The 72089-nt window shown below is 38.3% G+C and overlaps 1 protein-coding gene across 1 annotated transcript; it reads right to left on the reverse strand.

The window, feature by feature from the left end:
- Positions 1–13899: 13899 nt before the first annotated feature.
- On the reverse strand, positions 13900–49219 carry FDX1 (ferredoxin 1). The gene is made up of 4 exons (XM_082845167.1): positions 48867–49219; positions 43866–43990; positions 19570–19699; positions 13900–14737 (listed from the first exon to the last, which is right to left on the reverse strand). Exons 1-4 carry the CDS (start codon positions 49064–49066, stop codon positions 14611–14613), a joined length of 582 nt encoding a protein of 193 aa, XP_082701293.1. The 5' UTR covers positions 49067–49219; the 3' UTR covers positions 13900–14610.
- Positions 49220–72089: the final 22870 nt, after the last annotated feature.

Below are 72089 nucleotides of genomic sequence, written 5' to 3' on the forward strand. Positions count from 1 at the left end.
TCAGGTGGTTCTTATGACCAGACAAATTTGGAAACAGCCTGGAGGTGATATTGGTCAATGAGAGCTAATTCTAGACCAGTTCTTAACGAAATGAATCCTCATCTCCCTACCTCCGCCCCTCCCCCTTGCAGAAGTGCACACCCTTGAATCTTCCTAAGTGTCTGCAGGGCAAGCAGGGGTTGGTACACTGACCCTGTCTGCAGACTTCTAGACCTCATGACCTGATGAGGCTGTGTGTGACCTTTGCCACCAGCAGCATCACTGCAGAGCAGTATATTCCCACAGGCAGAAATCAAACAGCCGATATAGAAGCAATAGAATATATTGTTCCTTGTTTTCACTGTTGTTTTTTTCTTTTCTTTTTATTAGGGTTTGTGTTTGCAATGTGCATTAGCTATAGCCTGACTGAATATTGCAATCATAAAAGGAGTAGAAGGGAGAGAGGATGAATCCTGGAAGAGGGGTTGGAGCGGTGAATAGAAGTTTCTATGGGTCAGAAAACTATGTTTGTAGCCATCTGGCAAACTATAATAGAACAAGCCTTGATGAAGAGACAAATACCTCCTCCTTCTAGCATTCTCAGGGAGTGCTGGCAAAAGCTTCCTCAGAGAGAGAGTGGTGAGAGATTTGACAATACAGATTTTATACATGCTGTGCGTAAGTGGGTTCGGGATTAGGTTTCCTAATACCAAGTTAGTGTTGCTAAAGCTTCCCATGATGGAAAAATGCTCTCGATGTTAAATATCTTGGCTTCAGACAGTTCAGAAAGGATTAGTGAGAAATTCTACTGCAATTCATGGTTGATACCAAATAAGGGTGGGGGGAGGAGAGAACAGAGAAAAGAGAGACAATGCCAAAAAATGAAAACTCATTTTAGCTCTTCTATTAAAGCCAGATGTATTTTAGGCCCTGTTTCTAAGCAATTGCATAACGGTAATATTCTGGAATCTTTTTTAAAGACTCACAACTGTCAGAGTCAGTAAAGGGCAGAAGGTAATTATAAAGTAATAAGGATGACATACGAGAGGCAGAATCACCCCAGCATCGTTTGGGAAGCAGTGACATTTTGTATTTTGCATTCATTTTCAGAAACTCTAAGATCTTCCTTGGGGCACTCAGACATGCCCTGCTGGGAAGACCACTGACCCAATCAAACTTGAGGGCAACATTGGCATTTAGCCTGCCCATCCCATCATCGCCCATTTCCAATCACCCATGGAGACGGATGGAGCTCCCACAGTGTGCACACGCCTCCACTGGTTGCTGAGGGCGTGTAATAATCCTCTCAGACAATGTAGAACCAATAAAGAACTTTCTAACTGGAAATGCCTTAGAGAGCAGTCCAACAGGCGTCATAGATAGATATGGAAACTGAACCCATAGACAGGAGGGGAAAAGGAGAGAGAAGGAAACTAAGATCTATGAAGTGCATGCATGTGCCCGCTTCAGGCTTTCTGAATGTGGAGGCCTTTTATCTAGCATGACTTTGTTCTTAATTTTGAGTGCGACCTTGGGACAAAGAAGGAAATTAGCATTCATTGTGTTCCTCAAGAACTTTGCTAGGCCCTTTATATACATTAGCATTTGATTTTCACAATAACTGCATAGGGTTTACAGAAATCATTCCTAATTTGCAGAGGATGAATCCAGGGCTTACACAGAGGTCAGGTCTCCCTGACTCGCCCACTTACTGCATGTTTGACTTTGAAAAAGGTCCTACAAGCTCTCGCCTACAAAATGATGACACTACCACGTACCTTGCAGGGTGCTTTACAAGATTAAATGGGGTCGTTTATGTGAACACCTAGCACAGAAAGCTGGGCATATGATGAGTCAGAACATCACACTTCTTTTCTCAAAACCCTCCTGTGGCTTCCATCCCACAGCAATAAAGCCGAGTCCATGCCAGCCTCCAGGGCCTGCTCCCTCTGGAAAGGCACCTTCACTCACTGACCTTTTAACCCGTCCTGGTCCTCCCCGGCCCCTGCCGCTCTCGGGCCCATCCACCTCGCTGGCATGCTCTCCACCTCAGGGACCACCTCACTTAAAATTCAGCTCTTCACTCTCCCCACCTCAATGCCTTTATCTCTCCTCTGCTTTGCTGTTCCCCAAAGCACTTACTGCCATCTAAAATATCCTATATTTTCACTTATTTTCTATCCTACCCCTGCCCTGGAAAGTAAGCTGTGAGGACAGGAATTTGGTTTTTTTTCGTTTGCTTGGTTTTTGTCCTTGCTGAATCCCCAGCACCTAGTAGATGCTCAATAAATATTTGCTAAATGAATAAATGGATATTATCTTCCTTTCTCCTTCCCTTCCTTTCTCTTTCAAGGTCACACACCTTGTTAGATCAAAAGCCTCTGCCCTTCCAAAACATGAAAAAGACAAGAACAAAACCTAACCATAAGTAACTATGAAACACGTTTAAAGGGCTCCAAGACAAAGAACATGTCCAAACCAGGAACAAGCCATGTTACCAGGGCTTCTTTATTCATACTATAACTCCTTGCTGAGTTTGGGATATTTAGGACTTTATGGCTTTTTGGTTTTGTCTTTAGTGTTCACATGGCTTATCCCCCTAGCATGAAGGCACCCACTCCCTGCCGTCCAACACTTCAGAAAAAGCATCTATTGACGGATGAGTGTGAGTCAGGCACCATGTTCTGGGCACTATGATACACAGGATGGGGCTTAGTGGCAAACAAACACCAACAGCCGGCCTCAGCACATTCTAATATGGCAAATACCCTGGGCGGGGGGGCCCAGAAAGGGGGAATTTAACCCCAGCTGGGAATCCAGAGAAGACTTCCCAGAGACATCTACAAGAGGATCAAGAGTTAGCCAGGACAGGAAGGGGCAGGAGGGTGCTCCAGGGATCAGTCTAAATGCAGTTAGGAAACTGCATGATGTATTCAAGGAACTACCAGGGAGTTTGTGCTACTAGAGCATAAGCTATGAGGCTCAGAATCTCTTACATGCTATATGCAGGGGCATGGACTTCACCTGTGGAACACGAAACGATCCGATTTGCTTGCAGACTGATCATCCTAATGGAGGATCGTTTTAATCCAGGCTTGTGGAAGGTTCCTTAGGTCTATGAAAGCAAGACTTGGTGAGATCTTGGATGACACATCTAGCCCTTTCCATATGATGACAGGAGAGGATACAGACCCTTCAGAAGCCCCCGTAGCCTGGAGGCCTTCTTAGAATCAGGCCGAATACCTAGAGAGGCTGGGTGATCCACTCCAGCCCATGGTCAGTCTGCAGGCTCACCCCAGGTCTGGCAAGTCTCCTAACACTGGAGATCCCTTAGCAAGCGAATCAACTTTGAGGCTCCTCGAAAATCAGATTCACTGAAAGAGACCCACGTTGACATTTCAGACCTTTTTGAGTATAATGTAAGTACTAATAGTTAGGACCCAACTGACTCACTTCCCAGGGATTCTTAGACCAGAGGTTGCAAGGTGGCAGCCCACTTTATCTGCTCATTGCTGTTTTATTTATCCCACATAATATTAAAAACAAAGGCTAAAACAACTTAAAATCCTTGCAAACATGTCACAGTCAGGAGAATTCACGTGAAAATCTGGGTCCCAGCTTCTCTTGGAGAAAAGAAATCTGAAAATACTGGCCTGCCTTCCGACGGGGCAACAACTGGCTGGAGTGAAATAGCAGCTGCTGCCACCCTCCTGTCCTCATCCTCCCTAGACAGGCCATGACCTCATGTGCCCTCATGTGTAGGGGAGCCTACAGGTAACTTCTGAGACTTCAGAAACTGACCCTAAACATTCTTAAATGTCTCCACCTTAGTCAAAATCATAGACCCTCATCTGCAGTCTGGGTTTATCAGGTGATCAAACTGAAAAATTCTTTCAAGACTAATGAGTCCTACCAATAAGCTCTCTCCAGCCAAGTACTCGGTGCTAATATTGGGTTAGACATGGAAGTTACCTTAGTAAAGGAGAACATAATGGGCACTAACAAAGAGGAGGAAAGAGACAAGGTAGGGTCAGGTAGGAGTCGGGGTAGGCAGAGCACCCCAAAGAATCAGATCAGAGGGCTTTAAGGAGCTGATTTAAAAAAAAAAAAAAAAAGACATGAAGTGGGGAGGGGCAGGACGGGCTGGAGAGAAGGAGCTAGTGTGGAATTAATATCTTGGCAGGAGGTGGGAGTGGGACGGGGAGGGATTCCCCTCCTTCTCAAACCTCATGGTCAAATGTTTAAAAGAAAAGCATTAATAGCCATGTACTTCTAAGTTTTATTATGAATTAGAATTTAACATGCTTGGGAGTTTGGGATGAGGTGATAAGTACAAAGTATGTTAACTTGGGCAGGGGTGAGATTTTTCCAGTTCAAAATTAATGCCCCTACAAAAAATGAGAGCAATGGAATGTTTCACCCAGATGGTTTGGCTCTTTAATATCTACAAACATCTTGAAAACACGTAAAATATTTTTCAACTTTTCTGTGCAGTTGCATTAGTTGATGACTGCTGACTTTCTTATTTCCTGTTCAGTTTTTCCTTTGCTCTCTCCCCAAACAACTTTTAGTTTGGAAGGCTGTAGTCAGTCCACAAAATTGGACTTGTGGCATAAAATCTTGTGTGGGGACTTCCCTGGTGGTCCGCCTGCCAATGCAGGGGACACGGGTTCGAGCCCTGGTCCTGGAAGATCCCACATGCTGCAGAGCAACTAAGCCCATGCGCCACAACTACTGAGCCCGCACCCCACAACTACGGAAGCCCACGTGCCTAGAGCCCGTGCTCCACAACAAGAGAAGCCACCCCAATGAGAAGCCCGTGCACCGCAAAGAAGAGTAGCCCCTTCTCGCCGCAACTAGAGAAAGTCCACGTGCAGAAACGAAGACCCAAGGCAGCCAAAAATTAAATAAATATATATATATGTGTATATATATATATATAAAACCTGTGTGGCACTTCCCTGGTGGTCCAGTGATTAAGACTCTGTTCTCCCAAAGCATGGGGCACAGGTTCAATCCCTAGTTGGGGAACTAAGATCCCACATGCCGCAAGGTGCAGCCAAAAAAATAAAAATGTTGTGTAATAATGGAGACACATGAGTGCCAACAGGTGGTTTCACAATCTAATGCGTTGTGATAAATTCTGTTATCCTGCTGCTTGGCATGAATTCTGAGCTTGAGGATGGATGTTTTGAGGTGTGCACATTAACCACATCAAGATGAGGCTCTCACCTGCAGGGGATGGGGTTTCACTGGGGCTATGTAAGAGCTCCAAGACTGCGCATGATGACTACACAAAGGTAACCAGCCGGCTGGCTGAGAGCTGCTGTAATTGTTAGACAAACGTTTTAGTCCCTGGTGGCGAAAGGAAAAGCCAGGGAAGTCAGCTTCCTACCGCCCTCTCTTCGTCCTCTACTAGAAAAGAAGCCTCCATACCCTAAAGGTGTGATCGCCAGGCAGGGCACCCCAGGACACACAGTAGAAGCTAGTAGGGCTGGTTGCCAGGGCAAAGTATGTCCATGCCCCTGCTGGGTATATGAACACTTTATTTTCAGTTTTTTACTTCTGGCAGCATCCTGAAAACAAATAATCATTCTGTCCTCCTGAAGAGTTCAACTATTTGGCAAAAGTAATAAAGACTAAAAAAAAAACACTTGAGAGTTTGTCTCCTCATCATCCTGATAAGAGCTATAACCCAAGACTTTAACCTCAAAAGCCGTTGATGGTATATAACCTTTTTGCTTTTCTGTTTGGGTTAGCGAACTCATTTAACATAATCGCATTTATTTAGTCCAAAACTCTAACCCGAGATTTTCTCCTCTCAAGCCCCTCCTATTTTTACCCCAGAAACCTTTCGGGGCACAGGGGTGGGCAAAGGAAGTAGGTCCTTTCAGAGGAGCTTCATTCAATAAATTCAACCAATATTGATTGACCACCTGTTATGCATCAGATACTCCCCTCAAGCCATTTGGAATGTAACAATGAATAAAAGAGCCTGAATTTTTTAAAAAAAAACACCACAGGAGCTATGGAGCCATGGTCTTGAAATCTGATCTTAAGTAGATCTCATCACCTGAAATTATTGTATACATGAGAATCTGACTGGCAAGTTCACTTGGTTGCCAGGACCCAGCTCAAAACTGAGCAGCCAGAGCATGGTACTCCCTATAACAAACAGAATTACAAAAATTTCCCCAAAGTGTTTTAGCTTTTGTTTGAAGAATGGTTTACCTATCATGCAAGATCTATCCAATGATCATACTTTTAAAAATTAGATTGGGCTGTCAAGAAATATGTAACAAAAATTTTTTGAGCTTGATTTAAAAACTATATTAAAACTCTTACGTATATCCCAATTTAGTGGGTGGGGAGTAAGCTGAACACGGTAGTGCTGTTACCCCTTTTAAAACAGGTTTCCATACAGCAATTTGTATTTCAGTATTATGAGGAACTATGTGGTTTGAAAGAATTGATGTTGCTCTAAAAACCAAACAAATTTTTTAACAACTTTATTGGAGTATAATTGCTTTACAATGTTGTGTTAGTTGCTGCTGTATAACAAAGTGAATCAGCTATACATATACATATATCCCCACATCCCCTCCCTCTTGCGTCTCTCTCCCACCCTCCCTATCCCACCCCTCTAGATGGTCACAGAGCACCGAGCTGATCTCCCTGTGCTATGCGGCTGCTTCCCACTAGCTATCTATTTTACATTTGGTAGTGTATATATGTCAATGCCACTCTCTCATTTGGTCCCAGCTTACCCTTCCCCCTCCCCGTGCCAAGTCCATTCTCTACAGCTGCGTCTTTATTCCTGTCCTGCCCCTAGGTTCCTCAGAACGATTAAAAAACCAATTTATATTTCCACTTTCAACAACACGTCCTTCCCTTCTTTCACTTTTATTGGAAGTTGCTCCTTGCTTTTTCTATCAAGAAAAAGGCAGAGTTATTTCCAGACCACATACACAGCTGTATTCTTATTTGCTTCCTTTTGTAGTTATTACAGCCTAGAAATTTTCAACTCATAACTACTTCTTGAGAATTTAATATATGTGGTTATCAATGGAATATGTCTCTAACATAAAATATAATAAAGCACTTCCATATTTATTGCATTTATCAGATGGGTAGTTAAGTTTAAAATTAATCCCTTTATACATCTGCTTTTTAAAAATAACTATTCTGAATATAAAAGTCAAATAATCAAGTCTCAGTTTGCAATTCATACATAATAGGAATTCTACGTTTTAATACCTAAGGGTTAAATTTTGTCAAGAAGCAACAACCAAAAACCACACAGTGCTTTCCAGTTGACAAAGGTGATTACATGCATCATTTTTGAATTTAAATAATTACTAAACTTTGTCCAGTGGATATTACTATCCGGATGAGAGAGTAGTTTGGCTGAAGTATGGGTATAATCATTTCTACTTAACAGATATGTAACCAGAGACTCAGTAGGGTTAAGTGACTATCTCAAGATGGAACATTCATGAGGAGGCATAGCCAGGCCTCAAGCGGTCACTGTACAATTTTCTATAAATTATAAAGAACTCTCATACAAATATATAGTGATCACATGTCAAAGATTTAACTCATTAGCAAGGGGATCAGCAGAATGACAAGGCTGGTTCAAAGACATAAGAAACTGATACACACACACACACGCATGCACAGAGGAGAAAAAGAATGCTGTAGTAAGACTGCAGAGATAGATACAAAACTGGATAATGCCTTACAAGGCAAGAAAACCGTAACTCTTGGAGTTACCGTTTTTAGCAAACAAATCCTTTGCAACTTATCACGCTTCTCTAAGTTACTTAACACCTAACTTCAGAGGGACCGGGTCTTAGTCAATAGTAAGTACCAAGTTAAAGTTACCTCCTCTGGAGCAGAAGTCAGCAAACTTTTACTGTATATGGCCAGAGAACAAATACTTAAGGCGTTATAGGCCATTTAGTCCCTGTCGCAACTACTCAACTCTGTTGTTGTAGCATCAAAGCAGCAATAGGCAATAAATAATGCATGAGAATGGCTATGTTGCCATAAGCCATCATTTACATAAAACAGGTGATGGGCTTGATTTGACCCACAGGATAGTTTGTCAACTCCCCTGCCCCAGAACATCAGATGATGCTTAGGTGGCTCAGTTAGGCAATCCTCTAAGTACAACTTTGAAGAGACCTGCAGTAATTTTTTTGCTTTATTTCCAAGTTTTAGATAATTTTTTTAAAACGTACCCAAAATGATAACTTTTGTAGTGCTCTTCCCGCACTACATAAGAGAGCTTACTTTGCCCTCTAAGGCTCATTCAGACTTCGGACTTCTGTTACAAAACAAAGGCTCTATTAAAGAACATTAAAACAAAATTACTGAGTGTTTTTCAACATGTCTTCAACTTGCTTAGTTTGGTAAGATTCTGTGACTCCCTACCCCTTTGCCCCAGCCCTGAAGAATGCCCATCAGGACCAACAGGAAACATAATGCCAATGAGTACTTGCTGAGCGCTATCAGAAATACAGGATGCCAGACACTTCCAAGATGAAGAAGCACTGATTTGCAGGCGTGGTCGTAACAGTGTCACATGATTCAAAGGGATGGAGTCCATGTACCACCTGTAGGACCTCAGCACTCAGACTTCAGGAACTAGTGACCTACAAGATGTAACACCCGGCAGATGGACCTGCATTCAGCTCATTCAAAAACGGTTTCAGCCAAGATGTTAAAAGAAAAAGACAAAATTTCATTCTTTCTATGGCTGAGTAGCATTCCATTGTATATGTACACTACATCTTCCTTATCCATTCATCTATTGATGAGCATTTTGGTTGCTTCCATACCTTGGCTATTATAAATAATGCTGCTATGAACACAGGGGTACACGTATCTTTTTGAATTAAGAGTTTTCATCTTTTCTGGTTATATGCCCAGGAGTGGGATTGCTGGATCATATGGTAGTTCTATTTTTACTTTTTTGAGAAACCTCCACACTGTTTTCCACAGTGGCTGCACCACCAACACTGTATAAGGGTTCCCTTTTCTCCACATCCTTGCTGACATTTGTTGTGTTCTTTTTGCTGATAGCCATTCTGACAGGTGTGAGGTGGTATCTCATTGTGGTTTTGATTTGAATTTCCCCGATTAGCATTGTTGAGCATCTTTTCGTGTGCCTGTTGGCCATGTGCAAGTCCTCTTTGGAAAAATGGCTATTCATGTCTTCTGCCCATTTTTTAATTGAATTGTTTTTTTGATGTTGATGTGTAGAGGGTGTTCATATGTTTTGGATATTAACCCCTTAGCAGTCATATCATTTGCAAATATTTTCTCCCATTCAGTAGGGTGTCTTATCATTTTGTCGATGGTTTCCTTTGCTGTGCAAAAGCTTTTAAGTTTAATTAGGTTCCATTTGTTTTTATTTTTGTTTTTGCGGTACGCGGGCCTCTCACTGTTGTGGCCTCTCCCGTTGCGGAGCACAGGCTCCGGATGCGCAGGCTCAGAGGCCATGGCTCACGGGCCCAGCCGCTCCGCGGCATGTGGCATCTTCTCGGACCAGGGCACGAACCCGCGTCCCCTGCATCGGCAGGCGGACTCTCAACCACTGCGCCACCAGGGAAGCCCCCATTTGTTTATTTTTCCTTTTATTTCTTTTGCTTTAGGAGATGGATCCAAAAAGTTTTGCAATGATTTAAGTCAAATTTTGCCATTTACAACAACAACATGGATGGACTTGGAGGATCCCATGCTAAGTGAAGTAAGACAGACAAATACTGTACGGTATCACTTACATGTGAAATCCAAAAAATACAACAAACTAGTGAATATAACAAAAAAAGAAACAGATACAGAGAACAAACTAGTGGTTACCAGTGGAGAGAGGGAAGTGGGGAGAGGCAAGATAAGGGTAGTGGATTAAGTGGTACAAACTATTATGTATAAGCTACAAGGATATATTATACAACACAGGGAATATAGCCAGTATTTTATTATAACTATAAATGGACTATAAGCTTTAGAACTGTGAATCACTACATTGTACACCTGTAACTTACAGTATATTGCACATGAACTATACTTCAGTAAAGAAAAAAAATTAAAAAGATGGCAAGTTGAACACTGTCCTTTTAAATACAGTGGAGACAGGGCTTCCCTGGTGGCGCAGTGGTTGAGAGTCCGCCTGCCGATGCAGGGGACATGGGTTCGTGCCCTGGTCCGGGAAGATCCCACATGCTGTGGAGCGTCTGGGCCCATGAGCCATGGCCGCTGAGCCTGCATGTCCGGAGCCTGTGTTCCGCAACAGGAGAGGCCACAACAGTGAGAGGTCCGCGTACCACAAAAAAAAAATAAAAACAAATGTATATATATATGTCCGGAGCCTGTGTTCCGCAACAGGAGAGGCCACAACAGTGAGAGGTCCGCGTACCACAAAAAAAAAAATAAAAACAAATATATATATATATATATATATATATAGTGCAGACTACCTGACCTCTCAAGAAAACACTCGTATGTATCCGGACTCCTGTTAAGAGTTAAGGTTCAGGCACAGGCTGAATGTAATCTCATCAATAGCAGGTGACTGCCAAAGAGCAAAATGCTAGAAGCATAAGACCAGGTTTTGATTAATTCAACTATGTATTATATACCTACTGTGGGCTAAATACCACAAAAGAAACTGCAGTTACAAAGTTGAACAAAACCTAATCTTTACTCTTAAAAAGCTTAACCTATCAGGAGAAAAATGTAGGAAGTGCCACATGTAACAAATACTAAAAAGGACAGTCTGAGACAGAGGACTGGGAAAGATGAGGGAGCAGTGAAACTCACTGGGGTAAATCAAACTGAGTGTTAATGGCTTCAGAAATGATTAGCAGACAAAGGAAGCCAGAAAGGCACAATGGCTCTGCTTAATTTTATAAACTATTACCAAATCAAGTCTAAAAATTAAATGACAAATAATACATCCAGATAATAAGATAAGCAAATGGGAGTCAAAAGGAAAGAGGAATAAGACATTGATTAGGTTATTACCAACAGTTTTTGGAGAGGTAATGCCTCTCATTGTAAAGATCTTTCCCACCAACTTCTCTCTTAAGTTGCTTCTGGTAGACTTAAATTATCTTTTAACTTCCTATTTCTGTTGTTATAGCCACATTTATTTCTGTCTGCAAGTGATCATGCCTTCCTCCCGCCAGCTGGTTTTCTAATTTTTCAGCTTCTAGAAACTTTTAAACAGAAGAAAATCTGATAAAAATAACTTGATATCATGTGATGTGTTGACATATTAAAGGAATCCTGTTGTTGCTTAACCAAGATCATACTTCTATTCTTAAATGTTTCTCCAATAGGAAACAAAGTTTATGTGTAATGTTTGAACATCTCTGAATGGTTTACACTTAGAATAAAGTTTCACAGGCTATTTTTAGAAATGTAATACAATTATTTGTCTTTTCATTTAGAGTGCTATTATCCTATAAATAAGAAAGCCATTTAAGAAATTCTGATCCCAAAATGTGGTTTACCACAAAATTTCAAGTAGTTTAAAAAAAGGAAAGCAATTAAAAGAGTTGTAAAAAGGAAGAAAAAGAAAAGATGGGAAAACATATACTGAATCTAAATTTCCCTTAGAAAACATTTTTCCAAGTGAAACGTAATTATTCTATTGCTGAATGACCATTATAAAAAATCACATGGATCACCATATGATACTTAAATTTAAAAACAGGAAAGCAGTCCTTTAAGACAAAAATTAGACAGTATTTTCACACTGAAAGTTAAGCAAAACGTTTTGGAAATTTTTAGAATGGTTCACTTAAAAACAAATTCAGCAATTCTGAATTACTTATATAATTACAGGCTGGTTTTATCTGTGAAAACCAAATACAACATTAAGTATTAGCATGTAACCAACAATTATATGGAGTACTATACCAAAGGAAGATGCCTTTCTTGATGACAAAAATGACAGAGAGATGTAAACCAAAATTATACAGCATTGAAAGGAAACCCACCACTCTTCCCTCTGATTTAAATCAACTGTCAAGAAACTGCAAGGAGTCAGAGAATAAAACAAATGAACCGTCATAACAAAGAAGACACAAGAATCTTCTGAAACACAATACAAGAATAAAATCCTACCCCTCTTCAAAAGTTTAGAACACTGTTAGTAAAAGGCCCATTTTCACAGGCAATGATGTGCCAGTAAATTAATCTGAAAATAACGGTTACTGTGATGGCTTTAAAACATGTCTGCAAATTCTTTGACACCCCTCAATTCAAATGATGGGTCAGACTTGATGCCTCACTTCTAATGAAAAAAACGGGCAGAAGTGATACTGTGTGACGGTCAGCTTCTGCCTAGCAATGCTTATACGCTCTCTTAGGGCACTGGCACTCAGAAGCCAGCCACCATGTTGTGAGGAAGCCCAGGCCACGTGCAGGGGCCATACACGGGTGTTTCAGTCAACAGCCCCTGCTAGACCCCCAGCTGATACCAGCATCAACTTGCTAGTCACATGAGGAAATCATAAGCCTTCAGATGATTCCAGCACCTGGCCCTGAAGTCCTCTAGCTTAGGCCACAGACATCATGAAGCAGAGATGAGCCACCCCTGCTCTGCATTCTCTGAATTCCTGACCCATAGAAACAGAGACAATAAAATTGCAGCAATAGATAACTGAATAACATTACCTAGAACGCACACACATCAAACATGGATTTCTTTTTGAAACTGAAAAAATAACTTTTATACAAAACAATTATAGGATATATGCTCCACTTAGTAAGTTTAGTAGGTTTTATTTAAGTAATACAATTAAACTTCATTAATAAGAAGCTCTCTTAATTTGAAATCTGAGACAATTAGACTAAAGTTTAGAGTCTTTAGCTGGATGCCATCATTAAAGTGCTCTGGAAAGGAGAATTTAGGGAATCCATGCAAGAATACGAGGAGAATATGGAAGCTAACTAAGAGGTCAGATTGTTTTGAAGTACTCTAACAGTGGAACACTCTCCACAAAGAAGGCACTCGATGGTTATCAAGTGTCAAATGAACATTAGAAGCCCTGAGTTCTTCCTTAATCACTTTATACATGCTAATTAGTTTAAAAGTATTCTATTTGGCAAATTGGTCAGTTTCGTTGCAGCAAATGGTTTGTGCATACATATATTTTATCTTTTCCTAATAAAAGGTGAGCTCCCGGGGCTTCCCTGGTGGCGCGGTGGTTGAGAGTCTGCCTGCCGATGCAGGGGACATGGGATCGTGCCCCGGTCCAGGAAGATCCCACATGCTGCGAAGCGGCTAGGCCCGTGAGCCATGGTCGCTGGGCCTGCACGTCCGGAGCCTGTGCTCCTCAACGGGAGAGGCCACAACAGTGAGAGGCCCGTGTACCGCAAAAAAATAAAATAAAATAAAAGGTGAGCTCCCTGAGGGCATTCCTGATCGTGTTCATCTCTGTACCCCAATGGACATAACACAACGTTGTAGGTCCAACACCATACTTGACAAATATTTGTGCAAATGCTCAAAGTGCACAGATGTACCTGAAGCTAACTCAACTTTATAATTCACTTTTAACTAGTTTTTTCTGCCCTTTCCCACCATTAGTCCAAACTAATGTTTTATTATACTTCCAAGAGCATACTTAGTACCCCTTTATTATCATTTACCAGTGTATTCACAGTAAAGATAAAGTACAAAGGTCTGCCATGCACAGACAGTGATCTGAGGTGTTCGAGCCCACCCCCCTCCAGGACCGTGCCCATCGTGCTCAGTGCACACTGTGAGGCTCTGTCCTCACCGAGGGGATGGCAGCCCACTCGCTTCCTTCTGCAGCTCAGGACAGAGAAAACCTAATCCATAAGATGTCCATTCTGTCACAGGCATTATTTTTAAAAGATTACAAAGACAGGCCATTCTGATTAGGATAAAAAAATAAAGACATGTAATTTTTAGTTTATTTCTCCAGTTCAGTCAGAACTGACACCAAACATCTTTGACAGCACTCCATAACCTGTGCTCAGTCGTTGCTCAGCACATTACCTGTGCTTTCACTGAATCAAAATTTTGGAATAATGGTTTATAAGGTCATACCTATCTTTGAAATTAATCAGCTTACTGAGCAATTAAATACACATCCATACACATTCACATTTAACTACAGCTATGACATTCCTAATTTCTCCACTTTCGATCTCAACACATAACTTGTAATAACAAGATACAGTTCTAGTACTGACCTTCTAATTTGTTGTATGGCCCTAGACAAGCCATTTTACATCTCTGCCTCCACCACGTCTAACAGAGATAATGATACCTTTTTTTAACCTATTTTGTAGGTAAGTAGGCATAAGATTTATGTGAAAACATTTTGCTAATGTTGCTAATCAAACACAGGTAAAATATATAAGGTTTTATCATATTAACTACTTTCTAATATTTGATTTGTTTTTATAATTTAATCAAAATAAACATGACATTCTTTCAGAACTACAAAATTCAGCAGTTACACAAGGTGAATTAAAGTAATAAATCTAGTCATAATAATAAATGCATTCATCCATGTTCTCATTTAATTACATTAAGAAATAATAATTATAAAAATAGGTAAAATGTTGTGAAAATATTCCTATTTATTCTCGCTTAGAGGAGTTCATGCCCATATCAATGGACTCTCTGGCATCAGACACAGCATCAGGTACTCGAACAGTCATATTGTCCATAGCCTTTGTCAAACAGATTTGGCAGCCCAACCGCGATCTGTATAAAAAGGGGGGGAGGTATGATTTAGTATTAAGTATATATTATTCACAAAGCAATGCAGTTACCAGGACCTTTTCTTACCCAAAGCATAGGGATTTATTTACCTTTTAAATTTCCATTAAGTAGAAAAAGATACATCCAACCCTTTCAACTAGAGGATAACAGAATGTAAATATGAAAAACAAAAAGTGTGATATGCCAAAGCTTCATTTTAATCTTTCTACTAATTGTTTCACTGGAACTACTGCTTTTTTGGTGACAGGACTGACAAGCAATGAAATGATGAGAAGGCACAACAGTGGAGGAGAGAATTGAGGTTTTAGCAATGCCAAGAGAATGACTAATCAATTCCCAGATAATTAAAACCATACAGTCTATGAAAGAAAGCTACACTTTTTAAAGCCTTTAAAACAAGAAATTTGGAATAAACACATAGATGTAAGTCATCAATTATCAGATGCATATTTTTCCCACAATTTTAACATCTCTGAAACCAAATGCATCTTAAAATCAATGCCATCTTACAATCACAGCTACACTGTGAGGTAGCAGTCACATCAGAGATGTCTCTTCAATTGAGTTATGGGAAGTATGTTAATATTATGTGTTGAATTTCATTACCATTCAAAATAAGTCCAAAAAGATTACAAAACAAAAATTAACAATACAGAGACCCAGCATAAATTGATATTAGGAAAGTAAATATTTGTCATTGGAAGAATAACTGTAATTCCATTTTCTTTTATTTTTTTCAGTATTGTGACCAATTTTATTTATATTTTCCTTTTAAGACAGTGATGTACAAATCTGTCTAAATAGTTCTAAATCTAAGTATAAATAGCTCTTTCAATATGCATAAAACGTTAAGTGATAAGATCATTTTACACCATATTTTAATCAGCAGAACTTTTTCCTTCTTAATGGCACATAAAAATAAATACTATATTAGTCTTATAATCAAACTGCCTTCAATTTGATGGAATGTGGTATGTAGGTCTTGGTTTTGTCAACATATTCGGCAAGCACCTGCTGAGCATCAAAAGGCACAGAACTAAATGTCAGTGGGTTTGCAAAAGAACAGCAACTCACTTCGATCCTTACTGAACACCTCTTACATGCTGGGTGCCAGGGATGCAGGGGTTAGAGCCAAACAGACCAGTAGTACAGAATCCAGCACTGAACATGACATGTTCACAAGCAACTTTCTCAACCATGCCAAATATTAGTTTCCCAACCTCATCCTAAACATGGATAATAAGTGGGCTCCTCACAGGACTGCCATAAGGATTAGTTGCTAATATCAGTATTAAGGCATGAACTTTCAATCAAATAGAAGAGCTGAGACACATTTGCAGATAATTAACATGTGAGACTCTGACAAATGCCACAGAGAGAGAAAGCTGAAAGAGCTGAGGAGAAAGCACTGACTTCTGAAGGGGGAGATGGTGTTTCTAATGAAGGCTGGCTAGAACTTAAGAGGAGAAAGGCATTTGAGGCAAAGCTAATAGGGATTCAAGGCATGTTTGAGGCAATATGGGTTTTTGGCCTGGCTGCTGTGCAGGACAGACGAGGACAGGGGAGTGATGGGCTAGAAAGGTGGCCAAGCCATGGACAGCTCTGAACACCAGTGAAGGGGTTCAGGTTTTTACTGGTGAGCAATGAGGGACCACTGGGAGGTTTCTGAGTAAGGAGTAAGTACTACTGCCATGGGAAATATTGATTGCTGATAGAAAAAAATCCCCTTTTACCAATAATTCCTATTTGTTGAATAGAAACAGCCCTGACAATACTCAATTATGCATTAAACTCTGTCTGCAAGAGAAAAAATAAGGCAAGCCAATTTAGACAAATTCATTAGGACTGCGGTGAGCCCTAGAGAGACTGTTCGTTACTCTTGGTGTCCATACAAAGATGAGTAGGGTAATGCTAGCCTTCAAGGAAATTTTAGTAAGGGGAACAGGACAGAAAGAGCTACCAGTGATACAGGGCAGAATAAAGTAAGTGTAGTAACAGAAGAACAAGAACTGTGTGGGGGAACACAGGGAGGGGTGGCACCGAAAGCCCTTGCTGGTTCTATAACCCTAGAAGATAAGGCAGTGGCACTGTGGCTGTTCTCACTCCCCTACTTCCTCCTGGAAGGTCTTTGGCTCTAGGGTCTACCAGTGTAGAAAGTGTCTTACACTTCTACAGAAGGAGACGGACAGCAAGTCTTCCTTGATTTCACTATTAATCCTACAAAATCTCACACTTGTGCAAACCTTGAAGACATTTTCTCCATATACACCTGACAGTGGAAATATACTAGGTGTTACGTTAACTTTAATTCTAAAGTTTGGTTTTCAATGCAGAGAAGAAGCTTCAAATAGTAAAAAACCAAGGGTTTTGGGGTCTAACATAACTGATTCAAACCAGGGCTCTGTCATTCTCTAGCTGTGTGGCCTTGAGCAAATCCACAAGAACTAAGCTTTGTTCTATAAAATGGTGATAATACTGCCTAACTCTGAAGGTTAGAAATAATCTTTGTTAAGTTTTTAGGCATTATAGTAAGTTTCCGGCATTTGAATTAATATTATTATAGTCAGAATGCCAACAACAACCATTTAATGAATGCTTTCTTCACCAGACACTGTTCAAGGAGCTTCACATACATTTATTAGTTGACACGACACAACAACCCTATGAGGTAGGTACTATTATTATCCTCATTTTACAAATATGGAAACTGAGGCCTCTGTGTAGATTATCCATGGAAACTGGTAGCAGGGAGCAATGACAACCATCAAAAATAGATTCACAGATAATTCCTGAATCTCTCTACCAACCACTAATTCCAAAAACAGTTGGTGATGCCTTTTGTGAATCAGGCACTGGAGACACAATGATGAAATAAGACATGGCCCCTGCTCTAATGGGGAAAAGGAGACATGTAACCAGTAAAATAAGTGTCATATGCACCCGTGTATCAACAAGCCATCATTAATCAAGGTTAAGTACACCCTAAAGTAAACATTAAAATGATGCTGTTTTATTTTAAAAATTATAGACATTTACACAGCACTTAATTTTAAAAATAAACCTATGGGACTGCCCTGGTGGTCAAGTGGTTAAGACTCCACGCTCCCAATGCAGAGGGCCCGGGTTTGATCCCTGGTCAGGGAACTAGATCCCACATGGATGCCACAACTAAGAATTTGCAAGCCACAACTAAAGATCTCACATGCTGCAACTAAAGATCCCACATGCTGCAATGAAGATCCCGTATGTGGCAATGAAGATCCCACGTGCCTCAACTAAGACCTGGTGCAGCCAAATAAGTAAGTAAGTAAATAAATAAATAAAATAAACCTAAGAACTAAAGACTGAGTTTCCTTGTTTCTTTGTTTGGAAGTATATGGAACCCTAGAAATAGAAGTTTACACGCAGTTACTATCTTTGAACAAAATTATTTTCATTCCAAATATGTCAGTGTTTTCTAAATCCTACCTGTGAAAAGCATTATACTCTTTCCCCACAAAGCATTTCTACTAAAATTCTGTGTACTTAAGAATATCAGCTATAAAATGCCATAAAAGCTATTTCCTGCTTTCCATTATCTTGTTCTAAAACTTCTGAATTTTATTATCAAAGTTCTTGGCTAGTTTACATTTACAATAGGTCTCTTGTATCTTCTCACACTCATGGATCTCTCCTAAATGTAGCTCTCCATTTCCTCTCATTTTTTTTTCTTTTCATTCAGAATATTATCTGTTACATGCGCTTACAAATTTCACCTGAATAAAAGGGCAAGCAGTTAGCTATGATTTACCCCTCACATTGAAAGAAACAATTTTCAGAACCAAATTAACACAACATTGAGTGTATTCTGTGTGTTATCCTTTAGGAAAAAAAAAGGAGGTGTTGATAGAGAATGTGGCACCTGAAGATGTGAGGGGAGACAGGCAGATGGCAGTCACAATAAATACCAATGACCTAAAAACTTTTTGAGGATTATTAGATAAGAGGGTTTATCTTAAGGATCTAATAAAATTGTGGTTACATGATACACATGAAATAAAGCTATTATTATTGCTATTATTTCTTATTTTTTTAAACTATTTTTCATTAGGGCCACCAAATTACAGTTAAACACCAAAGCCAACCTTAATTAAATAAACTCTTGTTATCTTGTCCCTTGAAACAGTAAATTAACTACCTATCTTCCCTAACTCAAACCAAAAGACTAGATAATTAAAAAAAAAATAAGGTATCACTTGATATCTCTTGCTACTATAAATCTTACCACTTTTAAGAGTAATTCTACTTATTAATAACAAGAATAAGCTCTGATTAATTTACTTTAATGTACAGTTAGAAACAGAAGTATTCATTTTAACATAATTACTATTATATATTAAGTTCTTTTAAAAATTGTATTCTCTCAAGTAGGTAAAATTTTCCATTATAATTTCTTTCAATTGTCAAATCTGTCCTTCAAGAATACCATAAAAAGCATTAAATTTAATCCCAACTCATTAAATTGTGATAAATATTAATTCCTGGAATAAAAATAGATGAAAGAAGATTTATTAGGATCTAGAACTTATGCTTCTAATACTTCCAATTATTTTTTTTTTACTTTTGTTAAAAGTTTCATAAGGGTTAAACTGTAGAATACATAAGAGAAATGTCACATATTTGATATTCAAAGTCTGTGACTGTTATCTGTCTACACTGGGAGACCCTATTACATGCATGCGTATTACATGTCTCTGGTCAGAGACAGACATGAACTAATAAAACTTTTATCCTCCTATATTATTATTACAACAGAAGTGGTCCAAAAATCTTACCTATCTGTTAGTCCATATGCCAGATCAAGCATGTCATTCTCCTCATCACTGATTGCCTCTAATTTCTCAAATATGTGCTGTTCAAAGATGAGGTGACAGGTGGAGCAAGCCAAGGTTCCCTCACATGCACCTACAAAAGCAACAAACATTGAATATGCTCCCCTCTACATTCAACACAATTCAAAATTGACTTGAATTAATTAAATAATTTCTAAATTTAAAAATCAGCATTAGCATACATCAATGATAGGACTTTATTTCTGAATAAGAATTAGGGACAACCCCCCCATACCCAACACACACACACACACACACACACACACACACACACACACACAGTTTGAAATCACTTTCAAATATTATTTTTAAAAGGTATGAACTAGATGCTGTGAGGGGAAACATAAAAATACAAATCCTAATACCAAAGAGCTTACAAGTTAATAAACTCAGATATGCATACATACAAAAATGTATGCATTTTAAACTTATATAGTAATGATTTATATAACAGCTATGCAAGTTACTTACCGTTTCCTGGAGAGGGCAACACAATTTATAATGCCTCACAGTATATAAGAGGAACCAGAAAGTAACCAAACTGACATCTAAAGTTAAATATTTTTCCCTCTCAATCTCTCCTTATAGTCAGGACAGAATCAAATAAGTCACTTTAAGAGTCACATTGGTTTGAGACTTCCCTGGTGGCACAGTGGTAAGGAATCCACCTGCCAATGCAGGGGACACGGGTTTGACCCCTGGTCCAGGAAGATCCCACATGCTGTGGAGCAACTAAGTCTGTGTGCCACAACTACTAAGCCTGAGTTCTAGAGCCCACGAGCCACAACTACTGAGCCCATGTGCCACAACTACTGAAGCCCGCACACCTAGAGCCAGTGCTCTGCAACAAGAGAAGCCACCGCAATGAGAAGCCCGCACACCGCAATGAAGATTGCTCGATGCAACTAGAGAAAGCCCACGTGCAGCAACTAAGACCCAACGCAGCCAAAAATTAATTAATTTTAAAAGAGTTCTTTGTACATTAAAAAAAGAGAGTCACACTGGTTTAAAATAGAGAATATTTCTCCCGTTCCATGTTTTTAAAAGTCACTAATTTAACAGTTATTTATTGAGTGCATATTAATATGCCAAGGACTGTGAAAAGGGAACTGAAAAGTCACCTAGTCCAACTAAACTATGAATCTGCTCTGCAAAATCCTTTTCCCAGGGGTTACCCAGCTTTTGCTTGAAAACTTCCTGACAAAGAAATCCTCACTGCTTAAGCCAGCCAATTTCACACTCAGCTTCTACTGAGCTAAAAGTCTGTCACTCTGTAACTTTCCACCTACTGCTCCAATTCTATCCCATGAAGTCAAATCTGTTTTTTCTCTCTGGCTCTACCGAGGTGTAACTGACAAATAAAATTGTAAGATATTTAAAGCATACATCATGATGATTTGATATACGTAGACACTGTGAAAGGACTCCTCTCATTTAGTTAACACATCTGTAACCTCATATATTTACTTATTTATTTTTAGTGAGAACATGTAAGTTCTACTCTCTCAGCAATACAGTGTTATCACTGCAGTCACCATGATTTACATTAGATCCTCAGTCCTTAATCATCTCAGAGCTGAAATTTTGTACCCTTTTACCTATTCACCTCCCTATTTCCCAACCTCCCCCAAGCCTCTGGAAATCACTTTTCTATTCTCTGTTTCTATGAGTTTAGTTAGTGAATCCTTCTAAACAACAGCTGTTCATATATTTGAGAATGTTCTTTCTTCTCCAGGCTGAGCGTAACCAGGCCCTCCAAATTTTTCTTACGTAATGACATAGTTCTCAATCCCTTCCCTCAGTCTGGTTGGGCTTTTCTTAAAATACAGCATCCAGAAGAGGACCTGACAAAACAGAATCATCCAGAATCATGTTCTCATTAAATTCTACCTAAAAAAGTTATTCTGGTTTGTTTCTGAATAATATTTTTTAAAGCCACTATACAACTGTAAAGATTATAGAGTCCTAGGAGTAACTTCAGTTTGATTTAGATTCTTTTGGTCAATAAACACTATATAAAATATTAATAAAACTGCTATCAATAATTAGTGAACTTCTTAATTTTCCTCAGAATGAATTTATCATTTTAAAAAGAGTTGTTCTTTTATAAGTTAAACATTTGTTACTCATATTTTATTTTTTAAAACATCAAGAAAGAAGAGACAGGCTTCCTTAAACATTCATTTTTATTAAATCTCATTCAAACCAGTAACAAGATAAAGCACAGAGACACCATATAGTGATGTACAGGAGCCATAAGCATGGACTGTAGAGCCAGATTCCCTGGCTTCAATCCCAGCTCCACATTTTACTAATGGCATCACCTTGGGCCACTACACCCTCCTGCCTTAATTTCCTCAATAGTAACTGTATCAATCTCACATAATAGTTGCAAGAATTACATATAAGTGTGTACTTAACATATGTACTTGCAACCACAACTGACTGGTAGAGAATAAGAACTATTCAAGTGTTGGTAATTATTATGATTTGGAAGTTATAAGAAAACTTAAGAGTCATTCAACTTTTTTAAATGTAAGAGTAAGAATTAAACCCAAGAAGTTAAATGAATCAACTATGAATTCCTGCCACTCAATAATCTAATTCACCTTATGTGAATATTAAATATATAAACATATATATACATATATTCAGTACATTTATGTAATACACAAATATATACCCACACCAATTGGTTATTTGAACAAGCACTTTCCTTTTCTACTTTTGTATAAATATGAGGCATTTCACAGAAAAAGGTAAATGGATATATTTTACTTAAAAAGAAGTAAGCTTCCTCTGCTTAAAAAAATACAGATAGGTAGGTAGGTAGGAAGAAAGAAAGAGAGGGAAGGAGGGAGGGAGGGAGAGAGAGGAAGGAGGGGAGGGAGAGGGAGGGAGGAAACCCCTGCAGTAAAAGGAGAACTGGTGTAGTACAACCCTGAGGCCATCTGGGCTCTAGATGAATCTGCCATACTGTCTGCTATGTCCTGGGCAAGCCTCTCAAGGGCCTCAGTTTTTTCTTCTCATCTGTACCATGAGAGACTGAAGCAGATGATATCTAAGGGCCTGTTCTCGCTAACATTTTATGACTCCACAAAGAAGAATTACAGTTCTTAGTGGATTTGTTCCCTAGTATTCAATAAATATATACTAACTTTGTTTTCTGTTTTTATCTCATCAATACCCAATCCAGACAAACTCAAAACTAAAATGGCAAATCGCTCTGAAGATACTATGGGACAAAATTCAGGAAATCCAGCATCTTTTGTCTTAAAAAGTATGTAAAACCTCCTTATAAAATATACCAAGCAACGCTCCTAATTTAAAAAGTTTATAACTCCCTTCATATTTTTATTATTAAAAAAAGACAAATCCTGAGAACTGCAAGCCATGTGTAACAGAATATGCAAGAAAAACAAAACTCACAGTCCAGGGTGGGATGCGGTGCTAGGGGCTATAGAGGCAGACAGGGGACCAAGCATGGAGATCTCTCATGCTCTCCTAAGGAGCTTGAGCTGTTCTATAAGCGCACTCCCTGTTTCCTGACACGGTGGGTAAACTAGCATGCTCGTAGTGGGTGGGTTGACAGAGATGTTTCTGGCCAGGGGTTATGAGCACCTGTCACTTCACTGCCCCTCTCCTGGATCCAGACCCTGAAGGACAGTGGTTGCTGTTGAAGTTACGGGAAGATTCTAAAGGATTCTGAGTAGGAAAGTGACATGGTATGTTTATTTTGGATAGCTCTTGCTGGTGCCTGTATGTAAAGGATGGATTTGACATGAACAAGACAGAAGCAAAAGTCATGAGATTTCACCGAGGAGGAGGGGGAAAAAGAGGAAAAGAAAGATAAGAAACTGAGTCAAGGAGAGACCCACCCCCTCCAAGAAAAGGAGTCAAAATACAAATGTGTCAAATGCTAGAGAGAGAACCAGAAAGTGTGACATGAGAAAAGCCCAGGGAAGAAGCGAGTGCATACAATATGGTCTCAATCATCTCGGAATGCAGAGTAAAGTTCACATGCTAATAAATCCCTCCAGAAAATTTAGGGCATTCCTTTTTTTTGCCACCTGGTCAGTCAAAATGAAGAGTTACCATCCGTGTTCCAGCTCTTCACTTTCTTCCCTAGGAAACCTCAATTCTTTTAACCTTCTCTTAAAGGCTTTATTTTCATTCTCTAATAGTTTTCATTGCTCCTCTCAGGAACCTTGCCAATTATTTCCACATCTTGCTTAAGTTGCCAAGTTCAGAGCTGAAGAGAGTATTCTAGTAAGAATTTGACAAATGTTGAATATATACAGAAGATTAACTTTTGGTTCCTACACTCAAGTTTCTATTATACATTCTAGTCCCATATTTATTCTTTAGATAAACGCACCATGCTCAGGATTCCTTATTTTACAGTTCCTTTCAAACTTTTTCTATCACAAGTTGTCAACAGGTATGCTTTTCTTATTCTTTGTACTAGGAAGAAACTCAAATATAATAGAAACTTTAAAACTCAGAATGAATCAACTCAGCATGCATAAGATGGCTACCACTGAACCAGAGACACATATGGTCATATAGTGGTACAAGTATCACTACAGAAAAAAATGTGGAGCAAAGATTTACAAACCCTGTGGATAGTACTTATAAGAAGAAATAGTCAATCCTGCAAAACTCCAAAATAATAAGGCAATCTGAGCAGTTTTTTGGAGGGTTTTTTTTTCCTTAGATTTAAACTATATATTCTATAAAAAAGAAGAAAAAATTAGAGAACAGTGAAGACATGTCTCTGAAAAGGTCTTAGGAGGAAAAAAGATTTTAAAAGTGAGCCTAAAACTGTGAGAAGAAAACTTTAAGAAAAAGTTACTCCGTTTTTGTTTTTTTTTCATCTCATGATTTCATGATGGGTATTTCTGCCAATTTATTTGTTTCCTGGTCTGGTAATTAGAGGGAGCTCCCCAATTAATAAGCATCTGTAAAGCAGAAACTAACACACCATTGTAAAGCAATTATACCCCAATAAAGATGTTAAAAAAATAAATAAATAAATAAGCATCTGACTTTTGCCGTTTTGGTATACAGGTCTATGAATCTTAACACATGTATAAGTTTGTGTACCCACTACCATAACCAGGATACAAAATAGGTTCGTCATCCAAAAGAAACTCCCCTGTGTTGCTGTGACTTTGGAGTCACAGCCTGCATTTCTATACAGTAACAACGAACCACAAAGACAAATTAAGAAAAACAATTCCATTTACAATCCCATCAAAAAGTATAAAATACCTAGGGGTAAATGTACCTAAGGAGGTAAAAGATCTGTACTCAGAAAACTGTAAGACACTGATCAAAGAAAGTAAAGACAACACGAACAGATGGAAACATACACTGTGTTCATGGGTTCGAAGAATTAATATTGTTAAAATGACCATACTACCCAAGGCAATCTACAGATTCAATGCAATCCCTATCAAATTACCAGTGGCATTTTTCACAAAACTAGAACAAATTTTTTTTAATTTGTATGGAAACACAAAAGATCCCAAAGAGCCAAAATAACTTGAGAAAGAAGAACAGAACTGGACATATCAATCTCCCTGACTCAGACTATACTACAAAGCTATAGTAACCAAAACAGTATAGTACTGGCATAAACACAGACACATAGATTAATGGAACAGAATAGAGAGCCCAGAAACAAACCCATACACCTATGGTCAATTAATCTATGACAAAGAAGAATATACAATGGAGAAAAGACAGTTTCTTCAGTAAATGGTGCTGGGAAAACTGGATACTACATGTAAAAGAATGAAATTAGAACATTCTCTAACACCATATACAAAAATAAACTCAAAATGGATTAAAGACCTAACTGTAAGACCTGAAACCATAAAACTCCCAGAAGAAAACAGAACACTCTTTGACACCACAGCAATACTTTTTAAATCTGTCTCATAAAGCAAAGGAAATAAAAGCAAAAATAAACAAATGGAACCTAATTAAACTTAAAAGCTTTTGCATATAGCAAAGAAAACCACTGACAAAATGAAAAGACAATCTACTGAATGGGAGAAAATATCTGCAAATGATACGACCAATAAGGGATTAATCTCCAAAATATATAAGCAGCTTATACAAATCAACATCAAAAAAACCAAACATCCCAATTTAAAAATGGGCAGATCTGAAGAGTATAGCCACAATGTAATACAGTATGGAGGTTCCTCAAAAAATTAAAAATAGAACTACCATATGAGCTAGCAATCCAATTTCTAGGCATACATTTAAAGGAAATGAAATAACTACGTCAAAGAAATATCTGCACTCCCATGTTCACTGCAGCATTATTCACAATAGCCAAGATATGGAGACAACCCAAGTGTATGTCCATGGATGAATGAATAAGATGTGGGGTGTGTGTGTGTGTGTGTGTGTGTGTGTGTGTGTGTGTGTACAGATACACACACAATGGAATGCTATTCAGCAATAAAATAGAAGAAAATCCTGCCATTTGTGAAACATAAATAGACCTTGAGGGGATTATGCTAAGTGAAATAAATAAGACAGAGATAGACAAACAGTGTATGACATCACTTATATGTGGAATCTAAAAAAGTCAAACTCATAGAAACAGAGAGTAGTGGTGGGGGCTAAAGGAGATGGGGAGGATGGTCAAAGGGTGTAAACTTTCAGCTATAAGATGAATAGGGTCTGAGGATCTACTGTAAAACATGGTGACTACAGATATAATACTGTATTATACACTTGAAATTTGCTGAGAGTAATATTAAATGTTTTAACCACACACACACAAAAAAAGAATGATGTGAGGTTAACCCTATTGTAATCATTTTGCAACTGAGATGTGTATCAAACCATCACGTTGTACACCTTAAACTTACACAACGTTAGTTGTCAATTATATCTCAATAAAGCTATAAAATAAATAAAACCGTGGTGATGGCTGCACAACTCTCTGAATATACTAAAAAACAACGTGTACTTTCAATGAGTTAACTGTATGGTATGTGAATTATATCTCGGTAAAGCTCTTCCAAAAGAAAGAACTCAACTAGATGTATTTTTAATGGGTCTACCACTGAACTCTTAATTCTATTTCACTCATCTACATGTCTATGTTTTTGCTAATATTACACTGTCTTGATTACTGTAGCATCAAGTTTTAAGATCTGTACTATACATATGTCTTCCAGCTTTATCTTTCTCTTCTAAAATTGTTTGGCTATTCTAGTTCATTTGTTTTTCTGTAAAAAGTTTAGAATCAGCTTGTCTGTATCTAGAAAAAATCCTGCTGAGATTTTAATAGGAAATGTATTAAATCTATACATCATCTATAAATCTAAAATCAACATCTTTACTATGTTGTCTTCCAATCCATGAATACAGTATGTCTCTCTACCACTTAGGTCTTTGCTCTCTTTCATCAGAGTTATATAACTTTCAGGATATTGATGCTATACATATTTTATTAGATTTAAACCTAAAAATTTCATTTTGAGGAGCTATTGTAAATGTTCTTTTTTTTGTAAATGTTCTTTTAAAAATTTTTTTGGTTTCCAACTGTTCATCGCTGGTACACAGAAATACAATTGATTTTTGTGTGTTGACCTTGTATCCTAGGACCTTGCTAAACTCACTTAGTTCTAAGATTTTTTTAATAGATTCCTTGTGATTTTCTATGTAAATAATCATCTAAAAACAAGACAGTTTTCTTTTCAACCTGTATGCCTTTTAATTTTTTTATTTTTTCATTATTTTATTTTTATTTTATTTTACTTATTTTTAAAAATTTTATTTATTTTTGGCTGCATTGGGTTTTCATTGCTGCGCGCGGACTTTCTCTAGTTGCGGTGAGCAGGGGCTACTCTTCACTGCGGTACGCAGGCTTCTCATTGTGGTGGCTTCTCTTGTTGTGGAGCACGGGCTCTAGGTGTGCGGGCTTCAGAAGTTGTAGCACACGGGCTCAGCAGCTGTAGCACACAGGCCCTAGAGCGCACGGGCTTCAGCAGTTGCGGTGGGCTCAGTGGTTGTGGCACGCAGGCTCTAGGGCACGCGGGCTTCAGCAGTTGCAGTGCACGGGCTCACTAGTTGTGGCTCGCAGGCTCTAGAGTGCAGGCTCAGTAGTTGTGGCACACGGGCTTAGCTGCTCCACAGCATGTGGGATCTTCCTGGACCAGGGATCGAACCTGTGTCCCCTGCATTGGCAGGTGGATACTTAACCACTGTGCCACCAGGGAAGTCCTCTTTTTTCTTTTTTTTGCTTCATAACACAAAGACTTCCAGCATGATGTTAGTAGGGTGGTGAGAACAGACATCCTTGCCTTGTTCCTAATCTTAAGAGAAAGACATTTCATTCTTCAGCATTAAGCATGACGTTAGCTGTAGGCTTTTCATAGATATCCTTTATCAGCATCTGATTTTGCACCACAGCTGCCCACTTGTTTTCAGTTAAAACACGGGAGCTGCCACCAATTCTATATCCCATTTGAACAGAGTTCACATCGTTATTGAACGTCCCTGCTGCTCCCAACTCCACTAGAGCCACAACCCAAAGGCTATAGGCAAGAACAAAGTGGATGAGATTCCTGTTGGGCCTCATCTTCTAACTCCTTTTCAGCATCACAGAATTCCCAGGCTCCTATCTAACATGAAATTATCTGCATTGAAAATCAGCAGTATATATATTCCCAATGCCAGACTGCAAAGTGGAGTCCCCATAGTGTATGTGGGGTGTGTGCATTGTGTGTGTGCAGTAGGTGGGCCCAAGGAGTTAAGGAGTTCTTGATCTGGTATTAAAAGTTAGAAGTTGCAATGCATTTTCTCATAGAAGCCAGGCTATAAATGGTGATTAAGTTAGTTGTGAAGAAACAGGTTCTGTGGGTTGGCCCGAAAAATTTAGCCACCATGTATAACAGTATTTCCATCGGAAAACAAATTCCAAATGCCAACTAGTTGACCTGAAAATGGATTTGGTAAACAAAACCTATCCCTAAAATGGGAAGTGTTTGTTGTTTTTTATGCTTATCACATACACAGGGAACAACTATACAAAACACACAGTGGGAGGCAACCTACCAAAGGAAAAAGGATACAAAAGCAACAACTATAGAACCTTCAATCTAAAACTGATAGCTGATCAAAATATGGGTACACCAATATAATAATACATGTGGAGAGTTGGGGATTGAAAGTGCAAAAGTTATGTGACTTATGCTTATATACAGCCCCAAAGCAGCACTGACAGCTGTCAGCTTTTAGTGTCTTTATAAGTGGTTGGTTACATAAGAGTAAATTAATAGGGGAAATGTGTACATATGTGTGTATATACATATGTAAATAGATACATACACATATATTAAACATAAAGTGATCACATTTTATGAGGAATACATTCTCAAAGATTTTGAAATTGTTGAAGTCTCATAATTCAAATTATATTCTCAATGAAACAAAATGTAAAGTAAGGAGTGGGTTCTTATAGTTCGTAAATCTATAATCCTCATATCATATTTTTGTTGCAAAATATACTTAGAACAAACATTTGAAGTGAAACTTTTTCCATTACTATGTCCACATTTCAAATAATCAAAGATACTCCATGGCTTACAACAGACGATAATCTGAACTGACTTAGGGACACATTACAGCCGTATTAGCCCCTGATGCCAGCATTTTATCCATCATCCTTGCTTAGTTACACAACAACTGTCATGAACTTAAAGGTATGTACAGTTTAGTGCTGCTTTAATATTGCTGGCATTCTGGCTAATGATTCAGTTCTGTCTCCTAAATTAACAGTAATACAAATCATGATAGGTTTTTGGCTTTCTTCATTGCATTCTGTCACATTTAACTTCTGTCCCAAAATAACTCGCTTTCGGATGCATTTTTCGGCATTAACACGTAATGAATGCTTGGCTGAAACTGTCATAGGCTTTAAAATGATATTAAATTATAACCACAGTTTAAAATATCGGCACTACAGTCAACAGAAATCACACAGACATCAGATGTCTGGAAACAGCACAGTTCACATGATACTGACAAAGGCAGACAGGTATTTGTTTACAATTGTAAAAGGCATGGAAGCAAATATAAAATTTATAATTCGCGCAGCCTGCCAGCTTGAAATTATGGGATTCTTGACAAAAGGTTTGGTTTTCACAGTATTTCTGATTTTACTAGAGTAAGAACCTTAATATTGTTAAACTGTACAATTTCAAATTTGCATAATTTAAAAATTACATTGAGAATAAGTAAGGCATGGGGCTTCCCTGGTGGCGTAGTGGTTGAGAGTCCGCCTGCCGATGGTCCAGGAAGATCCCACATGCCGCGGAGCGGCTAGGCCCATGAGCCATGACTGCTGAGCCTGTGCATCCGGAGCCTGTGCTCCACAATAGGAGAGGCCACAACAGTGAGAGGCCCACGTACCGCAAAAAAAAAAAAAAAAAAAAAAGAATAAGTAAGACATGGTTACTGGCTAATTTCAAGGTTGATGATGAATAAAACTCTGAACTGAGGTGTTTTTTTTTTAAAAAAAGACCGATACTAAGGTTTTGCACAAAAGCTTAGAAATTCCTGCCATAAAACTATTCCCAAAGAAAATTAGCTATCTGCAGACTATTGCTCCTTTCATGTAATTTGAGAGTTTTCCACCAGGAAAAGATTGTTTCGTGTGTGTGTGTAACCATACTAAGATAATTTGGAGATCTGTAATGATGCTGACAAGACAGACTGCCTAACCCCTTTCCCAAACAAAACTCCAAGGGATAGCTATGTGGAAATATTATATATTAAAAATATGAAACTATATAAAAATATAAAACCTAATTTTCTAGAGTAAACCTTGATCCACCAGAGCTGGAAATACAGTATGTTAATAAGGAGTCAATAAACATAATACAAATAGAGATTTATATGATCATTATCAGGGTCACCCAATTTGAATAATTTCCCTCCAAACAGACATATGAAGGAAATACATAATATTTAAGAAAAAAACAAAGTCTGAGATAATAAACTAGGTAAATTTGATCAGAGAGGTGTAACTGCCCCCTAGTGACAGAATACTATAATACACTCTGAAAACTTAAAGATCATCTAAAAAATCTACATTAACTTAAAAGTTGGAAAGGAATGTTCATAAATTTATTGCTTCCAAAATTTACAATTGTCCCTTTTTACTCACTTGTCCATTCACTACTTCACTTCATATATAAATAAAACAAGGATGATTTTATACTTCATCACAGTCTCTTAGGAGAAAAATGCACAAGTAAACAAATATACAATTAACAGGTTGTGATAAATGCCATGAAAAAAATGAACAGGATGCTGCGATGGAGAATAACAGGTTCAGGGTAATGAAAGAACATTTTGGACTGGGTGGTTGGGCAAAGACCCACTAAGGAAGTATTACAATATAAGATAAACTGAGACCAGATGGATAAAAAGCAAACACATACAGGATATTCAGGGTGGAGGGAGAGGGAAGTGTCCCAGGCAGAAGAAAATGCAAAGCATGTACAAAGTCTCCAAGCTAGAAATTCTGGGTGAGTTCAGCTCTTGATAAAAGGCCAGTGTGGCCAAACTGAGAGAAACAACAATGAGAAATGGGGAAGAGGAAGAAAGGCAGATGGGGCCATTAATGCAAAACCTTTTAGGCTAGGGTAAGGAATGTGGATTTTAACCTAAATGAAAAGTTATTCATGGATTTAAATCAAGGAACCTGTCTGATGTGCATTATGATGAATCACCCTAGCTGCTGGGCTCAAGAGCAGAAGCAGAGTAGTGCAGTTCCTGGAACATAGTAACTAGCCAGCCCCAAGTAGTGACTGCAGGGATGGTGAACACAGGACACATTGGAGACATACATGGAGCACATCTGACAGGAGCTGCTGGTGGACTGAAGGTAGAGGATAGGGAAGAAGGAAGAATAAAAGACGCTCTCCAGTTTCAGGCTGGAGCACCTGAGTGATGCTCGCTACTGGCAGAAAAGATTCTCAGAAAGATAAGTTTCAGTGGGGGGGAAAGAATCAAAATCTGTTTAAATATGTTGACTTGTTTAAATGCCTGTGCAATTTCTAAGAAAAGACATAAAGTAGGAAGTTGAATCTATAAGTCCAGGGCTCAGAGGAATGGTTGAGCTAACAATGTAAACTTAAGAGTCTATGAGCATCTGCACACCAGTCAGAATGGCCATCATCAAAAATACTACAAACAATAAATGCTGAAGAGGGTGTGGAGAAAAGGGAACCCTCTTGCACTGTTGGTGGGAATGTAAATTGATAAAGCCACTACAGAGAACAGTATGGACGTTCCTTAAAAAACTGAAAATAGAACTACCATACGACCAAGCAATCCCACTACTGGGCATATACCCTGAGAAAACCATAATTCAAAAAGAGTCATGTACCAAAATGTTCATTGCAGTTCTATTTACAATAGCCAGGATATGGAAGCTACCTAAGTGTCCATCAACAGATGAATGAATAAAGATGTGGCACATATATGGAATGGAATATTACTCAGCCATAAAAAGAAACGAAACTGAAGTATTCGTAGTGAGGTGGATGGACCTAGAGACTGTTGTACAGAGTGAAGTAAGTCAGAAAGAGAAAAACAAATACCGTATGCTAACATATATATGGAATCTAAAAAAAAAAAAAATTGTCATGAAGAACCTAGGGGCAAGATGGGAATAAAGTTGTAGACCTACTACAGAATGGACTTGAGGATACGGGCAGGGGGAAGGGTAAGCTAGGACAAAGTGAGAGAGTGGCATGGACATATGTACACTACTAAACGTAAAATAGCTAGCTAGCGGGAAGCAGCTGCTTAGCACAGGGAGATCAGCTCGGTGCTTTGTGACCACCTAGAGGGGTGGGATAGGGAGGGTGGGAGGGAGGGAGATGCAAGAGGGAAGAGATATGGGGACATATGTATATGTATAACTGATTCACTTTGTTATAAAGCAGAAACTAACACACCATTGTAAGGCAATTATATGCCAAAACAGATGTTAAATAAAGTAAATTTTATACAAAAAAAAAAAAGAGTCTATGAGCATCTGGATGGGATTTAAGGTCACAGATGGGATAAGATCATCCAGGGAGAAACTGTACAGACACTCTGTACTTGGCCACCCTCATCTGCATATGGTGTTCACCTATGAGCATGACTATAACAAAGGCAATATGTAAAGGGTGTCCTGTATTCAACTTTAGAAATGAATTAAATAGTTGCCCCTATAATGTTGTTATCACAACCTCTTCTTCATAAACATAATATTTCAGACTTCTTGACTGCATTTCTGTCATCTTTTTTCTAGAAAGTGGCTGAGTATTTTAACTCTATCTTTTGCGAACCTATTTTAGCTTATCTCAAATGTGTATTTACATGCCAAAATTTCTGGACACATTAGGATCCTTGATCTTTAAAGTTTCTCTTCTAAGTCTGTATAAATGAATGCAGAAATCTTATCAAACTACTGAAGACTGTATTGGCATTAAATTTTCTGTATTTCTGGGGCATCAGGGGAAAAAGATTCTGTTAGTGGTTATCTCTGTGTGATAAGACTATAGGGACAAGCAAGAAGAACTACAATCCTGCAGCCTGTGGAACAAAAACCACATTCACAGAAAGATAGACAACATGAAAAGGCAGACAGCTATGTACCAGATGAAGGAAGAAGATAAAACCCCAGAAAAACAACTAACTGAAGTGGATAGGCAACCTTCCAGAAAAAGAATTCAGAATAATGAGAGTGAAGATGATCCAGGAACTCGGAAAAAGAATGGAGGCAAAGATCAAGAAGATGCAAGAAGTGTTAAACAAAGACCTAGAAGAATTAAAGAACAAACAAACAGAGATGAACAATACAATAAATGAAATGAAAACTACACTAGAAGGAATCAATAGCAGAATAACTGAGGCAGAAGAACAGATAAGTGACCTGGAAGACAGAACGGTGGAATTCACTGCTGCGGAACAGAATAAAGAAAAAAGAATGAAAAGAAATGAAGACAGCCTAAGAGACCTCTGGGACAACATGAAATGCAACAACGTTCGCATTATAGGGGTCCCAGAAGGAGAAGAAAGAGAGAAAGGACATGAGAATATATTTGAAGAGATTATAATTGAAAACTTCCCTAACATGGGAAAGGAAACAGCCACCCAACTCCAGGAAAGGCAGAGAGTCCCATACAGGATAAATGCAGAAGAAACATGCCGAGACACACAATAATCCAATTGGCAAAAATTAAAGACAAAGAAAAATTATTGAAAGCAGCAAGGGAAAAATGACAAATAACATACAAGGGAACTCCCATGAGGTTAACAGCTGATGTCTCAGCAGAAACTCTACAAGCCAGAAGGGAGTGGCATGATATACTTAAACTGATGAAAGGGAAGAACCTACTACCAAGATTAAACTACCTGTCAAGGATCTCATTCAGATTTGATGGAGAAATCAAAAGCTTTACAGACAGGCAAAAGCTAAGAGAATTCAGCACCACCAAACCAGCTCTACAACATATGCTAAAGGAACTTCTCTAAGTGGGAAACACAAGGGAAGGACCTACAAAAACAAACCCAAAACAATTACTAAAATGGTAATAGGAACATACATATCAATAACTACCTTAAACGTGCATTGATTAAATGCTCCAACCAAAAGACACAGGCTCGATGAATGGATACAAAAACAAGACCCATATATATGCTGTCTACAAGAGACCCACTTCAGACCTAGGGACACATACAGACTGAAAGTGAGGGGATGGAAAATATATTCCATGCAAATGGAAATCAAAAGAAAGCTGGAGCAGCAATACTCATATCAGATAAAATAGACTTTAAAATAAAGAATGTTACAAGAGACAAGTAAGGACACTACATAATGATCAAGAGATCAATCCAAGAAGAAGATATAACAATTATAAATATATATGCACCCAACATAGGAGCACCTCAATACATAAGGCAACTGCTAACAGCTATAAAAAAGGAAATCGACAGTAACACAGTAATAGTGGGGGACTTTAACACCTCACTTATACCAATGGACAGATCATCCAAACAGAAAATTAATAAGGAAACACAAACTTTAAATGATAAAATAGACCAGATAGATTTAATTGATATTTATAGGATGTTCCATCCAAAAACAGCAGATTACACTTTCTTCTCAAGTGCACACGAAACATTCTCCAGGATAGATCACATCGTGGGTCACAAATCTAGCCTCAGTAAATTTAAGGAAACTGAAATCATATCAAGCATCTTTTCTGACCACAACTCTATAAGATTAGAAATGAATTAAAGGGAAAAAATGTAAAAAACACAAACACATGGCGGCTAAAAAATACGTTACTAAAAAACCAAGAGATCACTGAAGATATCAAAGAAAAATCAAAAAATACCTAGAGAAAAATGACAATGAAAACATGACTATTCAAAACCTATGGGATGCAGCAAAAGCAGTTCTAAGAGGGAAGTTTATAGCAATACAAGCCTACCTCAAGAGAAAAGAAAAGTCTCAAATAAACAATCTACCCTTACACCTAAAGGAACTAGAGAAAGAAGAACAAACAAAACCCAAAGTTAGCAGAAGGAAAGAAATCATAAAGATCAAAGCAGAAATAAATGAAATAGAAACAAAGAAAACAATAGCAAAGATCAATAAAACTAAAAGCTGATTCTTTGAGAAGATAAACAAAATTTGATAAACCATTAGCCAGACTCATCAAGAAAAAGAGGGAGAGGACTCAAATCAATAAAATTAGAAATGAAAAAGGAGAAGTTACAACAGACACTGCAGAAATACAAAGCATCCTAAGAGACTACTACAAGCAACTCTATGCCAATAAAACGGACAACCTGGAAGAAATGGACAAATTCTTAGAAAGGTATATACTTCTATGACTGAACCAGGAAGAAATAGAAAATATGAACAGACCAATCACAAGGAATGAAATTGAAACTGTGATTAAAAATCTTCCAAGAAACAAAAGCCCAGGGCCAGATGGCTTCACAGGTGATTTCTATCAAACATTTAGAGAAGAGCTAACACCCATCCTTCTCAAACTCTTCCAAAAAATTGCAGAGGAAGGAACACTCCCAAACTCATTCTATGAGGCCACCATCCCCCTGATCCCAAAACCCGACAAAGATACTACAAAAAAGAAAATTACAGACCAATATCACTGATGAATATAGATGCAAAAATCCTCAAAATAGTAGCAAACCGATTCCAACAACACATTAAAAGGATCATACACCATGATCAAGAGGATTTATCCCAGGGATGCAAGGATTCTTTAATATATGCAAATCAATCAATGTGATACACCATATTAACAAATTGAAGAAGAAAAACCATATGATCATCTCAATAGATGCAGAAAAAGCTTTTGACAAAATTCAACACCCATTATGATAAAAACTCTCCAGAAAGTGGGCATAGAGGGAACCTACCTCAAAATAATAAAGGCCATATATGACAAACCCACAGCAAACGTCATTCTCAGTGGTGAAAAACTGAAAGCATTTCCTCTAAGATCAAGAACAAGACAAGGATATCCACTCTCACCACTATTATTCAACTTAATTTTGGAAGTCCTAGTCATGGCAATCAGAGAAGAAAAAGAAATAAAAGGAATACAAATTGGAAAAGAAGTAAAACTGTCACTGTTTGCAGATGACATGATACTATACATAGAGAATCTTAAAGATGCCACCAGAAAACTACTAGAGCTAATCAATGAATTTGGTAAAGTTGCAGGATACAAAATTAATGCACAGAAATCTCTTGCATTTCTATACACTAATGATGAAAAATCTGAAAGAGAAATTAAGGAGACACTCCCATTTACCACTGTAACAAAAAGAATAAAATACCTAGGAATAAACCTACCTAGGGAGACAAAAGACCTGTATACAGAAAACTATAAGACACTGATGAAAGAAATTAAAGATGATACAAACAGATGGAGAGATATACCATATTCTTAGATTGGAAGAATCAGTACTGTGCAAATGACTACACTACCCAAAGCAATCTACAGATTCAATGCAATCCCTATCAAATTACCAATGGTATTTTTTACAGAACTAGAACAAAAAACCTTAAAATCTGTATGGAGGCACAAAAGACCCGAGTAGCCAAAGCAGTCTTGAGGGGAAAAAATCGGAGCTGGAGGAATCAGACTCCCTGACTTCAGACTATACTACAAAGCTACAGTAATCAAGACAATATGGTACTGGTAGGAAAATAGAAATACAGATCAATGGAACAGGATGGAAAGCCCAGAGATAAACCCACGCACATATGGTCACCTTATCTTTAATAAAGGAGGCAGGAATGTACAGTGGAGAAAGGACAACCTCTTCAATAAGTGGTGCTGGGAAAACTGGACAGGTACATGTAAAAGTATGAGATTAGATCACTCCCTAATACCATACACAAAAATAAGCTCAAAATGGATTAAAGACCTAAATGTAAGGCCAGAAACTATCAAACTCTTAGAGGAAAACATAGGAAGAACACTCTTTGACATAAATCACAGCAAGATCTTTTTTGATTCACCTCCTAGAGTAATGGAAATAAAAACAAAAATAAACAAAAATGGACCTAATGAAACTTAAAAGTTTTGCAAAGCAAAGGAAACTACAAACAAGAGGAAAATACAACCTCAGAATGAGCGAAAATATTTGCAAATGTTTCAACGGACAAAGGATTCATCTCCAAAATATATAAACAGCTCATGCAGCTCAATATTAAAAAAACAAACAACCCAATCAAAAAATGGGCAGAAGACCTAAACAGACATTTCTCCAAAGAAGACATACAGATCGCCAAGAAGCACATGAATAGCTGCTCAACATCACAAATTATTAGAGAAAAGCAAATCAAAACTACAATGAGGTATCACCTCACACCAGTTAGAATGGGCATCATCAGAAAATCTACAAACAACAAATGCTGGAGAGGGTGTGGAGAAAAGGGAACCCTCTTGCACTGTTGGTGGGAATGTAAATTGATACAGCCACTATGGAGAACAGTATGGAGGTTCCTTAAAAAACTAAAAATAGAATTACCATATGACCCAGCAATCCCACTACTGGGTCTATACACAAAGAAAACCATAATTCAAAAAGACACATGCACCCCAGTGTTCACTGCAGCACTATTTACAATAGCCAGGTCATGGAAACAACCTAAATGCCCATCGAGAGATGAATGGATAAAGAAGATGTGTTACATATATACAATGGAATATTACTCAGCCATAAAAAGGAAGGAAATTGGGTCGTTCGTAGAGATGTGGATGAATCTAGACACTGTCATACAGAGTGAAGTCAGAAAGAGAAAAATATTGTATATTAATGCCTATATTTGTAACCTAGAAAAATGGTACAGATGAACCGGTTTGCAGGGCAGAAATTGAGACACAGATGTAGAGAACAAACGTATGGACACCAAAGGGGGAAAGCGGTAGGGGATGGGTGTGGTGGTGTGATGAATTGGGAGACTGGGATTGACATATATACACTATTATGTATAAAATGGATAACTAATAAGAACCTGCTGTATAAAAAGATAAATAAAATAAAATTCTAGGGCTTCCCTGGTGGCGCAGTGGTTGAGAGTCCGCCTGCCGATGCAGGGGAGACGGGTTCGTGCCCCAGTCTGGGAAGATCCCACATGCCGCGAAGCGGCTGCGCCCATGAGCCATGGCCGCTGAGCCTGCGCGTCCGGAGCCTGTGCTCCGAAACGGGAGAGGCCACAACAGTGAGAGACCCAGATACCGCAAAAAAAAATAAATAAAATAAAATAAAATAAAATAAAATAAAATAAAATAAAATAAAATAAAATAAAATAAAATTCTAAAATTCAAGAAAAAAAAATCTCCCCCCCCAAAAGAAAAGTAAAAACTATAGGAAGTTCTGATTTTTTTAATGTACTTCTTAAATTTGTTATAATGAACAATGAGCCTGTAGTAATAATAACCATGTTAACAAAAATAGCTAACATCTATTTAGCCTTGCTTAGATAAACTCACTGGATCTTTACAGGAACCTTACGAGGTAGATACTAACATTATTCCCATTTTACCCTAAAGGAGACGAGGTATGAAGGGGTTAGAGACCTAACCCAAGGTCACAAAGCTGGCAAAGTGACAGAGCTGGGGAACAAATCAAGGCAGGAAGACTCCATTCTTAATCATTCTAACCAATGGCTTCCAAAAAGAATGTTTTAATTTTGATTCTATTTTACATCACAACCTAGTATACATATACTTTGTAAAATAGCTAAACAAGCATTTCACGGAATAATACAAAAGATGGTGTGTTTTTACATGTTCTTTTTAATTACTTTAAATTCTAGTTGAAAGCTATTAAGTTGATTATATGACCCACAAATGGTTACAACCTGCAGTTTGAAAAACAGTGTACTACAATATATACCTTTTAAAAATTAAAGAAAAATACTTTTTAAAAATTTTAAAGATACTTTCAAGTATTAAGGTCAAAATACTTATACTTTTATTTCAAAGTAATGGAAAGCAACTTATGAAAATTATCTACTATAAATAAAGTAATGTAAAATACTTTATGTAGCTACTGAATGTAGCTTCATGTAAAAAAGAAGTTAAAAGCCTTTCAAATAAATGTTTAAAATTAATTTTTTTTTTTTTTTTGCACATTTAAAGAGCCTTTCCTAACGGCTGAAAATAATACCTCATCTGAAAAACAGGCAAACAGTTTGAGCAAACAATTTATAAAACAAGCTTTACTAAGTAATTCCATCTCCAGGAATTTAATGCAAGAAAATTACAGAACATAAACACAGAAAGGTATTTCTGGGGATGTTCACCTTAAGGTTATTTACAATAGTTGAAAACTGGAAGCCACCTAAATGTCCAAAGAAAGAGATGGATTAAATACACCATGGCACTTAAAGTCTCCCCTCTGCCTCCCTCCTATCAACAGGTAATCACTGATATTTGTTTTTAAGACTCCTTTCAGAGATTTTTTTTCTTTTTTAAACACAGCCATATAGTATCCCCTAGTAGGACTATATAGATCAGTCCTCTTTTGATGGGCATTTGCTTCTTTCAAATCTTTTGCTGTTACAAACATCTTTGCAGTAAACAGCCTAGTATACATGTCCTTTCCTAAAGCTGAGATGGAATCTGTGGAGAAATTTACAGAAAGAGCTTAACCGGTTCACAGCCTCCACATTAGCCTTCCCAGAGCAGAAGAGATCAGCTTTCTCAAGGGCAGGAACAAAGTTCACTATTTCTTTTACATACCCTTATACAGAGTGGTAACAGGGTCCACATACACAGATGTGCAAAGGCCCAAGAATATCTCCACATACTTTCCTTAAGCTCTCTGAACTTTTATAACAGCTGATTTAACATCTTTGTCTAGTAAGTCTAATACCTGGGCCTCCTTGGGGACAGTCTCTATTGACTGTTTTTTTTCTTTTTTTTCTGAGTATGGACCATACTTTCCTGTTTCTTCGGGTGTCTTGAATTTTTTTATTGCCAAGTGGACATTCTAAGTAATATAATATGGTAACTCTGGAATTCAGATCACCACTGTCTCCCCTGGGTTTGTTGTTGCTGCTATTTGTTTCTCCAGTGACTTTCCCAGACTAACTCTGAGGTCTGTATTCCCTGTAGCACGTGACCACCAATGTCTCCACTCAGTGAGCTTAGTGGTCAGCTAGATGACTGGATGGAGGTTTCCTTCAGTGCTCTGAACCAATATGGCTTCTACCCTTTGCTGAGGAGCTCAGTGCGTGATTAGGTGCACCTTCAGCGTTCAAGCATTCTACATGTCTTTCTTGGCCTTCACCTGCATGGGACCTTAAAGTCAGCCAGAGATGAGAGACTGGGGCCCTGTCGGGTCTTTCCTGGGCACAAACACAGTCCTGCATTTGTGTGTGGACTTCTACATCCCTGAAGCATTTCAAAGTCCACTACAGACATCTCGTTCCCCAGATCTTCCTTTTAGATTTTTGGCCAAGCTCTTGTTTGCTCCAAGTGGCATCACAGCCTCAGGCAGCACAGTGTTCAACGACTGCAGGTAATTATTTTAGATGGAAGTCCTAGGGACAGAGACTCCCCACAGAGCAATCTCTGAGGCAGGTCAAATAAGAACTCCCTGGAATGGAGCTTTTCTGAGAAGCTGCAAGACAAGTGACAACGTTCTGGAGATGGGACCTTCTGAGGAACTCAAACCAGTTTGCCCCTCCAGTGGCCACAAGGTTGCTGGTTTTTAAGGCTACTGCTGAACTGGGGAGAGGAGAAGGTGAATAAGGCAAGTTAAAATGCCACAAGTCCTACTGTTCTTACCAACGTAGCCACTATGCTAAGCACTTCACTTCCAATACCCTATTTAATCTTTAACAACCCTATGAGGTTAGAACTATTACAATCCTATTTTACAGAAGAGGAAACTGAGGCATACAGACATAAAGTAGCTTGCTCCAGGTCTCATGGCTAGTAAGTGACAATGTTGGTTTATGAACCACAATTTGTCTAATTCCAGAGTCTATTCTCAATTACTGTGCAATGTACTACTTTTCATTTGTGAGAGAATAATTCAGAGAAACCCAGCTTAGTCAAAAGTGTTGCTGAATATGAACTCATGAGGGAGATCAATTATATATAAATTTTATAGAATATATATATAAATTATCAATGGGTTCTTTTCCATACATTAGCTGTTCTTAACCATGGTATGGATCTGAACCACGTGGAGCTTTTTAAAAGGATACCTGCACAACTTCCCTTTCTCCCTTACCATCAAGGACGTAACATTTTTTAAAGTTCTGCAGAATTCTGAAACTCAGTCCTAGCCAAGAACCACTGCATTAGAGTAAAAAATTCCTTAAAACTAGAACTATATCAACTATTTCATCACCTAATTTCTGTAACAAGTGTTCACAAAGGAAAGATGCTTCTTAGAGAAAAAGGCATAAAGGAAAAAGCAGAGGTTTAGGAGTTAGAGAGACTTAGGTTTGAATCTTAGCCTTCTCACTTGCTACCTGTATGACCCAGGGAACATTAATTTCTCTGAACTTTAGTTTCTTCATCTATAAAGTGGAAGTTAAAAAAATAATCTACCTCTTAGAGTTATTACAATAATAGATAACATATGCTGGGATGTAGTATGCACTCATATGGTAGTTGTTACAGTTATCCCTGAAACTGACATTAGATTGAGAAATTCAGCAAATATTACTGACTGCCAACTCTGGTTACCTGAGTGATAACAGTCTTCCAAAAGTACAAACTCTAATAAAGGAAAGAGATATTCCCTCTAAAAAGGAAAACTGAGATGAATATTAACATAGAGAAGTATATTTAATATATCATGGGAAAATGGAGGAGGAGAAATAATTCTGATCTGAAAAGTGTTCTTAAAAGTGCAATGTGGGGGCTTCCCTGGTGGCGCAGTGGTTGAGAGTCTGCCTGCCAATGCAGGGGACACGGGTTCGTGCCCCGATCCGGGAAGATCCCACATGCTGCGGAGCGGCTGCGCCCGTGAGCCATGGCCGCTGAGCCTGCGCGTCCGGAGCCTGTGCTCTGCAACGGGAGAGGCCACAGCAGTGAGAGACCCGCGTACCGCAAAAAAAAAAAAAAAAAAAAAAAATGCAATGTGAACAGTGCCTTGAAAGAAGAATAGTCAGATATGCTCCCTGGACCTGATTGCAGACCAATGGTTCTCAAACTTAAACATGCAACCAAATCACATGGAGGGCTTGTTAAAACACACATTTCTGGGCCACACCCCAGACTTTCTGAATCAGTAGATCTGGAGTGGGGCCTGAGAATGTGCATTTCCCAAGTGACACTGATGGAACCCTCTTAAAGAACCACCATTCTAGATAGAGAGAATGCTCGAGCAAAATGCACGAGCAAAACTGACAAGTGATATACAGGGTATCCCTGAGCTCTAAGATGTCAGCTTCCAGGACATGGGCTTTGTGTGAGTGGTTAAGGAATACGGTCAAAAGCCAAGAAATGAAAACTTTCTAAACAAAACACTTCCTTCTCTAGTAAGAGGTAGATTAAGGTAGATTAAGTACCCTTCTAGGAAGGTGAGATGACGTTCAAGACTACGTATGGTGATGAATGCTAACTAGACTTACTGTTCAGGTGATCACTTCACAGTGTATACAAATATCAAACCATTATGTTGTATACCTGGAACTAACATATCAATTATATCTCAATAAAAATAAAATAAAATAAGAAAGTAGTAAGTAAAATAAAACTCACTTAAAATAAAAAGAATGCATAAGCTCAATGTAATTAAGAAAACACCAGTCTGGGAATTCCCTGGCAGTCCAGTGGTTAGGACTCGATGCTTTCACTGTCAAGGGCCCAGGTTCAATCTCCGGTTGGGAACTAAGATGCCATAAGCCACATGGCGCAGACATACATAAATAAATAAATAAAATAATTTTTAAAAAATTAAATTAAAAAGAAAAAGAAAGCACCAGTCAAACCCAAATTGAGGAACATTTTACAAAATACTTACCAGTACTTTTCAAAAGTATCAAGGTCATGAAAAACAAGACTGAGGAAATGTCAGACTGAAGGAGACTAAGGAGATATGATAACTAAATGCAATGTGGGATCCCGGATTGAATCCCAAAACAGAGATATTAGTGGAAAAGCTAGCAAAATTCTATAAATCTGTAGTTTTTTAGTTATTGAACCAATGTTAATTTCTGTGTTTTGATTATTGTATTATGGTTATATAAATTGTTAACAGTAGGGGAAGCTGAGTGAAGATTATACAGAAACTCCCTGTACTATTTTTGCAACTTTTCTATAAGTCAAAGATTATTTCAAACTAAAAAGTTTAAAAAAAGACTAAGTTAAAATGATTTAACTACCCACTGATATGACATTTATTATCTCAACCTGGTATCTTTCAATTCCACTTCCTACTCCCAGCTTTGCATTGCACACATAATCAATAAGGTAATGAAGCAACAGACTTTGGGGCATATAGCTAATTAATGTTCAAAGAAGAGAAACACAGTGTCACTTATTCTTTATAGGTGAGAATATAACACTAACACATCCTGAATTTTAATATTTCACTTAGCATACTCTAGTTAAAATTCTTCGAAAAAACAAAGCTGAAACCTATTCAATAGTTCCACTTATAAATTTTAAAGTATGTTCCATACTCACCAAAACCATCAATATCAAGATTATTTTCAACCACAATATCTAGTAGAGTGTCACCAACTTTTCCTTTGCTTGTTAATGTTTCACCATCACGGTTTATAAAGTGGACTGTTATTTTATCTTCTGAGCTGGAAAAGGAAGCAGTCCTTTATTATTTTTAATAATTTCAAAAGATACTTTAAAATAATTGTTCTAAGAACCTGTAACGTCAAAAAATAGGTTGTGTGTGTGCCTGTGTGCATGCAAATATCCTCCTTTACGGTATTTTCTTTCCCAAGTTTATTTGGGAAGGAGACACCACAAATCACAGGCATATCTATCTACCCACCTACCAGGAGGGAAGCTCTGCCACCTTAAAGGAAATAGCAAGTACATCACTATCAAGGCCACCTGTAGTATGTGTCTCCCCAGTGGTCACTCTCAGGTCACAGTTACATGAAATGCTTAGCAATCATTGTCACTCGTGAAGTTTGCTTTGCTCTCACATAGCTCTCTGAAAAACAATGTCTCTATGAATGTGTCCCTAAAAGACTAGGTGACGGTTGTGGAGAGCTTTAAAAACAAATCATTCTGCTATTGATAAGGCAATTCTGCTATTGATAAGTACGGTCACTGAGAGCCAGCAGTTTGAGAGTTTTCTGAGTATTTGAACATCTCATTTTGGTCCATATAGTGTACTCGAAAAACAAAGGGACTAGAAAAAGGGTTTCCTTTGCTTGAATATGTCAGAAAATAAATATAATATCTCCTTACATGTTTCATTACTATAGGATATCTATCAGCTAGTTATCAGTTAGCTAACTAACTTAAATTTCTTACCCTTCTCACAAACATCAGTCCAAACTTTGGGAAAAGAAATCATATTACTATTGGGCTTCCCGGGTGGCGCAGTGGTTGAGAGTCCGCCTGCCGAGGCAGGGGACACGGGTTCGTGCCCGGGTCTGGGAAGATCCCACGTGCCGCGGCGTGGCTGGGCCCTTGAGCCATGGCCGCTGAGCCTGCGAGTCCGGAGCCTGTGCTCCGCAACGGGAGAGGCCACAACAGTGAGAGGCCCGTGTACCGCAAAAAAAAAAAAAAGAAATCATATTATCAACTAGATACTTATCCTCCACTACTGGTTATTTAAATTTTTACCTCACAATTGAAAAGATGTACTTCAGCTTAAACGAATTAGTTGTAATTTTCACTACTGCCAATAGATGGTAATAGTCCATCAAAGAAAACGTTGCTTAGTTTAAGTAAAACCTAGAATTACATAATTTCAGAGCTATAAATATCTTGCAAATTACCAAGTCCATCATCTCATTTCCCAAACAAGGCAGCTGAGGCCTTATCAGATAATGTCGTCCTTGATAACTCAATGCTGAAAAATGAGGATCCTAGTAATTAAAAATTTTGATCAGAAGTGTGTGTGCATGTGTGTGTGTGTGTGTGTATGTGTATGTGTGTGTGAGCGAGAGAGAGAGAATGTCCCTTAAATGGGCATGTGCTCTCTGACTTCTTTTCGTAGCAACAAATGCTTTAAAGCAAGTATTCCCAAACATTCGTGATTTTCAACTAGGCAACTGCTATTTTTCCGAAGAAAAATGACTAGGAATGAAGACACTCTGGAGGCAGGGAGACCACACTGGAGGTCATAAACAAAGTAGGGACGTAGGAGACACTGATTTGAGAGATACTGAGAGATATTCAGGAGGCAGAATTAAAAACTTTTGGAGAGGGAAGAAATAATGTTGAAATTTCTAGCTCGGACAATGAGGGAGTACAGTTTAACTTAAGTTTAACTTAGGAGGAGAAGGAGCTTTGGGGAAGATTGGAAATGAGTTCAACTTTAAACCTGTTTGATTTAATAACAAACAGATGCAAATGTCCAGAAGCCTGATGGAAATATGGGTCTGAGCCCTGCAGAAGCCTAGAGATTTGACATCAAAAAATGCCTGGTAGCCTAAGGTACAAGAAGTGCAGCAGAAAGAATTCCATCATTTATACACACTACTGAAGGCCGGAGGTTTGGGCACTGCTGCTCTTCTGCAGCACTCTAGAGATGAGCTACAGCCAAGAAATTGCAACTCTGATGTCAGACTCCTCTTCTGTAAAATCAGGGTAACATTTATCTCATAGTTTTGACAACATATGCAAAATTCCTAACATACTGTAGAGCTCAACAAACACTGATTGATAACTTTTATTTAAAAGTCCTTTTGTTGTTAAGGAGCCTGAACTGCTGCTACATATTAAAAAAGGTGTACAGCCCCAGAAAAAAACTGCAGAGTAAGAGTAATAACAGGTTTATCAAAGAACAGGAGAAGAAGCAGAAATGGGAGAGAAAAAGTAATTTTGCAGCTGAGAAAGTATGGAATATAAGATGTAAGAGTCAGAAAAGTTAGATTCTAGCCCTGGTTCTGACATACGTATACTCATTAGGTGACCATGGGTAAAATGGCAATAACAGTGACTTCACCCAGCTGCTGAGAGAATTAAAGAAGAGAAAGTTCGTGGAAATATTTCGTTCCTTAAAGCATTATACACATGCACTTTATCCAGGTAATTTTATCCATTCACTATTAACAAGTGGTATTGGTGGGTTTTCTATAGTTTTCTTCCCCAATTCTAAGAACTAGCAAAAAGCTTCTAGCTGTTTCCAAAAAGGATAAGATTTCATGCACTGGGAAATAATTAGGATCCTTCTAAATCCTCTATCATCAATGAGTCAGCCAGCACCACAAACAACTATTTTCTTCACTTGTTTACCCTTTATGCACCGCCATTTATTCTGCTCAACCACAGCAGATATTTTGACAAAGCTCTCCAGGGGCTGCTGTGGTAAAGCTCTTAACAGACTTCTAATAGGGTGAGGAGTTATGGCTGCTGATGCCCACCCTTTCACTATGTGCGGTAGCCTGGGGTAATTGGTCCAAGAAAAGGGCCCCGTCTAGGGCTCCCCACTTCCATAGCCACCTTAACTCTTCCAAATGACCCTATGGGCTAAAGAATTATCAACTCTAATGGTGCTCAAAAAACAAACAAAAACTATGTGAGTTCTAGTCCTAGTTTTGCATGCTACTTAATATAAATTTTTATTCTCGTTTATCTACCTCACCTATCTCAGGATTTTCTTAAGAGTCAAGGGAAATAATACATGTGAAAGCCCTTTACAACCTAAATCACTACAAAATATAAAGTACTATATCAGGGTATTTTGGAGTAAAAGGAGTTTTTCGACTCTCAATTACTGAAAGCTTATCTAAATGTTAAACTTCAAAGTCAGAACTACAGCTTCTAGACTGTTCTGTCCAAACTTTGTGCAATAACAGAGATATTCTATAGCTGTGATGTCCCAGACAGTAGCTTCTAGCCATGTGTGTTTATCCAGTACTTGAAATGTGGCCAGTGGAACTGGGAAAATGATTCTTTAATTTTATTTAACTTTAATTATCTTAAACTTAAATGACTACATGTGGTTAGTAGTGACCATATTGGATAGCATAAGTCTTAGATAATAAGAGTCAGAAAACCTAGTTGTAGCTCCGAAGTCTGTGATAGGAAGCACAGGGCACCAATGGAAACCGTGCCAATGAGGGGGAAAGCAGGTTTATAAGGGAGCAGACAGATGTGCTTCCCTTTAAGACAACTTGATGTACCAATTCAAACAGTAAGTTTGGGGGATATAATTCCCATTTACAAAAGCAATCATGTTCCTTTAAATACTAGTTACACAAATATGTTCAACATATGTCCCAATTTATACACAAATTTTCAAGAAAGCATACAATGCAGAAAACAAGGCATTCAGGCAGAGGAAGGTCAAAGATAGGAAAGTGTAACGGAAACGGACAAATAACCCCTGCTTGCCTTCCCCATTATCTCCCTCACAGTTCATGCAACAAAAATGTATTGAGCACCCACTATATTATGGGATTACAGGAGGAAAGATGAGTAACTCCTCCACCCTATTCTCAGGAACCTCATGAAGAAGAAACTAGAGAGGAATACAAATCCAGCCCTTTCTCCCTGCAGCTCCTTCTTGCTGCTACACAACAGCAAGGGAGTCAAAGAGCTGTTCCGAGGCCTGCATTATATAAGGCGCCAACACAGTGCTATACTCTGAAATTATGAGGAAATTTTCTCTCTATTATATTTAAGGGGATTCTGTCTTTGAGAAACGAATCTGCCCAAGAATATAAGACTGCAACATATATTGGGCAAATTTTCTCTCACCTCTTTCGACACTTAATACAAAACACAACGCTGTGAGCCTAGGAGGCAGCTGATGCTAACAGGTGGGATCTACTGAGTCCTCGATACTGGCCAGACACAAGACTCCCTGCATTACCTGTATGCTCTCATTTGTTCTTCAAATAATCCTGTGAGGCCGACACGATTATTATCCTCCACTGACGTTAGACAAACTGGACAGTAAGTGTCAAAGCCCAGTTTAAAACCCGGCCTTGCCAGTCCAACGCTGGGGCTTTTACCCCGACAGCAACCAGAAGAGAGCAAACAGGGAAGCTCGGGGACAGAGCAGGTGTATCCTAAATGGACACGGACTTGGAGACAGAACGTCCTGACCTAGCAGGAGGAAGGCACGATAAGAAACTGCAGGCCAGGACACGAACGGGGCGCATCTTACAAAGGTCACCGCGGTTTCTAGCATAGCAAAGGTTAGATCCTCGCCAAACCGCACGGAGAACCAGAGGCAGCAAAGTGCCCGGTTTTCCTGAGGGCACAGGAGGCACTGGGACAAGGAGATCGGGGGTCCCGGGCCTCCATTCCCCGCCAGGCGTCAGTGGATCTGAAAGGCAACTTGGCAGCGTAAGGAAAGGAGGCCGTGACCATACCGAGCGACCTGCCGGGGACACGGAGAAGGTGGAGCAAGAGGCGGGTGGGGCCGGGCGTGTGACCCGCACGCCGTCGCCGGGAGAAACAGACGGAACCGGAAAGCGGGCGGAAGGAGCGCGGCCGTTCTGCCAGGGACCCAACGCCCACGCTCCCCCTGCGCCTCACCTTCTCCGCGCGCGCGCCGACACGCTCAGCGTCCGCGTTGCCGCAGCTGCGCCGCCGCCCAGGCCCGGCCTGGCGCTCCCGCCCTGCCCCCGGCTCCCCCGGAGACCGCCGGCTCCGGCGCGGGGTCCGGCGAGGAGCAGCCACCGGCCGGCTGTGTCGCCGAGGGCGGCGGAGGCGACACGCAGGAGACGAGCGGCCATAGCCGGTCGGATAACTACGGGAGGCAACGCAGGCCGCACTGCAACCGCCACTAGAGGGAGGCTCCAAGACTGGGGGCGGGCTGACGCTGCGCCTGCCAGACGCCCGGGGTCCCGGCGAGGGCCTGCTCAGTGCACCGCCAAGGCCTCGCGCGCCTTCCGGCTGACCTATAAGTCTCGCGGGCCGCGAGTGCGGCCCCGCCTCCAGGGCGTGGTTATAGAGGCGGGGCTACGCGCCTTGTTGTTCTACCTACTGACCAGGTTTTGTATTGATGACCTTGCTGCTTTGTTACCTTCTGGAGTTGCCAAGCAGGAACAATAAATTTTACAAGATAGCTGAACGTCTGACGGAAAGATACAGTAAAACAATTCCCAGTTAACTAAACCACTTTCTTTTGTCCTGCGCTTCCCTCCTCCTCCTGCCCATTAAGAAAAAAAAAATGGGAGATTGTCATCTTGGAGTTCAAAAACTATGATAAAAGGGAATTCTAGCCATTGTCAACAAGGACAGTGGGAAATTTCAGAAAGCCAATAAGCAGACACCCAGGAGAATAACTATGACTATAAAGTTATAAATGATCACGGTAATGAATAAACAAGGATACCGAAGAAGGCAGATAATGATCCTAGGCTTTGAATGGCAAATAGATGCTCTTGAGCACCTGAAATCCATGAGCCTGAACAGGAAACGGGTGAACTGAGATTTTTTAAAGAATTTTAAAAAACCAGGAAGATTAATTTTAAAATACACTTTATCACGGTTAATAGGTTGTGGTGGGAAAAGCATGGGCTTTAAGGTCAGAAATAGCGATGTTCAAATCCAAGGTCCACCACTTCTGAGCTCTGAGACCTTGGATAAATTTTTCTTTTAGAGGGTCAGAATCTCCATAACAGTTTTACATGGATAAGATGTTCCATCCTTCAGGGCCATCCTGAGGGTTAGAAAAACTGACAGGCAGGATGGGATAGTGCGTCACAAAGAGCCATAACTTTTCCTGGGCCTTCCTGCCTAAGGCTACTCTTCAAAGGCTAAAGTCAGCTGGATATTGCAAATATGCTAAACACAATAAAAGATACTTTAAAGAATATTCAGAACAAGAAAGTACAGGCCTGGGTAAAGTCCCTCGAGACAATGTATGGTGAGTTCTGAACCTGAGGGCAGAGAGTCGGCAGTCATTCGGCTCCTAAATTGCCTCAGTCTTCTGGTAAAGAGAAAGACGTTCGAGTTGAACCCGTCGCAACAAACCCTGCAAGTAATCCGGAAGAGGAGGTTGTAAAAGAACATTTAATCTTTTTTTTATAAGGTCAAATCTCCAAAGTCAGATGAATGACTTGTAAGAGGAGAACTGGATAAAAAAAACAAACCAAAAAAATCCGCTGCAGATGATCCCTCTCCTCTCAGCCCTCCTATTGTAAATCCAGCTTCAGCTCCATTAGGGCACTTACAGCTCTCTGCTTTGTGGGGTAGTTGCTTGTATACATAGTTCATCTTAGTAGGCCCCGCACTGCCAGGGACAAGGCCTTGAGCTTATCAAGGTTTCAATAAGTATTTGTGAATAAATGAATACTGTCATGTAATTTCCATTAGTAATCATCAGAATTCATGAATCACGTGCATGAAAATTAAAGATGAATAAAAAAAGGTTTTCCAGATTTTCAAAGGCCAGTAAGGGTAGATTCCAAAAATTCCAGATATCAAGATTCGGCAGTATTCCAGAGGGAATTTATAAACATATGGTTTGTGAACACAGATAAAAAAGTGATACAGAATTACGGAGGACAAGCTTTTGCTTGCGTATTTCTCTGTCTTATGAAACTCCCACCCTTCCATCTTTCACTCCTGTCAAAATCCATCTGTATTCTGAAACTCAACTAAAATTCCATCTTTCCCATGAAGTCATGCTTACTCATCACAAAAGGTCATCCTTCCCTCTGCTGAATGCCTAAGACCTTTGTTTATTCTTGTAAAATTTATGGTACCCATTGTTTCAAATAGGATAATGTTCATGAAAGTGCTTCGTAAACTGTAAAGTGTTATAAAATTTAGGTTCAATGTTTATAGAGCACCTACTCTGAGCTTCACAGTACCTTGTGCTCCATCACAAATACTTTGTGTAGCTCCTTTAGACTGAAGCTCCCAAGAGTAGGAAGGCTGTCTTATTCATCTTCATATCCCCAGCAGCTGGCATAGTTCCTGGCACAAAGCAGCCATTTAATAGTATCTTTGTTAAGAACTGTGTTAAGAACTTTCACAATTTTTTAAAATTAAAGTATATTTGATTTACAAAATTGTGATTGTTTCAGGTATACAGCAAAGTGATTCAGTTATATATATTTTTTCAGATTATTTTCCATTATATGTTATTACAAGATATTGAATATAGTTCCTTTTGCTACACAGTAAATCCTTTTTGCTTATCGATTTTATGTATAGTAGTTTGTATCTGTTAATCCCATACTCCTAATTTATCCCTCCCACCCTCCCTTTCCCCTTTGGTACCCATAAGTTTTTTTTCTTTGTCTGTGAGTCTGTTTCTGTTTTGTATATAGATTCATTGGTATTACTTTTTAAATTCCACATATAAGTGATATCATGTAATACTTGTCTTTCTCTGTCTGACTTACTTCACTGAGTATAATAATCTCTAGGTCCATCCATGTTGCCACAGATGGCAATATTTCATTCTTTTTTATGGCTGAGTAATATTCTATTGTATATATGATAACCACATCTTCTTAAACCAGTTGTCTGTTGATGGGCACTTTGGTTGTTACCATGTCTTGGCTGTTGTAAATAGTGCTGCTATGAACATTGGGGTACATGTATATTTTTGAATTCGAGTTTTCATCTTTTCTGGATATACACTCAGAAGCAGATTGCTGGGTCATATGGTAGCTCTATTTTTAGTTTTTTAAGGAACCTCCATACTGTTTTCCATACTGGCTGCACCAATTTACATTCCCACCAACAGTGTAGAAGGGTTCCCTTTTCTCCACACCCTCTCCAGCATTTATTGTTTCTAGATTTTTTGATGATGGCCATTCTGACCGGTGGGAGATGATATCTCATTGTAGTTTTGATTTGCATTTCTCTTATGATTAATGATGTTGAGTATTCTTTCATGTGTTTGTTGGCAATCTGTATATCTTCTTTGGAGAAATGTCTATTTAGGTCTTCTGCCCATTTTTGGATTGGGTTTTTTGTTTTCTTGATATTGAGCTGCATGAGCTGCTTGTAAATTTTGGAGATTAATCCTTTGTCAGTTACTTCATTTGCAAATATATTCTCCCATTCTTAGGGTTGTCTTTTGGTCTTATTTATGGTTTCCTTTGCTGTGCAAAAGCTTTTGAGTTTCATTAGGTCCCATTTGTTTATTTTTCTTTTTATTTCCATTTCTCTAGGAGGTGGGTCAAAAAGGATCTTGCTGTGATTTATGTCATAGAGTGTTCTGCCTATGTTTTCCTCTAAGAGTTTGATAGTGTCTGGCCTTACATTTAGGTCTTTAATCCATTTTGAGTTTATTTTTGTGTATGGTGTGACAAAGTGTTCTAATTTCATTGATTTACATGTAGCTGTCCCGCTTTCCCAACACTTATTGAAAAGATTGTCTTTTCTCCATTGTATATTCTTGCTTCCTTTGTCATAGATTAATTGACCAAAGTTGTGTGGGTTTATTTCCAGGTGTCTATTCTCTTCCATTGATCTATATGTCTGTTTTGAGCCAATACCATGATGTTTTGATTACTGTAGCTTTGTAGTATAGTGTGAGGTCTGGAAGGGTTATGCCTCCAGTTTTGTTCTTTTTTCCTCAGGATTGCTTTGACAATTCTGGGACTTTTGTGATTCCATATAAATTTTAGAGTTATTTGTTCTAGAAACTTTCACAATTTTTATCTCATTTCATTAGCACAGCAACTCTGTAGAGTAGACATGCCTTTAATCAGTAAATATTTATTGACATTAGCAGTGTTTAAATCACTATGCTAGTGCTGGAGACACAGCAGTGAACAAAACAACCCCTGCCATCTTATTTTAAAGATGAACCTACTGAGGTGCACAGTGGTTGTGACTTTCTTAGAATTATACTGCTATTAAATTGTGAATCCAAAATTTAAGTCTAGGTCTTCCTGGTCCCAAGTCCAGAACATAAGCACAAGAAATGACCATTTTATTATTTTTATTATATTTAATTTTATATATATATATATATATATATATATATATATATATATATATATATATACATACATACATATATTCACTCTAAGAAATTACTCATTCCACTCCCAGGTGATTTATTAATATGGCTGATGATATTGGTGGGTTTTCTAACTTAAATTAAATCACTGATATTTAAATAAATTGCTATCTTTGTTTTAATTGACCTTCCTTCCTGCAATCTTATCTTGCTCTAAAGTATGCTTCATATTGCCAGTAGGCCAATCCTATTAAAATATTGATATGATCAAGTTACTTTTGTCAGCCTTAAAATAAAATAGCCAGTTATTCAACTAGCAAAATGAGTTTATTCAGGAATAGAAGAGGAATTGCAACTCAGGACGTGCAAGCTATGGCATACTACAGGCAAGGTCAGAGAATAGAGAAAAGGGGCTTGCTTTTATAGAGGAGAGGAGGAAGTTGGGAGGGGCTGTTTTGAACAAAAGTTCATTGGAGGCCAATGAGAATTCAGGGTGGTGGCAGCTTTTCATTGGCTGAAGTGTAGTGGTTTCCCATTGGCTGGGCAAGGAGAAAAATCATCTTTTCTCCTGCTGAGGTGTGTAAAGTAAGCTACTTCCTGTTAGGGAGTGAAAGGTATGCTCCTTCCTGATGGAGTCTGCAAAGGGCAATGAATGGTGGTGTGTGAGATCTCCCCCTTCAGGGCTTCCCAACTCCATCTCAGATAAGGTTTCCTTTATTTTCACTTTCTGGATGAAATCCTTGAATGACATTCTATCATCATTATGTGATATTCCATCGCCATTGAAACAACCATTTATTAGTAAAATAAAACAAACTGCTCAGCTGGACCCACAATGTCCCTCAAGCTCTTTCCACCACCCATTCGTCCTGCCTCATGCCTTTCTCCCCTGCATTATGTTATGTACTCCTCTGCCTGCACCTGGCTAAAGTGTAGCCAGCCTCCAGGACTCAGTTCAGCCCTTGCAAGAACCATTCTCTGACATAACACAACTTTTGTGAACCTTACAACACTGTAAATCCCTCTGTCATTGCTTATAATTAAATCATTAAATCCCTCTGTCATTGGTTACAATTAAATCATTATATGCAAATAAGAACTTGAACCAAGTGGCTTGCTCAGTTTTAGGTCCCATTTCTTTGTTAAATTTACTTTTTAGGTACTTCTAAACTTTTAAACATGCCCCTCAAATGTTAAGAGTTGGTCATCTCTTTTTGTGATCTTAGCCACTCCTGATGAACAGTTCACTTGGGCATGCAAAATGCTGGTGTTCTAATTCTACCACTCCTTCTTCATTGATACCTAGGCCACTTCTGCAAAGACAGACTTGCCCTCATCTTCTATTCAGATACGCTGAAATAGAGCCTGTATAGGAAAAGCGGAATAAATGCTTGATTGCCTCCCTTTATTTATCTGTCATACTTACAGGTTTATTCGTGTTTTCTATTTATTCAAAAGCTGGTTTAGAAAGTTATAAATCTCTAGCAAATGGTGTATTTTACCTAATTTGCAATACTTATTAGCATAAAATTTTCCTATTATTTACTTATCTTTAAAAAAAACCTCTGATATATCTATAGGTATACTGTTTTTTATATTTCACGTATTATTTTCTGGGTCATCTCCCTATATTCTTTGAATAATTCTGCCAAAAGTTGATTTTATTAGGCTTTTCAAATAACAACTTTGGCATTGATCTCACCTGTATCTTTGTTTTCTAATTTTATTTATTCATTTATATTTATAATTTCCTTCATTCTAAGTTCCTTAGATTTACTTGTTTGTTCTTTTCCTAACTTCCTGATCTAGATACAATCTCACTAATTTTCAATTTTGTTTTTTAAAGAAGTATTTAAAGTCCTCTATTTAAAATTTCCTAAGTTCTATGTTTGGCTGCATACAGAGTTTGAAACAAAATACTTTCTTTATTGTTTAGTTTAAATATTTTCAAATTTCTACTCTGTTTATCCTTTGATGGTGAGCCATCTGGAAGCGTGTTTTGAAATGTCTAAATGTACAAAGGTTAGAAATCAATAACATTGCACAAGCAAAGATCAGTGAGCCTGAAAACACAGCAATATAAACTCCCAAAATGACATCCAAAGATAAAAAAGACTGGGGGAGAAAAAAAAGAACATGGCAGCATTGGCCTGTGTTACAATATCAAGGGGTCTGACATACTTCTATTTGAAGTCCCAGAAGAAATAGATGAGGCTGAAATAAAGACATTTTTAAGTCAACAACAATTGATAGAGCTATTGCCCTAAGACTCTTACTAAAAGAACTCATAAAGAGGATGTTTGTAGCAGGCAACTTCTGACCTGGCTCCCACTGATCCCCACCTGTTGGGATTCATGCCTAGGTATAATCCACTCCTCTTGAGGGTGGGCTGGACTGAGTGATTTGCTTCTAACAAATAAATACAGCAAAAGTGATGAGATGTCACTTCCGGTATTAGGTTATAAAAGACTGTGACTTCTGTCTTGCTGGCTTTCTTCCTCTATTGCCCTTATGCTTACATGACATGATGAAGAAGCTGCCACGTTGGAGAGGCTCACAGGGCAAAGAACAGAGGGTGGCCTCTGGCAAACAGCCAGCAAGGAACCAAGACCTTAGTCCAATTGCCCACCCTCGAAGAACTGAATCCTGTCAACAAACAATTGAGTGAGGTGGAAACAGACACCTCCTCAGTTGAGCCTTCAGATGACCACATCCCCCATTGACACGTAGATTGCAGCCTGGGAGAGACCCTGAAGCAGAGGTCACAGCAAAGCCGCACCAGATTCTGACATCCAGAAACTGTGAGATAATAGGTGTTTCAATCCATTACACATTAGAGCAATTTGTTATGCAGCAATAGACAACACAATGTTCTTCAAGAATAGTAAAATTGAACCCAAAAGGAAGGACTAAGGGGCAAGGAGAAATGATAAGCAAAAAAATTAGCAACCGTATGGGTAAATCTAAATAACACTTGATTGTAACAGTAACTATGATCTCATCAAAGGATAAAAATAAAAGCAAGATAGAACTATTACTATTACTGGATGAATATATCATATAAAGCAGGAAAGGAGTAATGAGCCAAAGTGTTATTGGCAGAATCCTTTTTCCCTTTGTTCCTTTTAGGAACAGAGTACCCTGAATCTTAGCTGAGCACATGAGTTACCAGCCAGAGGTCACATTTCTCAGCTTCATTTTCAGCTAGTTGTGTCCCTATTACAGTTTTTGCTAGTTGTTTGCAAGTGGAAATGATGTGTGAAAACAGATAAACTTTTTATAAGGAAGCCTTCTCTATTTTCCTTTTCCACAGGCTAGAAAATGGCAACAACCAGAGTGATCACATGAGATGCAAAAAAAATGGAAATTAAGCATTAAAGATAGCAGAATGACAGAACCAATCCAGCAGCCTGAGTACCTGAAGGACCTCAGGTAGTAGAGTTGCCTACCTATGTTGATGTGGCAGCGCCTCCCCCACCCCTACCCCCATCCTGGCCCACTTCTGAAATGTTCCATGAGAGAGAAGTCAACATTTACGCTCTTTAAGGTACTTATTTTAAAGTCTTTTTGTTATTCTTGCAGTTTGTCCTCTATCCTGACAAGTATATCATTTAAGCTCCAAAAGAATGAATAAAAGGAGGGGGAAAGCATTTAAAAGGCACGTGTTTTAAAAGAGTAAAATGAAATCTTGAAAATAAATTCCAATATATCAAAAGAATTAAATACACCAATATAAAAGTCAGACTTTCATTTAGGAAGCAAAAATTCTGACTCTACCACATTTAGAAGAGACTCATCAAAATCATGAAAACAAAAAGGTTGAAGACAAAAGAATAGAAAAACAAATACTAGGTAAAAATAATTCAAAGAAAGTTAATTTGCTGTATTGCTGTTTGGTTAAATGGACTTTCAGGGGAAAATTGCATTATAAAATATAAATGGGACCACTATCTAATGCTAAACATTTAAATTAACCTGAAATATCTTGTGCCTCCAAACGTAACATAGCCTATGTATATGTGATATATATATATATATGTATGTATACGTATTATTTATAAAACAGAATTTCATGGAAATGGAAAAATATGCAATCATATTGGAGACTCTTTTAACATACCTCTTTCAGTAATAGATCAAACTATCAATAAGAATATAATAAATTTTAGGGGCTTCCCTGGTGGCACAGTGGTTGAGAGTCCACCTGCCGATGCAGGGGACACGGATTCGTGCCGTGGTCCGGGAAGATCCCACATGCCGCGGAGCGGCTGCTCCCGTGAGCCATGCCCGGTGGGCCTGCGCGTCCAGAGCCTGTTCTCCGCAACGGGGGAGGCCCCAACAGTGAGAGGTCCGCGTACCGCAAAAAAAAAAAAAAAAAAAAAAAAAATATATATAATAAATTTCAGACATGTAGTAACCTGTACTTAAGTAATCCAATTTTCTGATAAGTTCAGAGAGAGCACTTATAAACTTGGCAATGTACTAGGTAATAAAGTGTCAGTAAGTTTCAAAAAAATGATATAGAGAACACAATATAGTTGAAATGTTAGAATGTGTCTTTTACATATTTTTGTTCTACAGTGTAAGTACATCAGAAGATAGACAGAAACTTTCCAAATGGATTTATATGTAAGTTACCCCGGAGATATTTATAAAATTCTGATATTTCAATGTTGGCATATTTTTTTTCAAGACCATATTGCACTGCGAGTCAGTAACAAACATCAGTAGTCTTCATTCACACTATTGCTATTGTAAAAGGTGAACTGCACAATGTTAATTTATTTTCATTAAGTTTTGTCACACAAAATGATCTGAAAGTCCTTCAATTCTACAATTTTAGAAATGTAGGGTATGCCATATTTTAAATTTCTGAAATGTGGGCCAAACTATTTCTTGCCAAAAGAGTTTCCAAAAGATGTAATTTCACCAAGCATGATAAAACCACCCAGTGCGTTTATAAATGTATATCTGAATGTCCCAACAGAGATGGATTCAACATTGCCCTGAAATACCAGTGATTCAACTTTATTGCCAACACCTCAAAAGTCTTCAGCCTCAGGCCTCGGCTAAGCCATCTCAAATGTAGAACAGCAAACTGGCATATTGTGTACCTAATTCATCTACAGTTCAAGCCAGAGGAATGTATAGTTTTGGTGCTGTTTACTTATTCATGGCATGTTTCATTTAAACTTTTTTTAGTACAAAACATGTAATAAATGTACCTAAGTTCTATGTCCTTGCAAAAGATTGCTACCTTGGTGTTGCCAACTAAGGAATGTCACTCGCCACCCATTTCTACAAGAATTGAGTCATTAGCCACTGCACTCACTGACTTGCCGCATGCCCTGGAAAGAACTCAGGGTGAAGATCAGCGATGAGGCCCTCTGTGCTCTGGGAAAACTGGCAGAACAGGCCCTCAGATAGTTAGATACTTTTAAGAGAAAATCTCATGAACCCAGATTCTTGCATCTTCCCATACTTAGAAAAGCACTAAAATCATTAACTGAGAGACCCGTTCCTCATACTAACAGTAACCTTCTACCAAGATGTGTGCTTGATTGCACATACCTTTTCTCCAAAATCACAGATCTACTGACCTCCCCACCCACAGCCTCTCTGGAGCAGCTCCTCAGAGCTATTTGAGAGGCGTCTCCTGGGCTATAGTCCTCAGTAAGTCCCCAAATAAAACTGAAACTCACAGCTCTCATGTTGTGCAGTTTTTTCAGTAGACAGTTTATTAGTTCTCGTTTGCTGCTGTAACAAATTGACTATCTCACAGTTCTATAGGATGGATCCAAACTGGGACTCACTGGGCTAAAATCAAGGTGTGGGCAGGGCCTTGTTCCTTTCTGGATGCTCAAGGAGAGAGTCTGCTTCCTTGCCTTTCGCAGTTTTAGGGGCCTCCTGTGTTCCATTAGCTCACTTCTATTTTTTAGAGCCAACAACAGCTGGTCTGCTGGGTGAGATCTCACATCACTTCTCTCTGACCCTTTTTCCATCATCGTATCTCTCCCTCTGACCACAGCAGGTTCTCTCTTTTAAGGACTCATGATTAGTTTGGGCCCATCTGGATGATACAGGATAATCATTTTCAAGGGTCCTATCCAAAATAACATCTGCAAAAACTCTTTTGACATATAAGTGAACATTTTCATGGGTTCCAAGTATTAGGGCATGAACATCTATGTGGGCCATTATTTTGCCTCTCACACTTGAGTTTAAAAATCAAACAAGTTTAGCATTAACACTAACCATTGCAGGATGATTTCCATCATCACTCTCACTTTCTGTGTCGATTTTGACCACTGTGCATTAAGTTTTCAAGACTTTCCTAAATATATAAAAGCAATGCATATTATGCCTTCCATGGATACCATGTCCAAAGATTCTACGGTCACATGAAATTTCTTACTAACAAAAAGTAAATATGATAACAGCTAATATTTACTGAATGCTTAACTCTGTGCCAAGCACTCACTTTACATGTTAGACTTTTTAAATCTTCACCAAAAACCCTATGAGGTGGCTATCAGCATTATTACCATTTTATTTTGATGAATAAGATGAGGCATAATTTGTAGTTAAATTAAATGAGGTGTGAAGTGTTACCAAAATAAATGATACTAGGTGACCTTCAGTACAGTAGTTTCTATAACATACAAACATGGCAGAAACACTACATATTTTACGTTACATTCTACCCCCCAAAATGGATTTATTCCTTTCCTCCCTTGGAGTCAAGGGGAAAAGTAGAACAGAATCTACACATTTTTGTTTCTTTGATTCTGAAAGAAATGCTTCTGCTGGGATTGTGTGTGTGTGTGTGTGTGTGTGTGTGTGTGTGAGAGAGAGAGAGAGAGAGAGAGAGAGAGAGAGAGAGGAAGGGGGAAGGAGAGGGAGAGATTGACTCACTAACAAAAGGGATTTCCTTCAGTTCTATTTTTCATCATTTGTGCCATTTTTGCTCTATGATATCTGTTCAAGACATTATATGTGTATTATTTTGCCTTTGGAGTTTATTAATAAGCAGTTATTAATTTGTAGTTACTAATATGCAGGCCATACTAGAACCCACCAATAAATAAAATTCAGTTAACAGGGCTGCGGGAGAGCTCAAGGCCAGTCTGCAGGAATGCAGCATTTGATCTTTCTGGATTAAGACTGAGTAACTACAGAGCAGTTGCCAAATTTCCGTGAACTTCCTTGACATGAATCTTTGAGTTACTGAAAAATATTTTTGTTTTGTTCCAAAGTCAGTTTTACGTATTAGTCTGCTGTAAAGCTTTAGACTCAGGGTCTGCTTTGAAGAATCCCTTTCTACCAAAATTTACCTTGAATTTTGACCAGCATTTCAACTTCCCAACTCTTTTTTTTTTATTTTTTGTGATAAGAACTCTTAGGGTTTACTCTCTTAACTTTCATATATAACATACAGCACCGTTAATTATATTTATCATGTTGTACATTACATCTCTAGTACTTATCTTTTTTTTATTCAAACAGAAAGTCACAAAAATTATAATCATCCTCATCAGTTCACACAGTCCCATGTAATTAATTTTTTTCATCTTGATCTTTTGTTAGCACTTTTATGAGTTCATCAGTTTTCCATTAGAGTTCTGAAAATGCTTATCCATTCAGTTCAGCAGTATAGTCAGTTACCAGAAACCTGTACTTGTCAAAGTCTTTTCCATGAATTCCTTGAGGATGAAACCCTTTTATAGGAATATATTTGCAAAAGCATCAGAGTACACCCAGAACTGTCTGTAAATGACAAAAGACTTAAAAATGACCACGGTTAAAGATTTTATGAAAGTTCATAGCAATTGACAAGGAAATTTAGTTATTTCTGAGGTATACATTTTAAAGTAATAACTAGAATTATGACTTATAACATTATACCAGAACATATGAGATTTTTAGAAATTTCATGTAATGTCTGAAACATTTATATTAACATATTTCCATACAAATAACCCAAAGGAAGTTTAGTATTAGTTGTTTGTTTGTTTTTCTATACTGCAGGTTCTTATTAGTCATCAATTTTATACATATCAGCGTATACACATCAATCCCAATTGCCCAATCACACCACCATCCCCACCCCACCACGGTTCCAACTCTTTTTTAAAAGCTACATCTTCATGCAAATTAAACTCACTCTGCATACCATTTTCCCTGTCAGATTTCTTAAAAATCCAATGTTTGACAGCACGATGTTGGCAGATCTGTGGGGAAGTAGACACTCTGATATATTCCTAGCTGGTGTGTAAAATGGTCTGACTTCTATGCAGGGCAATATGATAATATTTATAAAAGTTACAAACTCATTTACTCTAAAACCCAGGAATTCCACTTCTGGGAATTTGTCCTACAGATACAGCTGTGTATAATATGAAATGATATGTGTACAGTTTTATTCATTTGCAGCATAGTCTGTAATAGCAAAATATTAGAAATGCCCTTCAAGTGTCCTTCATTAGGAGATTAGCTAAATAAATGATGGTATTGTCCCACAATTGAATAACACACAACTAAAAAAATTAATAAAGTAAAGGAAGCTCTTTGTGTGTACTGATGTAAGGTAACTTCCAGGGTACATTGTTAAGAGAAAAAGGCAAAGTGTGGAACACTCAATATAATGTATCATTTTTTGTGTAAAAGGGGGAGAAAATAGGAATATTTATACTCATATTGCTTGAACTTACATAGATAGATAATCACTGGAAGGATAAATCAGAAAGTAAGAAATGGAGGCAGGGGAAAAAGGGTAGACAGGGTCAGGGTGGAGAGCAAAACTCCTCAGTGTATGACTTGTGATAGGGTTTTGACTTTTGGACAGTGAAAATGCATTACCTTCGCAAAACAAAACAAAATAAGCAAAACTTTCCAAAGGAAAAAAAGATTTGTCATTCCATTGTTCACAAATATTTCTAAGTATGTTATACGTTTTGAAAATCTTGTATATGAACTCAAGGCATTCAGGAGGTGTGAACAAGGGAGGAAAATGCAACAAAGTCTACAAGAAGAAAACTTAGAACCATCAGATGAGAGAAAGCTAGGTCCAGAAAGTCATAAAATGAAAAAGCGACATAATTTTCTAGCTAGAAAGAGCTAAATGTTACCTAATCATTTTTACGTATTAATCAAACTGAGGCTGGAAGTGTTAAGCGGTGTTGCCACAACCACTGCTCTGATTTACGGACAATCCCAGGGCCCCTGATTAACAATCTCAGTGCTCATTTCTTTATATCTTGATGCTCTCTATTGATTAATGATACCCCCTCTAATGAGGTGAAAATAACACGTGCCAAGTAACTTAAGCCTTTTAACATACATTAACTAGTTTGATTATCACATTATATTATTATGGTAAGGTAGTATAGTGTAATAGTTAAGATTGCGGGCTCTGGAATCAAACTTTGAATCTCTGCCTCATCGCTTACTCGCTGTGAGATCTTGGACAAATTATTTAACTTCTCAAGCCTCAGCTTCCTCATTTGCAGATTGAGAATATAACAGTACCCACCTGAAAGGGTTGATGTGAAGAGTAAATGGAATAATGCACATGAAGCGCTAGCTTGGCACCTAACATGTGCTCCCTGAATGTTATTTCTGTTATTGCTTTTATTTTACAGATGAGAAACTGGGATTTGGGGGAATGGTTGAGTATCTTGCCCAAGGACGCATAGTTAAGAAGTGGTGGGTCAAGAACTCAATCTAGCTTTTCTCACTTAAAATTCTCATACTCTTTCCATCCCTATATAATCCTTAGATTCAATGCACTTCGTTTTCCTCTCATTACAGCAGTTTTTCTACTTTGGCTTGCTCAGTCAATATGAGCCTTTGTAGAAAAAAGAAAAGATAACCTGATGTATTTGGATGGGAGCAAAGGAAAAAATCTCTTGTATGCAATCAGATTTTATTTTGTTGTCATCATAGGATCTAACAGATTATAAATAAATATTAATTATTTTGTGTATGCTAACATTATATTCATTGACATCTAATTGGTGGTTAGAAAAGGTTTTTCTCACATAAAGAAGCTGATTTAATCCAGACAAGATTAAATGTATAATATATATAAATACAAGTATGTAAAAATTATTTATGTATAAATGATACAATGAATTATATACACATAAATGATATATATTATTTTTATAAAAGTATACATATTATATATAAATGTTTACATGTTTACAATTTCTGCACATGTGCAGAATTCAATAAAATGTCTTTCTATTATAAAAATGTGAAGAAATTAACATCCAAGTGTATAACAATGATTCTATATTTGTATGTATTGCAAAATGATCACCACAATAAGTCTAGTTAACATCCATCACCACACATAGTTACAATTATTTTTGCTTCTGTATATACTATACTCATATATACATTATAAGTATATATTTTTATATAATTTATAAACAACTCCAATATCCCATCAGCAAGTAAATAGATAACCGAATCGTGTTATGTCCATCAATAGAATACAAGTCAGCAATAAAAAAAGGAATGATTTGCTGATAAACACAACAGGGAGAAAGAAGAGAAAGAAGCCAAACACAAAAGATTGCATATTGTATGATTCCAGGATATTAAGTCTAGAATGGACGCAAAATCAGTGGTGATAAAAATCTGATCAGTGGTTGCCTGGGTTTGAGAATGAGGAAGTGCTGACAGCAGGAAGTGTGAAGGAACTTTCTGAGGTGACGCAAATATCCGATATGTTCATTGTAGTGGAGATAACTAGTTTGTGTATATTTATCAAAACTCATAGAAGAGTATACTTAAAATGTAAGCATTTTATTTTATATTATATTGTATATAAAATATGCCTCCATGGAGTTGGTTTAAAAACACATCTCCCTCCATCTACTGTTCTATTTCTCTGTTCCCTTTTACAGAAAAATTCCTTAAAAGAGTTATGTGTATTCTGTGTTCCTTTTCTCTTCTCCCGTTCTCTATTCAAACCATTAAAGTCAGACTTCCACTTCATCACTTCACTGAGATTGCCTGAATCAAGGTAATCAATGACTTCCTCGTGGTAAATATCATGGTCAATTTTCAGCCCTCTCTGATCGACCAGCAGCATTTGTCATGTTAATTACTTTTCCCCTCTACAAATGCTTCCTCCCCTCGTCTTTAAGGACTCATTTTTAAATTTTTAATTTTTTTTTTTTTTTTTGCCGAACCACATGGGAGCATACAAGATCTTAGTTCCCTGACCAGGGATTGAACCCTCACCCCCTGCAGTGGAAGCATGGGGTCTTAACCACTGGACCACCAGGGAAGTCCCAAGGACACATTTTTTTAAACTGAAGTATAGTAGTTGATTTACAATGTTGTGTTAGTTTCTGGTGTACAGCAAAGTGATTCAGTTATATATATATGTTTATATTCTTTTTCAGATTCTTTGCCATTATAGGTTACTACAAGGTATTGAATATAGTTCCCTGTGCTATACAGTAGGACCTTGTTGTTATTTATTTTATATATAGTAGTGTGTATCTGTTATCCCAAACTCCTATTTTGTTCCTCCCCCCACCCCCTTTCCCCTTTGGTAACCATACATTTGTTTTCTATGTCTGTGAGTCTGTTTCTGTTTTGTAAATAAGTTCATTTGTATCATTTATTTTTTAGATTCCACATAATGTGATATCATATATTTGGCTTACTTCACTTAGTATGATAATCTCTAGGTCCATTCATGTGGAAATAATGCAAATGCATTATTTCATTCTTTTTATGGCTGACTAGTATTCCATTATATATATAAGTGAGTAGTATTCCATTGTATATATATATATCACATCTTCTTTATCCATTCTTATGTTGATGGACACTTACGTTGCTTCCACGTCTTGGCTGTTGTAAATAGCGCTGCTATGCACAGTGGGGTGTGTTTCGAATTAGAGTTTTCTCCAGATACATGACCAGGAGTGGTGGGATTGCTGGATCATGTGGCAACTCTATTTTTAGCTTTTTAAGGAACCTCCATATTGTTCTCCATAGTGGCTGCACCAATTTACATTCCCACCAACAGTGTAGGAGGATTCCTTTTTCTCCACACCCTCTCCAGCATTTATTATTTGTAGACTTTTTTTTTTTTTTTTTTTTTTGTGGTATGCGGGCCTCTCACTGTTGTGGCCTCTCCCGTTGCGGAGCACAGGCTCCGGACGCGTAGGCTCAGTGGCCATGGCTCACGGGTCCAGCCGCTCCACGGCATGTGGGATCTTCCCGGACCGGGGCACGAACCCGTGTTCCCTGCATTGGCAGGCAGACTCTCAACCACTGCACCACCAGGGAAGCCGTATTTGTAGACTTTTTGATGATGGCCATTCTGACCAGTGTGAGGTGCTGCCTCATTGAAGTTTTGATTTGCATTTCTCTGATAATTAGTGATGTTGAGCAACTTTTCATGTACCTATTGGCCATCTGTATTTCTCCTTTGGAGATATGTCTATTTAGGTCTTCTGCCCATTTTTTTGTTGGGTTGTTTGCTTTTTTGATATTGAGCTGTATGAGCTGTTTGTATATTTTGGAAATTAAGCCCTTGTCAGTCACATTGTTTACAAATATTTTGTCCCATTCCGTAGGCTGTCTTTTCATTTTGTTGATAATTTCCTTTGCTGAGCAAAAGTTTTTAAGTCCCATTTGTTTATTTTTGCTTTTATTTCTCTTACCTTGGGAGACTGACCTAAGAAAACATTGCTACAATTTATGTCAGAGAATGTTTTACCTATGTTCTTTTCTAGGAGTTTTATGGAGTCATGTCTTATATTTAGGTCTTTAAACCATTTTGAGTTTCTTTTGTAGAAGGTGTAAGGGAGTGTTCTAACTTCATTGATTTACATGTGGATGTTAAGGACATATTTCTTGGTTCTGCTCCCTCTCAGTCTCCCTTGCTGGTTTGTCCTCATGTTCCCAACCCTAAATGTTGGAGTGCCCCTGAGATCAGTCCTCAAACCTTCTATTTGTCCTCTTTCTGCTGGGTGATCTCATGCAGGCTCCTGACATTAAAAGTGTAAGGAATTCCCTGGTGGTCCAGTGGTTAGGACTTGGTGCTCTCACGGCCAGGGCCCCAGTTCAACCCCTGGTCAGGGAACTAAGATACTGCAAGCTGCGTGAGCTAAATAAATAAATAAATACACACACACACACACACACACACACACACACACACACACACAAGCGTAAATGTATACCTCCAGCTCAGGCCTCCAGTCAGGATTCCAAACCTGATTTTCTAACTACTTACTTGACATCTCTACTTGAATGTCTAAAAGGCCTCTCAAATTAACATATGCTAAATCACATTACTGACTTCTGAATCATCTCCATGAGAAAAATTTCCTCTTCCTAGTCTTCTCTGTCTCAACTAATGGAAACTCTGTCCTCCGCTTTTCTCAGGCTAAAAACCTTGTAGCCATCCTTGAGGCCTTACTCCTCATCCAATCAATCCACCAGCAAATCCTGTCAGTTCTATCCTTAGGATGTTTTAAAATTAGCCCACTTCTTATGCTTCAGCTGCTACCACCCTGGTAGCAAGCCACCATCCTTTCTTGCCTGGATTATTATAATATCCCCCTATTGTATCTCTCCTTATACATTTGCTATCCCTGTAGTTTCTTCTCAACAAAAGTTTTATTAAAAATTTAAGTTGGATCATGTCATTCCTCTGCTCAAAATACTCAAATGGATTCCCATTTCATTCAGTGCAGGAGTAAGAGCCTTACAGTGGCTTATAAGACCCCACCTGGTCTGCTCCCTCCTGATCTTATTTCCTACCCCTCACCTGTTCTGTTCCAGCCACTCAGGTCTTCTACCTCAGGGCCTTTCACTTGCTGTTCCTTCTGCCCAAAATGTTTTCATGCAGATAACTACCTGCCTCACTCACTCACTTTCTTTAGGTTCCTTTTCAAATATTACATTTTTAGTGAGGTCCTTGAAAATCACAGAATAGCAACTGCCCACCACCCCGTACTCCTTATCTCCTCTCCCTTGCTTTACTGTTTTCTACAGCACTTATTTGCTATCTCACATTCTTTATGTTTACTTGCTTATTTACTGTCGGTCTCCATATCCACCCTTCCCCATCTCGTAGAATATACTCTTCAGGAGGGTAGCAACTTAATTTTTTAAATTTAATTTAATTTTTTAATTGAAGTATAGTTAATTTACAATATCATGTTAGTTTCAGGTGTACGGCACAGTGATATATATATATATATATATATATATATATATATATATATTCCTTTTCAGATTCATTTCTCTTATAGGTTATTATGAAATATTGAGGAGAGTTCCTTGTGCTATACAGCAGGTCCGTTTTGGTTATCTATTATATATATGGTATGTGTATATGTTAATCCCAACCTCCTAATTTATCCCTCCCCCCACCCCTCTTTCCCCTTTGGTAACCATAAATTTGTTTTCTATGTCTGTGAGTCTCTTTCTGTTTTGGAAATAAGTTCATTTTGTATCACTTTTTAGATTCCACATATAAGTGGTATCATATGATATTTGTCTTTGTCTGGCTTACTTCACTTAGTGTGATCATCTCTAGGTCCATCCATGTTGCTGCAAATGGCATTATTTCATTCTATTTCATGGCTGAGTAATATTCATATATATACCACATCTTCTTTATCCATTCATCTGCTGATGGACATTTAGTTTGCTTCCATGTCCTGGCTATTGTAAATTGTGCTATGAACATTGAGGTACATGTATCTTTTTGAATTATGGTTTTCTCTGGATATATGCCCAGGAGTGGGATTGCAGGATCATATGGTAGCTCTATTTTTAGTTTTTAAAAGAACCTCCATACTGTTCTCCATAGTTGGTGGGTGTACCAATTTACATTCCCACTAATAGTGTAGAAGTGTTCCTTTTGCTCCCCACCAAGAGGGTAGCAATTTTAATATACTCCCAACGAATATATTAATACTCTTATTTAAATAAATCAATGTTTTTTCATAGTAGGCAGTTCAGTAAATATTAGCTGAAAGAATTAATGAACTAAAGATATTTATCCTTGGACTTGAGAGTAGAAGTAAAGTGAAACCGCCAGAAATGCAATTCCAAGGTTAGAAATATGTAGATAACATGGTGGACCAGATTTCCCTGAGATAAGGAAGGCAAAGGGACTAGAAAGCTATATAAGCAATGTGTTCACTTAGAACTCAAGACCCAGGTCAGTTCCTGTGATTCTAATAGAGGTAGCAATTATCAGCAGAAGATCTTCCAGAAAGGGAACCTTTGCATATTGAAAATAGTAACCAAGGATCACTGAAAATGAATGGAAGTTTCCAGCTTCCATAAGCTCCCACTAACCAAAGTAAGTATTTACTCTTAAGGAACGCTGGAACTTTCCTCCAAAGAAAAAAATGTGTCCAGGAGGTACGATCAAAAACCATTTAAACTCCTTCTGTCCAGGAATAGAGCTTCACAGAGTCACATTTAAGTATAATGTTAAGGGAAGATGTAGTAGAGTTCTGCTTAATTTGAAGACTGAGGACAAAGCCATAATGGGGAAATTTAGGCAGCATTGGTCATTTTTGTCCAATAGATGGAGCCAGAGTAGAAAAGACACAATTTTTGGCAGATTTTGTAATCTCACAGAGAGATTAGAATGGGGAATCTACTGTGGATTCCAGCCCCTAAGAGCCCATTAGGCATCCAGCCAGGGCTCTCTCCAGTCGGTTGGTGTGGGGGGAGGGGAAGGAGCCTGAAATGAACTCAGTGAACTCATAGAGTATATAGCAGGGAAAAGCAATGTGCAATGGAAAGAAAACAAATCTGATTTTAATTTGAACACCAAGGGTTTGTTTTTGCAAGTGTGCAAAACTTTGAACTTTAGGAACCGAGATGGGATGGAGGTGGATTTGTGACACTCTTTGGATTAGAAATAAAAAATTAGTACTTATATTAAAATTATAGGGCTAGTCCTTGTATTAAAATTAAAGCCATAGGGATGTGGTTTTATGGTAAACACATATGTACTAGAAGGAAAGAAAGAAAAAAAGTGTAAAAGAAGTCTTGTGATTCCCATTACTGACTGATTAACAACCAGATACATAAAGTTTATTCAAAATTTGAACACTGTGATGCTAATAAAATCTATTGAATTACAAATATTGGATTATAGTTTGTGGATGTACTTAGTACTCTGCCACTTTTAAGATGGTCTCCCATCGATCTTCCTGACAGCAAACCTCAGAGGCAGAAATTGATAATTAGTCCAAGATTAACGACGCAATTAGTAAAAAATGACCCTGTCTTATGTACCTGCACTCCTTTGCTGTAAGCTCCTGTCAACCACCAAGAGTCACCTTCCCCCTTGACTCTTTGAACAGATTTTGTGGGTGTGACTGAATAAGAATACATTTCTGAAGAGAGGGGAGCTGTGCTTTGGGGAGTGAGATGACATGGTGTTGGTGAAGAAAGAGTGGCAGGAAGGGGAGCTGGGGCTAAAAGAGCTTGGAATCATAGGCCTGTCCCTCTCTTATCCAGCTGGTGGGGGAGGGCAGGGATCATAATGCTCCATCCTCTCTCTTCATCAACCTGTGAGGAGAGTAGGGGAGAGAAGAACCAGGGAAATCTCATAAGATTCCTGGGCTGCATAAGGGCCTCCAGGAATGTAAAGTGAGACCAGTCAATGAGGTTGCATGCTGTTCTTCTGCTACACTCAATGGGGGCAGACAAGGGCATAGGGTTGATACCTGGATTTAACAAGGTTGGGGTGGACCAAGGGAATAAAGTACCATGAGATGGAAAAGGGATGTTAGGGTATATTCAAGGAGGTGATTATAATGATTGGCTACTGAATTTCAGTTGGATAAGAAGATAAATGAGAAAGGAAAGTCACAGGCACAGTCTGAGCCTATTCTCAGTGTCCAGGGTTATAGAAGGACAAATGCCATAAGAAAGCAAGGAGGAACCTTGCCCTGATGGCCTCTGACAGTGAGTAGAACCCAATCTCTAACCAGTGATTCAGTTTCCCTGCCTTAAACAACTCTTGGGACAACTGGTTCATTCTCATCCCTCAGGCTATGGTGAAGCCTTCTGTGACTTCCTCAGCTAACACAGGTCCTCTCTGCTGTTCCCAGTCACACACCAGTAATTATTTCATTTATTTGTTTGCATGTTTACTATCTGCCTCTTCTGTTAGAATATAAGCTCCATGAGGTCAGGGACCTCATCTGTTCCATTTCCCACAGCATCCTTAGCACCCAGCAGACAGTCCAGCACACAGGAAACCTTCTATAAATATTTGTTGAATGAATTAACTGATATTCTGGACTGGTTCAAGTGCCAAGCACTATACTAAGGCTTTTACTTACATTTTCTCCTTTATATCTCATGAGATAAACCTTCACTATGAAAAAGCTAAAACTTTAATAGGTTCATAATTTGACCAAGGGCACATAGCAAAGCTGAGAATTATAACTAAGTCTTTCTGATTCTAAAACCTCTGCTCTCACCTTAGCAACTTTCATAAATAAATAAATAGTTTGTAAACTAAGCAATAGTGCATTATGCCAAGGTTTTCACAAAAAGCCAAGGAAAAAAATAGGAGATGCAAGAAAAGTGGCTGTGGCCCTAACTTCTATTACTGCTCTGAAATTTGCTCATGTGCTAGGCACCCCATACATTCCATACATTTCAAAATCAAATGTGCTTTCTGATATTGGGCTCAAATTTCAAAGGAGAAGATCCAAGATTTTCTTTAAGGGTCACTATCCCTTCTCACCATACCTCCCTCTTCTTCTTTCTTTGTCTGTAGCTCATGCTTCCTTTCAACTCACCACATCCCTTCTTCACTCTCTGGGCACACTCTAAACAGAGATACAGAATTAGACTGAGTTGCTGTACTATTACAAGAAGGAAGATCGGGTGTAGGACATGTAAAAAATAGTCAAACTTAGACAAAGAGGGGTACTGAGAAGGTATGAAAAGTAAAAAAACAAATAAAAAAATTAGAATGCCCCAAAATCTGTATCACCTATAGAGAAAGATCTGGGATCCCAGAAATATGTGTGTATGTGTGAGTGAGAGAGAGAGGAACCTTGCCCTGATGGGGAGGGCAACCTCCTTATTTCTTTTATATAACCCATATATAAAAGAAATAGTGTGAAATTGAGAAACAACTTGTTGCATTAGTACTTGGAACAAAAATGTGATATGAATCTGTTATTCTTTTAATAATATGAATGTCACAATTAAGACTAAAACTAACAAATAGAAATAAAAGACCCAGCTTAAAATCTCAAGTTTTCAGAAATAATATTCTATTTGCATCTCCTGGCACTGCTGCAAAATGAGACTCATACATACAAAGTCCAGAAAGGAACTAAATTACAGGGCTTTAAAAGAAAACAATTATTCCTGGCATACTCTAAACTTTCCTTAAATAAGTTAAAAGAAGGCAGAGTTACAAAAATCCTTATTCATAGCCTACACAAAACCCCTATGGAGGCAATTGGCTATTTGCCCCAGGATGTGTCAGAAATGGGATGAAAATGTGAACATTTTGCACTTGTTCAGGTTCAGGTTGGGGAGCAGCCAAGCCTGTGGTTCCTGGGAAGTCAGACTAGGGACCTGGTTTCCTTTGTCTTCTTACCACCCACTACATGTTTTGCAGGGACAGGCTTGCAGGCCTCACAGGGTATTGTTATTGTTCCTTGTGAGGCTAGGAAGCCAGAAGGAAGCTAAGGGTATCATTTCCTACCCCACACCGTTCTCCCACTGTTGTTTGTCTATAGGAGTAATGCTAATGCCTATAATACTGTATCCTGCTGCCTGAGGCT

Source organism: Leucopleurus acutus (assembly GCF_964270905.1).
Source record: "Leucopleurus acutus genome assembly, chromosome: 8".
Taxonomy (NCBI): Eukaryota; Metazoa; Chordata; class Mammalia; order Artiodactyla; family Delphinidae; genus Leucopleurus; species Leucopleurus acutus.

What these genes read in the sequence shown, in the direction of transcription:
- FDX1 (XM_082845167.1), bottom strand. Translation starts at nt 49,066, where the DNA reads ATGGCCGCTCGTCTCCTGCGTGTCGCCTCCGCCGCCCTCGGCGACACA. An exon ending in TCTTGATATTGATGGTTTTG is followed by an intron (nt 19,700 to 43,865) that starts GTGAGTATGGAA and finishes TTGCTTTTGTAG; the next exon opens with GTGCATGTGAGGGAACCTTG. An exon ending in GCATATGGACTAACAGATAG is followed by an intron (nt 14,738 to 19,569) that starts GTAAGATTTTTG and finishes CTTTTTATACAG; the next exon opens with ATCGCGGTTGGGCTGCCAAA.